This window comes from Hetaerina americana, unplaced genomic scaffold, assembly GCF_022747635.1.
Source record: "Hetaerina americana unplaced genomic scaffold, ioHetAmer1.1.p SCAF_34, whole genome shotgun sequence".
Taxonomy (NCBI): domain Eukaryota; kingdom Metazoa; phylum Arthropoda; class Insecta; order Odonata; family Calopterygidae; genus Hetaerina; species Hetaerina americana.
The window spans coordinates 876,614-948,702 of record NW_027286919.1 but is presented as its reverse complement, the minus strand read 5'-3'; positions in this window follow the sequence as shown (position 1 = coordinate 948,702).

Below are 72,089 nucleotides of genomic sequence, written 5' to 3'. Positions count from 1 at the left end.
GTGTTGCAGTCGATGGGGATTACTTTGAAGGGGACAATATAGATTTAGATGAATAAACTTGTATTTTTAATTTTCTGAATAAATTCCGGGAAATTTTTGATCAAGGTAGTATTTCCATTTTTCCCCGAAAGTAGTCGGCCACTTTCCATTCCATTCATGATACCTGGCATGAGTCACCTGGCATTTTCCATGCATACATGTTTTAATATCTAAACCAAGTGTTGGTGATGACTAACCACTGTCTCCTGCATAACTCAATTGCTTTTTCCCTGCGGTTATTTCTCGTGCCTAAACCGAACTTCCCCACCTCATCACCATCTCTTCCTTCGCCTTCCGTCGCATTCCAATCCCCCATTACTATCAAATATTTCCTACAGGAAAACACGCGATTATGTCCTTTAACTGATCGTATACCCTATCGAGTTCTTCCTCAAAATTGATCGGTGGCAAATTTGCCTGAACAACCAAGTTCGTCAGTTCTGCCTTTATCTCTACTAGTAATATCCTACCCGTTGCTTTGTTGACTACGCTTCTTCCTACGCTACGCTTCTTCCTACACTTCTTCCTCTTCATTTAATACTATGGCAACCCCTCGTTGGCTCTCGTCCCGGCCGCTGTACATTAGTCCATAACTAACACTCCAGTAATCCCCGCTATCCTTCCATCTCACCTCGCATAGACCTAAAATATCTATATTTCCCCTTTCTATCTCTCGCTTAACCATCTCCAATTTCCCCGTCCTCATCATTGTCCTAACATTCCACGTTCCTATTCTAACTAATTTGGTCTTCTTCTCCTGCGTCTTCTGCCCTGCTGCTGTCGGTTTTCACTTACAAGGGTTTAGTGGGATGACGACCGCGGAAGCCTTGCCTCCCCCGCTACCGGGCGCGACACACGGCCGAGTGTTCCGAGCCCCGTAGTTGCCAGGTACTCATTCTCTCTATTTTGTCCATCGTTATGCTCTTGGAAATGATAATGTAGATGGTTTCCCGTTGTCTCTCTCAATAGGGTTTTGACGTGACACAAAAACTCTCCGAGTTTTAAACTGGTTGCGCTGAAGATATTAATCACACTTTTGCAGAAGTTCCGTCGGTCGCAATAAGAGTGAGAATGTCACGTCTTAAAGGAATCATATTTAAAAGGTGAGAAGGCATAGTGAGAAAAGCGGAGAGGGTCGGGGGTGTCTCGCTGTCTGGCCAAGCCGTGGGCCGACTTCCATCCTTCTATTCCAGGCGTGGTGACCTCTTAGGGAGAGCGCCGCTAGAATAATGGCCGAGCACCACGGCCTTCTTTTCTCCCTAAGTCTCTCTCCTCAATTCCGCCGCAGAAGAAAGTTGCCTCCGGGTGGCCGCGGCGGTTTTATTCGCCCATTCGATGAATGTGAGGCCGGTGCTCAGAGTAAAAGAATCCGCCCTCTAATCCTCCGTCCTTCCCTGCCCGTAGTGCGCCCCACCGGCCCCCCTGGGCCACCGCCTCTCACGCGATATCCTCCGCCCCTGTACGGCTCTTAATGGAACCTTCCGAGGGGATTCATTCGCCTGAGAGTCACTCCAACCCCCCCCCCGACCCCCGGGGGCCTTCCTCTTTCTTATTACCGCGCCGTTGTACCAACCTGGCCATTGCCATCCGATCGTCGTGCATGGGTGCCGCCCAGGTGGGGTCGGCCTGAATTCAAGGACACGGGCGGATATGGATGTCTCAAGGTCACTGCCGGCGTTAAAATTTCATTGATGTGAACCGATTTTGATGGCCGGTCGTAAATTCGGACCGACAAATGAAAATCACGATGCCAGGTGCGCTTTATGGTGGGCGTCTCTGATGGGATTTAGGGTTGAGGTTCGTTTTTTTATTCATCCAAAAGATATGACAAAAACCTAGCTTTAAACGTCGAAATGGGCGTCACGTTGCATCCGGCTATGGAAGGCGGAAGCATTTTACAGGGTTTTTAGGGTTTTCTTCGTATTTGCCATGTTTGTATTATATACAAAAGCATGAAAATCAATTTGGAAAATATATAGTAGTAGTAAGTATGATATTAGTTGTAATTATAATGATTTTGGTTATTATCCAAGTTTTCTCAAAAATATATCCGTGCTTCATTCACATCAATTCCATTGTGGAAAATTGCTATTTTTAATTAATCATGATATTCCACCACATCACGCCTGAAACGTCTCTTTTTATACATCAATTAAGTTCCAGCAGTTTAAACGATTACTATTTCGGAATAGAAATTAAAAATTACTGTAAACACTTTTCTTATTGAAACTGTCGCATTGAAATGTATTATAGCGGATGACTCCGTCAAACGTTACTGCTGCGGCATCTCCCGCAGTTTCTTGAAGGCGTCCCTCTATGTTTGAGGAAATTTAGTGCACTCTTCATCTGAAAATCTTAATGCTAGGCATGCATAAGAGCTTTAATAGATGGCTAAATTGAGTTGAGTTCCTTGTTCAAGCAGTGGAGCTGTAATAAGGTGAGTAAATCTTCTTCTGTAAATGCACTAAAAAGGGAGCCCTTTGAATTTTACACTTCGTGAGTGATGTCTTCCATGTTATTGAGTAATGCGAAACTAAGGACGGATAGGTTTAGCTATCGAGAAAATGGATAGAGAGAGTGGAGAGCATTAATAATTGATGCCTTTCAGAAGGGCCCCCCCCTCTTCCCCCTCTATCCCTCCGCCACGCCCTCACACGCCCACGTTCGAATCCCAACAATTCCATCCCCACCACCCTTTCCTATTCCTCTCTCCTCCCATCGTTAATTTCAGTTTCAAGCTATTCGCCATTTTCCACCGAGTTGGTTTACGAGGACTTGGATCGTAAAGCACAGACGTAAAAAAGTGGCGGGGGAGAGAGAGAGAGATGGTGGATGGAGTTTTTTTAGCAATTTTACCTGCAAACACACACACAGAGACGCACGCACGCCCTCTCATCAGTGCTCAGGCTTATCCATCCGTTCCCTCGGCACGCCGCACGAAGGCGGAGAGAAATGCCATGGTATTTGTATCCGACTTGTTTCCGCTCTTCTGAAACACTGGCTCAGCTTTCCTCAAGCATTCCGGAAATAACGGTGGCGTTCCGATTTCATCGAAAGGCACACGCGAGAGTTGAGTTGGTTTTCCTTTCTGCTGATTGAGTCATCCGTGCTGCAACAGAAAACTTATGTTTAATGGTTTGCGTTGTGGTGGTCATAGGACTGTGATCGTTGGACAAGGGTTTACTCTCACAGAATATATACGTACTCAGCTACTTTCATTTTATCCAAACCAATGTCGTTGCATTGATGAAATGACTTCAAATGAATTTGGATAGCCCGAAGTTATAATTTCCCTTCATAAATATAATTCTAAGTTATAATTTTGAACATATTTTTACAATGGAGTATTCAAATTTATTTTTGAATTAACCATTTAACTGTGAAAAAAAGATCAAACTTATTATGAGAACTTCGATTCATATTCAGTTACTACAAAGCCCAGTTCCAAAATATTATCCTAATTTATAAATCCCGTATTTTAAGATTGAAGGTGCTATGAAGCCATTTGTCTACTCACCGGAAAGTGAAAATGAGAAAGCTTTCGCGGAAAACTTTCAAGAAACTAGCCCGAGGGGCAATTTTTAAAACTGCATGACAGTAGAAATGTAAAAAAGAATGAATACAAAAGGCGGAGGGAGTTCAGGTAAGAATTGAATCAATTTTGAGAAAATAGGGGAACTAACTTAAATAAAGATGAGCTTTAAAAATATTCAGCTTTACCGCTTAAAAATGAAATACTGGCAGATACATTAGTCAGAGTTTTATCATGATGCCTACACAAAGATTTAAACAAGCAGTTCTAGGAAACTGACACGTATTTGATGCTACTAATTTGACGCTATGGAAGATTTATAATCCTCCGTAAAAAGCATAACTCCAACGCCAGATGTAACGAAAGGAGAGCCGAGGATAAATGAAAAGTTTTCAGACTGTCATTCTCGCCCTCTTCTTTATTGTGGGGTTACTGTGGGGCCGACACAAAGGGCGGACGAAGAAGATTGGGCGAATGACCTTCCGGGGAAGAAAGAGGACCCAAAGTTATGATAAACTATTAAGAAAAATATAAAAAAATTACTCTCTCAATGAATATTTCTCTTTCGAGCATTTTCAAAGACATTGGGAAATTACTGCCGACAAATTCAGACACATTTGAAGAATTCCTGAAAGAGAACTTTCTGGCCAGTGACGAAGACAAACTAGTGGTAAGAAGAAGTAAAGCCCACGCAAGCTACTTATGAATCAAGATAAAGTGGCATTCAATTGTAATACGTATTGTATCATAACCAATCAATGTGTTATTATGTTTATATATATATATACATATATATATATATATATACACACACATATATACTGGGCTATATATACTATATATACATACGAGGGTCATCCGGAAAGTAGTACCCGTTCGTGCCGCATGAAGTGCTGACGACGCGAGTAGCCGCTGGACGAGGTCAGATAGCTTCAGTGGCTTGTCTGCCTTCTCTGAGCCAAGTTGCGTGACGCTAGCATTGCCTGTGTTGTTTCTGTGATTGTTTACAATGTTTAAAAAAATTGAGAACGCCGCCAGTTGTGAAGTGAGGGCAGTGATTAAATTCCTCAATGCAAGAAACGTTCGCCCATGTGATATTCATCGCCAATTAAAGGAGGTGTATGGAGACAATGTAATGGACGAGTCGTCTGTTCGGCGGTGGTGTCGCAACTTCAACATGGGGAGGGGGAACACACACGACGATGAGCGTTCGGAGAGACCGTCTGTCATTACAGACCAACTGGTGAGCTCAGTTGACGAATTCGTGAGGAACGATCGGCGCGTCACAATTGATGACATCTGTGAGCATTTTCCCAATGTTTCTCGAACAATTGTTCATGAAATTGTTAAACACCATCTGCATTATGCAAAAATTTGTGCAAGATGGGTCCCTCGCGTATCTCAATGAGCTGGCGGCGAAGGACTATGCAGCAGGAATACAGAAACTTGTCACACGTTATGACAAATGCCTTAATTTGCTTGGAGATTATGTTGAGAAGTAGTTTAAAGTATCCTCTTTCAAATAAAATTTTTTATGTTTGTTAATATTTACTTTTGTGTCTTTATTTCACGAACGGGTACTACTTTCCGGATGACCCTCGTATATTTACTATTTATATATACGAGATAAATATATACTATATATACCTATATATGATATATACTATATATATATATATATATATAAACCATAAACACAGTAATCAACCCGAAGGTCGGTTTAGTAGGTGATGGTAGAGATCACCCAGTACTAAGCCCTATACGGGGTGTGAAATTCACACATCAGGGTAGGGGGGCCAGTTCCTTTCCCTGTGCCGGTTATGGTTCCCCAGGAAGACCTGGTACCCGAAAAATCACTTTAGCTTGGGTGGAGCTGCAGGTGCCCAGAGTGCCTTGCCCGGGAATCGAACCCGGGACCCTCTGGTGAGCAGTCCAACGCTCTACCCACTGGACTACCGCGACCCACATATATATATATATATATATACTATCTATATATACGAGTATAATATGCATATACAATAATAATGTAATATTTAGGTGTAGGTTAATTATGTATTGATAAGCATTTTTGGGGGTTAAGGAAAAGGTACTCCAAAACTAAGTAGATAAGTGAAACAAAATAAACTCAGAGAGATAAACTGGAGGTGAGTGGCAAGCGGAATAATTACGACCCTTCAAATCCATATAGTCCCTCTTATTTTGCCCTCATTTACTGCTGCAGTTGTGATTGTGAATTATGGGAAAAATGACCAGTAAAAAAAAATGGTTTTAGATTGAGTCGAAATGTCACTTTTTACGACGGCTTTATATACTTTTATCTTCTTTTTAATGCAATCTGTATTATCCCCTCGGTGTCAGAGCTGAAATATTATTTGCAATTGCATTTTGTTTATTATTGTACTATATTATTTTGGAAATACAAATCCGGAACAAAAATATCTTCTAAGTTATTGGAATATTTCTATTCACATAGTAAGATTACCAGCGAAATGAAGGACCTCTTTTAGAAGAAGCAAGTATTAGAGACTATTTATACCATCCCAGGGAGGAGGAAACGTCTAGAAGAAACTTACTTGCCGAGTAAACTTTGTGGGCCACGGAAGTGTGTGAATGAACTGGAGCGGCAGCAAAGGAAGCGGGATCGAACGAGGTGTGTCGCGGTGTATTGGTGACAATCAGACGGGAAGATTGCGTGACGAAATGAGTTGAAACGATTAGAAGAGCGGAGCGGTGAATCGATTGAAGAGAGCATCGAAAGTAACAAGATGAAGGCGTGAAGGAACGTGAAGAAGGCGAGAGAGCCTTGTTAGACAAAAGAGAGTTGAGGGGGAAATGAAGAAGGTCATTAATTCTGAATGACTTACCCACTTCACACATTCCCCTTTATCTGGCAGCTCAGCGGTTGTCCAGAAATCCCTTTATCCACCCCTCCCCCCAAAAAAACAACCCTTCTATGTACATATCGCAGTGAGTACCTGCACGACGAGCGTTGTCATCATCAATCAAACTCAACTTTTGGTCCATTATTCTGGTTTAAAAAGTTTCCTCTTCCGTCAGACTGCTCACTTGGTTTGGCCAAATATCGATAACGGAAAATATGCTTTCTATAATTCCATTAGTGGCTGTGAGGGCACACACCTGTTGGTTATCTTTCTGCCAATAATTTCCACATCGTTGCTTTTTTTTTCTCCACTGGTTTTGCATATCTATTCGTTGGGATTCAACCATTAAGCGTAGTGCAATGAGGCCGATAAAGCTCACTTGGGCGCCGAAGGTTGACTTTTGCGGACCCTTTAACTATTTTCAACTGTCTGCCTCATTTGCCCTCTTAGCGGCCGAGTGGATCACCCTCTTGGGTGTCTAATGATGCAGTATCATCTGCATCTGCATAATACCCCGCAGGACGTCGTAAGGGTGTGTGGCGGGGGATGTTAGGTCACCACTCGTAAAAGAGAACTAAACCACATGCTAACTTACGCATATACATATGCTATCAACCAATAAACAATTGCACCTTAGCATGCAGTAAAACAATTATCCAATAACGTGCAAGTAAGAATTTGAAAAGTAGGAAGGTAAAATTCTACTACCACTGGGACATGCAACATACAATGTTCTCCTCCCTCGAGGACACCGGGAGTGACTGTGGCCCAACGCTGCAGGTAGCGGGAGAGTCCCCACCCACCACGGAGAGAGACGAGGGAAAATCTCGTTTTCTTCCTCATTGCAACTATTTCCCTTTTATCAATGGGAGTATCTTTTACCGTTATTCAAGTTCACGATCGATACTTTCTTAAATAAACGAATGTTCTCTTCAAAGCCTTTCATATTTTATGCGCACAATAACCATTTTTAATATCCATTTTCTTCATGTTTCATTCCATTAACCCACCCGCCAGTCATATATATGTTGTGAAATTTTCATTTGAATTGAGTTCAACAAATTTGGGAGAAGGCTTCAGATTAGAAAATATATTTTGAGGTGGATTGAAAAAGCAGCGGAAAATATCTTAGTGAAGGAAGAATCTTTGTTCTTCTTTTTAGATGATGGTATGAATTTCCTTGATTTCATGTACTTCTGCGTCAACATAAACATGATTTGACCGAAGGGGTTCCATAAATGGTTGATAAAAATGTTTAAAATATGGATGGACAGTTGATATTGGTGGCCAAATGGGTTGTTCCATTTTGAGATTTGTGTTTTACGTGCGAGTCGAGCATCGTTGGCTGCATAGACTGGAAAGAAAGAGTGGAAGGTTCCAGGCAAAATATTCCGAACACTATCCAACTTAAGTCAGAGGAGACAGGTGGGGTGATACATTTTTCATCTATAACAACTACATTTGAAATTAATATTTTTTTACCATTACTCATATTTCACATTGTATAGGTGGTTTGATAGCACGGTTAAAGTTTCCAACTGTTAGCAAAAGGATTGAAGTATAGGCACTGCCTATAATATTCCTGTTTAAACCAAGCTGTAAAATTTTCTTGATATTTGAACTTTGTGATAATCCCGAATTAAATTCTAGCTCCAAAAATACGAAATTAGAAATAGGAATTGAAGGATCGTCGAAATATAGTTAGCTGACAGTCAAATAGTTTGGGATGAATGCTATTATTTACGGGGGTTGCTATTTATTTATTGAGCCTTGGCAACACTAAGTGCTTTAGGTGCCATTTGACGTTTCCATCTGAAAGTTTGACCCTTTTAACGCTAACTTTCTTCAGAACATTTTGTTATTTGATCATAACTTGTGTTGTCTACAGTGACTCAAAAATTTTGCCTCAGCGTAGAAATGGAGTTAACTTGTGAACACGTTTGTGCGATGATTGTTTACGACTTTCGACGTGGATTATCAAGACAGCAGTGCATCGATCAACTTACTTCCTCTTTTGGCGTTGAAGCCCCATTCTTGGCCACTGTGACATGCTGGTATAATGAATTCCATCATGACCGCCGTTCTGTGCAAGAACTAGTGAAGGAAATTCGTCATGTGACTTATCGCTAGATTGAAGCATTCTTGGGGATTATTATTTTGAGGATGAATTACATATTGCATGAGTATTATGCTGTGAAAAAAATTTTCTCTCGTTGGATCCCGCATAATTTGATACAAGCTTAAAAAGATTCTCGTGTCAATTGGTGCAAAGAAATGCTCAACAAATGCAATCGCGGTGCACCAAAAGTGGTGCATAGCATTTACACCAGTGATGACTCTTCGATCATGAGTAAATTTGCGTGGTCACCATTTTTCGTCGTCTGAAGAAGCCGTTGATGCATTCAAAAACCATGTTTTGAGGAACCTCAATCGGAGTGGAAAAAAGTTACGAAAATTGGTTCGAGCACTTGCAAAAGTGTATTGATTATCATGGTGAATATTTCCGAAAACAATTAAGCCATTTTCAACAGTAAATTACTGTCTTTTAATTATTTGGCTGAAAATATAAATAGCAACTCTCGTACAAGATAATTAAAAAGGAAACCCTACGTGAGAGACCAAGTGGAAAGAAAATACAGCAAGGGATCTAGTATGGAGGGATATCGGACGAAAGACATTATACGGGACTCACCAGCAGAAGGGAAATAGCAGAAGCCTATGCTCAACGTAATGATTTCTCTCGCTGCTTCTGAATTCAAAGTGCTCTAGTTATCCACGTAGATATCTGCATCTATATCCGGACAGTCCCCTCCACTTTCCGCAGGAGCGTGTGGCATTAAAGTAACAGAATTCTGTGCATTAATATGTACTTAAGAACGCATAAATATGAATTTCAAATATATGTAAACACAAGCTTACATAAATTTAAATTTAAGTTAGTCTTACATTTGCGATTATACAGGTATATATTTACATTACCGAATAATAAGTTTGTTGGATTTAAACTATGAATTTTTTGAAATATAAATGGCAACTTCGTTAATTCCATTTAATGTTTTAATCTTACGACCTGGGTTTCCATTTATAGTTTCATCTTCGGGTACATTTACAAACTTTACTTTCAAATAAATACATTTTAGCCTTTGGGCAAAGTAATGGGGGCGGAGTTTGCCCAGTATTTCAGGAAAAATGTTCAATTGGTTAATGAACGTGCTTTCCTCCCATTCCCTCTTTTCTCCATCCCAGTACAATACCTACGTCATTAAATGAACACGATTGGAAGAAATAGATACACGAAGATTTCACTGTTGTTCCCATAATCACCGTTCAGAAATTTATTGGGCCTTCTTTCTTTGACCATTACTTCTTTTTCCCCCACCACTTTCTACATCAATATGGTTCTCGACAAAGGCTTAAGACTGGACGGGGGGTGTTAGGTTGTCACCCGTAAAACAGATTAAAAACATATGCAAAACCAGAAAATTAATTCCGATTAACCCCCACCGAGTTGTTAATAATATCCCTACAATAACCATTTCAACTTACACGCATGCATTCATATAATATCAGCCAAAGTGCACATACATATGCATCTACGAATATGTCTTATGTATTATTATAATCTCGTTTTGACTCATAAATTGAAAGTCATTTCTATTTCTATGATTATTGTGATTTAACACTATTATTATTACTGTTTTTATTTGGAAAGAAGGAAAATTTGTATTTATCTGCCTGGGATCTGTCTACCTTATCTTAACTTTGTGGTGTAACGTACTTAAATAGTTTGGGGTCTTGATAATTCTTTTGGTGTCGTTAAACTCGTTTCCTATGAACCTTCCTGAAAGGCTCATTCTCGCTTCTTTTCTTCGCATCTCAAGTGGACCCCAGCCTTATTCTTCTAAAAGGATGGTCACATTCGTCTTCTTATCGTAAAAATATTTGAAGAACCTGGTGGAATTTCTTTAAACTTTTTTTTTAAATTCTTTCACCAACACTTTCTCCCAAGGTTTCCAAATACTTGCGGCATATTCCAAATGTGACCTAAATAGAGGGAAATGATACTTCCCTCTAACTTTCTTTGTTCACCCAATTATTTTCCTGGTCAAATGAACGGATAAAAATTATGAAATACTAAATTAATAGACCATGGATTTAAATGCAAAACACGAACTCCCTAAATGCCCATATTATACTTCCCTGAGTGACACTCGAAGTTACAGCTTTAATATACACTGAGTACAACGCATCGATGACTACTATTTGTTGACAATTTAGCAAGAAGTATCTAATCAAATATATTAGTTTCTCATTTATACGATAGCGTTTCTCATAACATTGCATACCTGGATACCCTCTCGAGAGATCTCGTATGAATATGGAAGGCAAAGCTTGAAAATGTACTTGAATATGATGCTATGCTGTAAAAATCCGTTGGCAAAATTAAAAAATTAAGTGGGATTAACGAAGTTTTGGTTCTTTTTTCTACAATGGATAATCTCCACAAAGCCAAGCCTATTACTGATTACCTATGCCGAAAAATTACTAACTTTATATTTAAATTTTTCCTTAATGTACCAATACTCAACACTTATTTCGAATTTGGGCAAACTGCTGCGATGGATATTACCCTCTTTTTTCAAATTTAATCCGCTTATTCCCCTGATGTGTTTGCCTAATGAAGCGTTTTGTATGTGTTCCAACCGATTATTTGACCAGTAGTGGACTGATTTTATTCGATCCCATCTACTTTATGATTTGCATATTATTACTTTTTGATTTTAATCCACTACTTAAGTGATGTTCATTGCTAATATTTACTTTGGACCCCCTATCTTTACACCAATGCTATATGTGACCAAAATCGCTAGAGAGTACTCAGAAATATTGCGGAATGCTTATTACTCTGTAACTCATTGTGTTAAATGATTACCTACGGTTACTCCATTTCGAGAAAATAATGATATCATACTATAGGTGCTGATAATGTAAAAACTTCGTCGGTATTGTGTGAAAAGAAAAGTTGGGGTCCTCGAGCACTTTTCTGTCGCACGTCTAAAGTGGTGTTTATCAAATTTAAAGTCATTATCACCGGTGATTTTCAACGCTTATACGAACGAAATTGTAAAATTGGCTTGGGAAGAACTGTATGCAGGAATTAGAGTCGCTTGGGAATTTATTTAATCAGTAAAGTTAATATACCATTAGTTTTCCGTCAGGTGAGGAAAGGGTGAGGGTTTTCCTTAATATTTAGGCAAAAGGGTTTTAGTCATCGTTGAGTACCATTGAATATCAAAGTGAAAGGTCTGCGGAGAGAATCAATGAACGAAGGTGGGAATTGGAGAAATCCAAAGGAGGCAGAAAAAATGAATGCCGAGCATTTTGGCTACAGAGGGAATAATGAACGGAGGGAAGACGTTAGGAAGGGCGAGAAAGAGAGAAGAAAAACAATCCAAGTTAAACGTAATGGAAGGAGACACACAAATTGAAGAATATTTGGTACTTGTGGAGGGAAACATGAGTTTTGTGTTATTCAGCGAGGCTAAAGTATGCAGCCGTGTTTTCTCTGCCCATCTATAAACTTACCTTAAATGGTATACTACTAAATAAAGTTATGGGATATTTTTAATCGTGTAAATGGATAATACTTGTATTCAGGTTTGACAATGATGTAATCGACACCACAGCTGTAATTTAAACTTCTTTTTGATTCAATAGCAAATCGATTGTTTGTATGCTAATTGATGATAATGACTCATTATTTTGGAAACTCTATCAATTTTCTAATACCATTCCATTATTCCGGATCATGTCCTCTCATTACCGTGGCAACGTAGTGAAAGGAAATCTATGTTTTTTCCCTGTTCAAAATTATTCCTCGAAGTCAAAATGCGTTCGTTTTTTTCCGGCAATCGCGCTGAGCTTCGGCCAAACAGCGCAGACTTTAGTTTAGAGTGGTCGTTACACGATCGGAAGGAAAACTGTTCAACGAAGGCAGTGTAAGGGCTCAAATTAAGGGCGTGAGTATTCTTTTTTTAGTGTTTACGTCTGACTAAATGTTCTCTTCTTTCTTCCTCTCAGTGAGCCATCATCATTTGAGCTATACGAGCAGGTGATGCAGTAAATGGCATTTTGCGTAAAAGCCCTCCGCTCAATTTAATAACGGGGAGGTAATCGGAAAGCAACAACGACATCTCGCGGTGGTGGTGTGAGTGGTGAAGAGAGGTGGAGGGAGTAGGGGGGGCACGTAAGATGGAAATGTCAATTCGGTGCGTGAACCCCTTTTCGACGCTAACACATCGATCAAGTGCTGGCCGAGATGGTGCCGAGGAGGAGGGTGGGCTGCGATGCCCCTGGAGATGCAGCAAATAAAGGGTGCCAGCGGGAGACCGTAAAATCTTTATTAAGGCCATAAAAATCCGTATCCATCCAGTGACGACGTTCCGTGCTCCGTGCAAATATTTCGTGAGAGCTCGCGTCTCTCTCCGGTCACAGGGGGCGTGTAAAATATTTCATGGGTTTAGCGCGTCGAAGCGAACAGTGAATTGGCAGGGAATGATGGGCGTACGAACTTGAGAGACGGTGGTACGAAGGGGCGTGAGAAAAGCCTTGGCGACTTAACGCTGATTTTCTTATGTAAAACATGGCATGCCTCTTTCAGTTTGAAAAAGAAAACTTTTCAATTCTTTTTTTAACAATAGAAACGCATTACTTTAACTTTGGTGCCAAACGGTCATTCCTTTTTCAAACTTTTTTTATTATAAGTTCGAAAATTTTATAAACATACTTCTAAAATATGCGTTATATTCATTTACCATTCTCTTTCCTGCCTTTTCTTAAGGGGTTACTGTTTTCATTGAGGACATCACGACAATGGAGCAGTAAACGACTCGTCGATAGTTTTCATGTAATGTCATGAGTAAAAATATTAACATTCCGGTAAATGATGTCAAACTTAAAGTTGGAATACCTTCTCGTATAGAATGGTTAGATCCTGTGGCTGAGAATTACCACGCAGAAAGGGGATATTTACAGAGCGCACACTTAAACGCTCGAGGTAGCCCCTTTATGCCTACCCAGTGAAATGCGCCATGGCAGTGACGTGATGCAGCGAAATTCTCAAAGGTTTCTGGGAATCTCTGACCTGGGAGTTAGGCGCGGGTTGAGAATCAGGATATAAGTTTTTGCATGCTTTGAAAATTGCAATTTTCATGTCAACTATAAAGCTAGGATATCGAATCAAACGGCCGCAGGGTAAGAAAAAATTGCAGTGTGAATTTAAGAAAAATTAGGTTAATAAATACAAGGTTTTGCAATATATATATATATATATATATATATATATATATATATATATATATATATATATATATATATATATTATTTGGTAATCTACGGGTAAAGGTAGGTTTTTGGATAGACAAAGCTACTAATTAAATAATTTGTGACTCCTGGCAAAACACAACATCCTACTTTACATCAGGTCCCTCTTCATCTCTGAGTACTTTCTTCCTCCCTTCATCCTGTCCAACATCCCTATCCTGTTCCTTCCCTTTCCTCGTTTGCCTAACATTCTCCCCTCAATTACAGTCTTCAACATCCCACTGCAATACCCCCTTTATCCACTTTTCCTGCCTCCATAGGATTTCGGATTTCTCCCAACAAACCCTTCTCTTCGCCCACCATACTAAGTACTTCCTCATTGGTTTTCTTCTCTGTCCATTTCACCTTCTCCATTCTTCTCCACACCCACATTTCAAAAGCCTCCAGTCTACGTCTATCCTCCTGCTTCAATGACCACGTTTCTGCACCGCACATAGCTATGCTCCACATCAAAGTTTTTACGAGACTTTTCTTAACATGCCTACCCAAGGTCCCCGTCATCAAAACCCTCCTCCTTGTGAAAGGCTCTTTGCATAAAGCTAACAGTTTCAGGCTTAACTTTGTGGAATTCATTCATGGTGAGGGTGAAGAAAGAGAAAAAACACTTTGCACTTCCACACACTTTTAATATAACACGACCATGGTTTCGATGCTGCGCATAATCATCAGGTGGTGGTGTGAGTGTGTATATCAAAGTGAATAAATTTATATACATATATATATATATATATATATATATATATATTCAAGAATTAGTTATTTTAATTAATGGCAGAGGGTAGAAGTTGTAGTTTTAGGGGAGTCGACCGGAAAGGAAGGGTGGATAGAAACCCAGCCTCGGAATTAGCCTACTCTTATTGAAAATCACCAAGGGGTCCGCAGTTTAACGTCCTATGTGAAGGACGGCGTACTTATCCAAAGTGCTTTCCACGAAGCACCTACCCTTAGAGACTAAGCCGGTATACGACTGTTAGTAATGATATTCTTTTGGTTATTTTTGAAGTGTCACAATATTGACGGAGAGCTATTTCATCATATTAACTATAATATAACTGACGTTACATTTAAAGCCTTGTTGAAGAGGGTAAATAAAATAAGTTGAATTTTAAACTGATAAGTTTGAATGATGCAACATCTGATTTCTGAAGTTAATCATCATTAAATCAGTATTTTTTAAATTCTACTATTACAACATCAAATTACATAACAGTAACCGGTTTAATAAAAAGCTTGGTAATATTCAACTTTTTATCTTTTTTCTTTCAACATTTTCCCTTAATGCAACTTTTAACTTTTGCTGGGAATTCTTGACATAGCGATGAACACATGACTTACTATACAGGTAAGTCTACCTGTATAATGACTTACTATACAGTAAGTACTACCTGTATAATACATTATTGGTGGATTTCAGTTATATACGCTATCCCGGAGCATTTTTACTGCTAATACTTTATGAGACTCTTAATAATATCTAAATAATATTTATACTTTTAAAATTCTATCTTAAGTATTAGGTAATAAAATTACCTTCTTTGTAGTTACATTTCATTACGTTTATACATTCACAATGAGTAAAAACCATAAAATGCGAATTATTACGCACTAATCGAGTTTAATGTTCCATTTTCCAGGCCTACTGGACATTACTTTGCGGTGCACTATGAATTTTTAAAGTTTCATCATTGTAACTTCAATAAATGCTGAAAGTTACGTTCGGGAATTAATTAATGCATGAGGCACGAACTCTTAGTCAATACCGCTGCGTGATCCGCATCAATATTCCTTTCTCCTTGATAATGGTGATGCATGGGTTGACACCCATGTGTTGGATTTGGAGATGATTAGGGTTCCTCCGAAATGCGAGGAACCTCATCACCCCTTGATCTATTAGCTCAGGGGCTTCCGATCTATGCTTGAGGGCGACAGGTGCTGCTGCAACATGCGGGCGGCAGACGATGGGAATAATGGAGAGGTGGGGGGGATTTGTAGAGATTAAAACGATGTGAAAAATAATTGATCACATCAAATGGAATACAATCACATACCTACAACAAGAGTACCACATAAATTCTCACGTGAGAAACTGTTCCCGAATTTGGATATTTTTATTCTCTTAGGTTTTAAAAAAGTTAATTTATCGATATCTGCTCCTCTTTCGGGTCATATTCGTTGGCTCTGCGAGGTCTCTGATTGAATCATTACGGCCATAAAATAATCTTTTCACTTTTTCTGATCACTGGAAAAATATTTTGAACGCTCGTTTCAAAAGAATGTGTACACGTTTATTTGATTTCAGTTCACCCGCCCGCTGCAAATTACCTGCGAAATAGGTGCAGTTTATAATTAGAATTAATAAGGTAATAGTATGTAACCTCACATCCTCTGACCTTGAGGATGCTGTAGACGTGTAGACATCGCTTCTCGCCTGATTTAAAGTTTATATTAGGTCAAAGCTGCTCAATTATCCAATTTTATTGTCAGTTTATTTCAGCATTCCCTTGACTTAAATGAGTTTTCTAGGAACTCCAATATTGACAGATTTAATTGTACAACTAATCATTTGGTTAAATAAATGTGTATACATTCCAGTGACTGATTGTATTCCAATTAATCTTTATCCTTCTGGGAAGATATAAGCGTCGCCATATGACATGAAAAGCGAGAGGAGTATATTTTGATACGAATTTGGAACTACGAATACATACGAATATGACTCTTGTATGCTTCTAGGCAACTATCGTGCAATACACTAGCAAGTCTTTGTAATAATTTATGATATTCTTTATCATTATGGATCGCTATATTACTTAAGCAAATCAAGAGGAGAGAGAAAGTCGTCTCAAGAGATACAACTATATCGTTTCTGTGCTAGGCCCATTATCTTGCCTACAATTGTTGAATATGTTTTAATCATCACATATTTGGAAAAAAATCCCCAAGAATGTGGCATGGACAAACTACAAACACAAGGGAGAAACATTATCATATATATCCACTAGGCATAGTACGAATTCGTGTCTGATCTTACCTTACTGTCATTAACATAAACTATTCCTCCATTTCGGGAAATCAAATGTGACAGACACCATTACACTCCGACCATGGATTTTAATGACCCCGCCGTCTATTCTCTGCACCGTGGGCCCGAATACATCGCCAGGTATGGAAGTTGTGCTGTCTTGCAGTGATCTGGGCGGAATTAGGTCAAAAGTACGAGATGACCTCGACCGTGGGAGCAGTGGAAGTACGAAATTACTGCTTGGAGCTTAGTCTGGCTTACAGCTTACCTGTGAACGCAAAATGTGGAATATTAAAAGCTCCAATCAATACAACGACCAGGCTAGCTCAATGAGTGGCTGTTAGCCTGGTGGTCGCGGCTTTAAATCACAATGTAGTTGACAGAATTATAATTTATCAGATTTCCATTAGATCTAACAGCCTCTTCGCATACCTTGGCCATAACTACCATTAATCATGCGACTATTCAAATGATTTTATAGAAATCGGTCCCGAATGGAATACTTCTTCAAATTTTTTTATTGGTTACCTCTTAAATTTTATTTTGTCATCAAGTTTGTGACGATCAGCCGTTATCATAATGCATATTTTCACTGATCAATGGGTCACAAATATATTATTCAGTGTAATAACCGAAATGATGGCACTAGTTATGTACGTATGCTCGTATATGATGAGTGCACTCCTAGTCAAAAAAGTCTGATGCAATTTCGGACAGATGAATGTTTTGCATGGGAAATTTTTCATTTAATTTCGAATATGCAGTTCTTGGTGGCACACAAAGCAGTTGCACTGAACAATTTGCATTCCAATTGATTTCACTTGAAGGCCAGACTTTTTTGCTTAAAGGCCTTATACCAGATGATGATCACATTCAGAGCTCATGCAGATTGAAGTTATATAAACAACATTGGCAGGCATCGAACAACATGCAATATCAGATATACTCATCCATGCATGAATAAACATCAGGAAATGAATCCAAAACAAAGATATGTATTCAATAGGTTTAATATATTAAAAAGGTGTACATATTTGGTAAACATGACAGCTATGTTTTACATATACGCGTTTTACATACATAATTGAAATGAAGTAAGAATCAAAAAAATATCCATGCATTGATCTTTTGAAATGCATGACATTTATGACATTTTTTGATGGATCATTAAGATAATTACAGAGCGTAAAGCAGCCAATAGAAGAGGGCTGCCATAAATTTGCTTGGCAAAGGAAGGTAGGGAAAGGGAGGGAGCGGGGCGAGGGAAGACGTCACACGCGGCCTCGGCGCCGCCCACTCCGGGGGATTTCTTCTTGGCTGCCCCCAAACTTTCGACGATGGACCGCGAAGGCTCTAATGAAGTGGATGGTGTCAGGGTGTCAGTGGCCGGGAGGCGGACGGGGATTTGGAGTGGAGGGTAAGGGTCGGGGAGAGAGGGGGGGGCGTGTTGAAGGCTGAAAATGGCGCTACCTAGAGCGGGGATAGGAGAAGACCTTGGGGGGGTGGGTGTGCGGGGCGGGGGAGGGGGGTCCACGTGAGCGCCCGCCGTGGACTTAATCAGAATCAAGCCATATGAGCATGAGTGCGGCGGGAGGAGGTGGGGGCCGCGCTCAAGGGGTTCAATGGGAGGCGGCAGTTTTGAGCGTCTGCGTATGTGTGCGTAGTGTGTGTGTGTGTGTGGGAGAGAGAGAGATAGGGAGAGGGGGGGGGAGTTGCAACGCTGAGGCACGGCAGGAGCGAAGGTAATTTGTGAGATAATGGGTAAGCACTAACGGTGTAAGGGATGGAGCTGTGTGCGGGGAGAGGCAGGGATTGGTGGGCGGGCCGCGAGGTAAGGAAGGGGCGGCAGGGGTTAGCGGGCTGGTTTAAGTGTTGCAGGGCGCATTAAATTTTTCATCCACCCGACGGCAGGGAAAGGACTACCCCCCCCTCCGGCTCTTTATGATGCCAGTAAGCTTATACTTAATGCATTAGCAATAAGCTCCCTCCTGGCGTAGCAGTTGTATAGGGATAGTAAATAAGGGGACGTAATGACGGCACTCGCTCTAGTCATAACTTATTCCTCCTGTTCCTCCTCTCTCTCTCCCTCTCCTCCCTCCCTCCCCCTCCCTCCCTCTCCTCCCTCCCTCCCATCTCGACGACCTTCCAGCGAAAATTATTGGGCCGGCGCTTTTTATTCCTCCACATGGTATGCAATCATTCCTTTTTTGTTGGGCCACTGACTGGCTTTCCTATTGCACAGAGGCGGAAGATAGTTGCTTCGTTGCGTCTGGGTCCGGAGATAAAAAATCGGCCAATTATATGATTTTACAATTCTGCTTGCTGCCCCTTACCGACTCATGTTTCAAAATGATAATAAAATTCGAAATTTCGAAGTAAATTGGATAATTTCATGAATAAACAAATTTTTCTCATGAAGGAAACAGATCAACGCAACCACGGCATGAAGATTATATGTATGCTTAGTTTAATTATATCAAAGCAGTGAATTCAATTGTTCGTTAATGTGGCTATTGATGTATTTGGATTGCTCATTGACTGATGACAATATATCAGCGCACCAGACTACCGGTAAAAGTGTCTTATTTTGATGAATTTCTCAATAGTTGCTCTAGTGCGAAGTGAACAAACTCGAAGATAATGTAAGTGTAAACACAATTTTCATTATTTCTGCCCTTTGTGATTTATGGGAATTTACAAGTATTTAAAAAATGTGTAGTTAAAATGCATTTCAATTAGCACGCTTTTAACAAAATATCGAAAGGCAAATGCCAATCAATGATCAATCTCAGACTACATTTCCCCTACAACATTTTCCTATTCAATGCAGTATGTCAGAACGACTACGTTCAATAAACGGCAAATTCCACTTTGGCCACAGCGGAGGCAAGGGCAAAGTGGATTATGTATTCGGGATTGTGGGAAGAGTCGACTTTAGATTCACAAAACTCGATGTATATTTTGCTATATGAACGCCGAGAATTTAATGAATGAGTAACGTAATCCCTAAATCATTTGGCGGGTGTAATCAAGAAAGGAACAATGCCATAGACTCTGCTGCGTAAAGCGGTAGTTTGGGATCGCCGGCACCTGTTACGGCCTTTTGTCTTCCGCGCTGTGGAATGCGGCCGGCGAATGCGCATGGCGTGGTATTCGGTGAGGCAGGGGCCTGGCACGAATGGAAGTTTAAATGCAGGTGATGAGAAATTGTGGAAATAAGGGCGAGAGAAACTGTTTTCTCCAGCATGATTAACGTTTGGAAATACTCGAGGTGACCCTGACCAACCGTAAAAACCTCCGGTCGAGTCGATCGATGAATAACTTGTACTTCTCTTCATTAGCAGTCCCACCCTGAATCAATAATGAAATAAGTCTGCATCGCGGGAAATCATCATTTACGTACAATATCGAGACTGATATTTCATCCATATATGCCCTTCATTTTGTTTGCAATTGGTAATCAACCATTTTGAAACTTACTAAAAGAATTAATTGCATCTCATTATAGCATGCCGTCCCTTAACCTGAATCAGGACATCATCACTAATCATAATATCGAGTCCACACAGCTATTAGCATTGGCTTACCAAAACTTACGAGGCCTGGGAGCACGAGTATGAATATTGATCCGTCAACCGTAGCGAGGAGAATAGGTATTACCTACATTTTGATGTTTGTAGAGTTATTGTTATTGATATAGCGGGCAACTGGGGAAAGCTATCCAATAGTTCTCCGGTAAACAAACTATACATTCACTATTTTCAGATATCCCAAGATAATATGCCATTTTTAATAATTGATTAAATAAATGGGAGATCACATATCTATGTTGTGGCATTACCTATGCGAGTATTTTTCTGCTCTACTCATTAATTTTGATATTTTAACATATAGAGACTGATGAAGTTCCAAGAATTAGAACTAAACTAGGTTTTTAAAATAGTTTGCTAGCTCTCTTTACATGCCTATTATATCTTTGAGATCGATCCTGCCGAATAAAAAAGAAAATTTTAAGGCGCCCCTAATTTATTTCAATTCTTTGTTTGAACAAACTAAAAGCCCACACAATTGGCTTAGCTTATGAAATGATCCGTTGCTACAACCGAAAAAGTTAGATCGTTAATTCTAAAATCTTGTCGATTTTCATTAACCGATTTGAAAATTGTCTTTATCGTATTTGAACACCTATTTCAAAAAAGGTTTTACTTCGTAAGTTGGCACAAAATTGAAGCAATGTAAGAGGACAAACCGAGTTATGAGCGTTTGATGAATAGTTTGATGAAGCTGGATGATACTTATCCATGAGTTCATTTCTGGGAATGATAATGATCATTGCAATTAATATCGTAGTGCCTTTGAAGTATATTTAAAGCTCTGAAAAGTTTATGCGAAAACAATAAAAATATGTTGTGGTTAAATTGTATAATACTTAGGAGCACCAATTTTTTCACACCCTTGAAATTCTGTGTATTCCAACTTTAACATGTATGTCGCGCTGGAAATCAAGCCTAGGTCAACTCTTATTGAGGAAAAGATGAACATGCTCAAAGTCATCATCTCGGGTCCTCTCCTCAACGAAGGCAGCCTCTGATTGACACCTAATTACTTATTAACTACATTTCACATGGGACTTTTGCTCATTCTAAATTATTTGCTTCTTTATCTCTTAATGCTTCTTACCTGAGAGTAGTCGACGTAAAAGTTTACAAATGTCTGATGTAAATCATTTCCATATAATCATTGTAGTTATCTTTGATGGACAATTACTTTTTAATATGATAACAAACAATTTTTTTCAAATTAAAACCCAATTGCAGAATGTATTCAAGCAGTTTTTTCGATCATTTTGACATGCTATTAATTTTATTGACTGGAAAAATATACTTATACAGTGTGCGGCGTCATAACTTCCATTTTTGAAAGCGTTTAGCGTTTGAAAGAATGAAGTAATCTTTCCGCACCCAATAAGTGCATCGCGTTATTTGGAAGCAGGTGTAGTTTACCTTGCATCCATGTAACGATATCTATAAATTAGGATAGCATAATAAGAAAATTTGATGACACCTAAGGTACACGATTGAAGTTTGACTGAATTTGACCTGAGAAATACTTTTTACTCATTCATCTACATCTACATAATACCCCGCAAGCCGCCGCAAGGGCGTGTGGCGGGGGGTGTTAGGTCACCAACCGTAAAAACGAAAAATACCACATGCAAAAAACAACACGGCTCATTGTGGAAATATGCTCCCTCATTCGGAATATTTTACTTTCCATCATCTATGATTATAATAAAAAGAGAAAATAGATTGAAGGCCTACGATTACTCCATAAGAGTATAGAAAAAAGAGCTGTTTCCCGTTCCTGTCCCCATCCAGTACTGCAGTCATTGAGATAGTCGCCATGGCACGAACGTATGTAGTTGCAAGGCTCTCGCTGCACTGATCCTTGCTTCCCCCACATTCACATCAAACACGAGGAGCTGCTGCTCCCTTCTCCGGGTAATGGATGGCATATCTCACAATCTCACTCCGTGGCACCACCCAGTCATCCCGTCGCGGAACTTGCATGGGATTTTGGATCGCTTGATATCGCTATCTCACACGAGAATGGACGCACACGGCCATCCGGATGACGCCGCTCATTGCCTAAGGCTGCAGATCCTCAAGTGGACTCCGGCTTATTCCCCAGACCAGCCACTATTGTGTAGAGGTTCACTTACTTTTCAAAAATCTGATGGACTCATTCGGTAGTTTTTGGCCCGACCCTGACCCCTAATCTGGAATGAGTGTTCGCGGGAGAGGGGTCAAGGAGGGGATGGGAAAAGGCGATGTTAAGCGCCGGGTCGACGGAGTGGGCGGGGTTGCGTCCGCTTAACGGTGCAAGAGAATCGGCAATGCACTGGAATGACCTGTGAATTGCTGAAGCTGGGTTCCTACGAAGAAAAGCGGGATTTGCATTCGACCGAGTGGGGAAGCGAACCCTACCACCCTTGGATGGACATTTCCGTAGAGAAAATAACCATGTGAAAATAAGTTGCGAACGGTTGGGTGAGTTGAACAATTTTTTTTAATTTTCTTAATAATTGCTGGTACTAAATATTCGTTTGCCTGTTGCTTTTTTTGATATTACATTTCCAGCACAATGTTCTGCTTTGGGTATAAAATGAAAAAAACCGTTCTTAGGCAAATTTTTACATCGAGAAATCGTTGGTCTAATTCGGACTCACATTTGCGTCAATTATAACCGAGACGGAAGGCTGTGTAACATAATGGAAATACAATGAAGTAAATTAAAATATGTCATGATGCGGCAGTATTAATTATCTTCAGTTGCGCTTGAATTAGACCGACAGCTCGTTCATTGTTTAGTGATGATCTCTTGAACTATTATGCGATAAGGAGCATGAACATAATGTTAAAGTATTCGTATGCAATCAACATGTCGAAAAAGACTACCACTTATCATCGAAAAATTCTTCAGTGCAATTTTATATTACCCAGAAGAGGGGTAACCCGCTCCTGCGAAACCCAATTAGGATTATTTACACATGATTTACTTTTATCTGGTGAGAGAGGTAGGCAAGTGGATGCCATCTTCTTAGATTTTCAAAAGGCATTTGATAAGGTCCCCCATGGTAAACTCATTCATAAATTAAAGGTCGCGGGCATGAACAAGGGCGCCATAAGTTGGGTTAAAGATTTTCTTTCGGAGCGGGAACAGAGGGTAGTCCTTGATGGCGCTAGTTCCGACAGCGTTCGAGTCACGTCGGGGGTACCTCAGGGAAGTGTGATCGGGCCGTTGCTTTTCTTGATTTTTGTTAACGATTTGAACCGCGAAGTGAAAAGTAAAATTAGGATGTTCGCGGATGACACGGTGATCTATCGGGAGATATCTGGGGATGAGGATCGTTTTATTCTAGAGCAGGATTTAGATTGCATTACTAAATGGTGTTCTAACTGGGGATTGACTCTAAATTATAATAAATGTTCAGTGGTAAATTTCTTTCAAAGATCAACGGGATTTGCTTACAAATTAGCTGGAGGTGACCTAGCAGTAGTTGATACGGTAAAATACCTAGGTGTCACATTCACAAAAGACTTAACTTGGGGGACTCACATACGTAAAGTCTGCGGTCAAGCATATAAAAAATTGGGATTCATTCGACGCGTTTTCGGAAAAAGTGACTCGAAGGTCAAGGAACTTTGTTACCACGCTCTTGTAAGGCCTCATTTAGAATACGCATGCAGCGTGTGGGATCCGAGTGAAAAAGGTCTCATTCGGGAAATTGAGAAGGTTCAACGCCGGGCAGCCCGTTTTGTAAAAAAATCCTACGATAAAACGCAAAGCGTCACCGGAATGCTCATGGATTTGGGGTGGGAATCATTGGCTGAGAGACGATTCAATGCAAGATTGAAATTATTAAATAAATTTAGATCCGCATGTTTCAGCACCGAGGTCTCGCAAATTATTCGTACTCCTACATACATTAGTCGCTTGGATCATGCATATAAAATTCGGGAAATAGATGCCAGAACTAGCCGACTCAAGGACTCCTTCTTCCCACGGACAATACGGGATAGCAACTGCCGGGTTATAGATAGCAAAAATTCCACCTGCCACCCTCATCGTCTAAAAAATAATTAGTTGTATTTAAATGCATGCTCTTCCACTAACCTTATGTGTTTTGCTATAATAACCCATTCTTTCCGAATGACTTCATTCATGTTCTGTTCATCTGTTTTTAAGTTTCCCTTTCAATCCCTCGTCCCTCTCCGCGGGGGCAAATTCCTGCTACCTGCAACGTTGGGTCCCATTCCCTGCGATTTAGAGACTCTTTGGGGGTAGAGTGTTTCGTGGTGCATTTTCATGTGGTAGTGATGTTTCAATTTCTTGCTTGTTGTGTCCTGGCTTCCGTGTTGTAGGATGTCTTTCGTGCTGCATCATGGGGTGCAGTTTTTAGTTGTTTTGCGGTATATGTGTTCGCATGAGTATTGGATGAAGGGATTTTTGCATGAGTGTGTGCGCTGCTGTGGGTGTAAATTTCCGTGTTGTTCTTTTGCATGTGGTATTTTTCTTTTTTACGATTGGTGACCTAACACCCCCCGCCACACGCACTTGCGGCGGCTTGCGGGGTATTATGTAGATGTAGATGTAGAAGAGGTTTAGTACTTCTGGGAGAACAGTCCAGAAGGTAATCTCCATTTGCTTGTACGTTGCGAAGTAGTGGGAGGAGCTGAATGTTTCCTGTATTGACACACACACCTTAGGGCAGTGCGCCTCGAGGTGCAGTGTGTGTAAGGCATGTCGTGAAGGCTCCCATCCTAAAATTCCAACAGTGCTGTAAAAATACTAACTTGTTCAAGACACTTTCTGCAAACCGAGATACCCTTCGTGGCACACGATAAAGTACCAAAATGTAGCCTCACACATGAGGATCCTGGTCACTGGATTATTATTTAGTATAAGGTAATCTACCGGCTAAAGTAGGTTTTGAATAAACACAAATACCAAATAAATATTTTGTGACTCCTATCAAAACACATTCCAGCAGCCTTCCAAACTTCAAGTCCCTCTTCATCTGTGAGCACTTTCTTTCTCCTCTCATTTCGTCCAACATCCCTATCCTGCTCCTTTCCTCTCCTCGCTGGCCTAACATTCTCCCCTCTTTTACAGTTTTCAACATCCCACAGCAAATCAATACGCCCCTCATCCATTTTTCCTGCCTCCATAGGAATACTCCCAACAAACCCCTTTCTTTGACCACCTTATAAAGTATTTCCTCATTTGTTTTCTTCTCGGTTCATTTCACCTTCTCCATTCTTCTCCACACCCACATTTCAAAAGCCTCCAATCTACGTCTATCCTCCTGATTCAACGACCGCGTTTCCGCGCCGTACATAGCTACGCTCCATATCAAAGTTTTTACGAGTCTTTTTTTAACATCCTTACTCAAAGTCCCTGTCATCAACTCCCTCCTCCTTGTGAAAGCCTCTTTGCCTAGCGCAATTCTTCTCCTTACGTCCCTACTACTTTGACAGTGTTGGTCCAAAACACTTCCGAGATACGTAAACGGTTTTACCTGCTCTAGTTTTTGCCCTCCTATTTTAATGTTCAGCTTGGCCTTTTTCTTTCTAGAAAATCGCATAACCTTTGTTTTATTAATATTGATTTTCATCCCATAGCTGTCGCACTGAATTTCCAATTCACTCGGCAATGCTTGAAACCCCTTGGCTGACTTACAAACTAAAGCTTAGTCATCAGCAACCTAACTGATTTCACGGATTCCCCGCCCACTTTCATTCCTTCCTCCAGTCCTCCCCATGTCTCTTTAGTCATTTCTTCTGCATACAGGTTGAACAGCAACGGTTACAATGCGCAACCCTGCCTTACACCTCTACCTTGCACTGGCCTTCCGGACTCCCTGTTCCTCACTCGCACCTGAATAGTCTGAGATATGTACAGGTTGCGGATTAGCCTCTTTTTCCTCGAATCTATTCCTCTTTTCTGCAATATACTCATTAGAGTATCCCAATGCACCCTATCAAACGTATTTTCGAAATCTACGAAACAGGTAAAATCATGCCGATTGTATTATGTATTCCTCTCGATTAATGATCTCATTACCGCAATGGAATCAAGCGTACTTCTTCCCTTCCTGCGTCCAAACTGATCATTCCCTAAGTAATCATTTTCCATACTCTCTATCCTTTTTTTGATGATCCTGAGAACAGCTTTAGACGCGTGGGATATGAAACTTGTTGTTCTGCAGTCTGGAATAGGAACCAGCACTGACTGATCTCTTAAGTCTTCCGGTCAGATTGCCTCCTCACAGATATTACGAATCAGTCAATATAAAGGCTTCCTCTCATATTTTCCTGAACATTTTAGTAGTTCCGAGGAATGCTATCAACCGCCATGGCCATATTTAGTTTCATCTCCCTCAATGCCCCTTGTATCTCATTGTTAAGAGTCCCCGGACCTAAGCAATCTTCATCTACGTCATGTTCCTTTTCTATCTCTGAACTTAGTGGATATTCTTCATCAAACAGTGCTTCTATATATTCTTTCTATATTTCATATATATTTTCTTTGTAAACTATTAGCCTACCCACCTTATCACTAACTGTTAGCATAGATCTTTTGTTCTTACTTCCCGATAAAGATTGAACTTTATCAATTGTACAATACACCAATTTCAACCATCCCTCGCCAACTTTCCATATCCTCGCACTGCGTCTTCCACCATGATTCTTTTGTTTTATTTGTTGCCCACGTCAAATTATTTTCAAACTCTTTTCATTTCATTTTGTATAACCTTGTGTTTACATTCTTACATTTTCATCTTTCATCCATATTTTTGATCATGCCATTCGTGATCCCAGGTTTCTTTATCCATTTTCCTTTAACGATTCCCATAGTTTCCTTTGCGTCTTTTGAAATCTTTTTTTTGGCATATTCCCAATTTTTTTCAATACTATTCAGCTCTTCACTGTCCTGCATGATTTTCTCTATAACCTGTTGGTATTATTTCCTTCTCCTGACTGACAAACTAAAACTGGGTCATCAGCAAACCTAACTCTTTTTACGCATTCCCCGCCTTCTTTCATTCCTACCTCCAATTCTTCCCATGCCTCTTTAATCATTTCCTCTACGTACAGTTTGACAAGCAACGGTGTTCATGGGCAACCATGACTTACACCTCTTCCTAACACTGCCCAACCGGACTCCCTGTTCCCCACTTGCACCTGTGAAGTCCAATTTATTCCTATTTTCTGCAATATACTCACCAGTTTTTCCAAATTCACTCTATCTAACGCTTTTTCGAAATCTACGAAACTGGCAAATACCTCCTGGTTGTGTTCTATATTCCTCTCGATTTATAATCTCATTACTGCAATGGCATCACCTGTACCTCTCCCCTTCCTGAACCCAAACTGATCATCCCCTAAATAACCATTTGCCCTACTCTCTATCCTTCCGTTTATGATCCTGAGGACAACTTAAGCTGCGTGCGATATCAAACTTATTGTCCTGTAGTCCTCACACGATGTAGCCTTTACCTTTTTCGGAATAGGAACTAAAACTGATCTCACAAAGTCTTCTGGCCAGATTCCCTCCTCATAAATACTACGGATCAGCCCATATAGCCTCTTCCTCCCACATTTTCCTAAGCATTATAAAAGTTCCGTGGGAATGTTATCCATCCCCACGGCCTTATTTAGTTTCATCTCCCTTAATGCCGTTTCTATCTCATAGTCTAGTACGCCTGGATCTAAGCTATCTTCCTCTACGTCATGTTCCTTTTCTATGTCTAACTTTGCTGGTCTAAGATCTTTACTATACAGTTCTTCTATATATTCCTCCCATCTCTCTTGGATCTTTCCTGCTCCAACTATTACCTTACCCATCTTATCTCTAACATCATCTCCCTTTCTTACTTCCCGATAAAGATTTAACTTTGCCTTACAGCGCACCGATTTCACCCTTCCTCTGCAAATTTCAATATCCTCGCACTGCGTCTTCCACCATGCTTCTTTTGCTTTATTTGTTGCCCACCTCAATTTATTATTCAATTCTTTGTACTTTATTTTGCCTAATTCTGTATTTACATTCTTCCATTTTCGCCGCTCATCCATCTTTGTTATCATCTCATCCGTGATTCATGGTTTCCTAGTCCTTTTAGCGTTAACGGTCCCAACAGTGTCTTTTGCGGCTTTAGACAACCCTTTCTTGATCCTTTCCCATTTTTCTTCGATAAAACTTAGCTCTTTACCATCCTCCATGATTTCCTCTACCGCCTGTTGGTACTAATTCCGTTTCAAACCATTAAATGCTTCTACATTCCATTTTCTAACTCGCTGCCCCTGCCTTATCTTTTTGAAAAGGACGCTACATTTCATAATAACTCAATTGTGGTCAGAGTCCGCATCCGCTCCCGGGAAGCTGTACGAATTTATCACACTGTTCCTAAAGCTGTGTCTGACCAGGATATAATCTAGCTGATACCATTCTGAGCCACCTTGCATTTTCCATGTATACCTGCATCTTTTGTGGTGTCTACACCAAGTGTTGGTGATGACTAACCCCAGTCTCCTGCAGAACTCAACTGCTTTCTCCCCGCGGGCATCCCTCGAGCCTAAACCGTAGTCCCCGACCTCGTCACTATCTCTCCCTTCGCCTAACGTCGCATTCCAGTCCCCCATCACTATCAAATGTTTCCCTGCAGGAACACACGTGATTATGTCCTCTAACTGATCATATATCCTATCGGCATCTTCTTCTTTATGGTTGCTCGGTGGCATGTATACCTGAATAATAACCAAGTTCGTCGGTTCTGCTTTTATTTCTATTGGTAATAATCTATCCGTTACCTGTTCTATGTCGACTACGCTTCTTCCTACCTCTTCATTTAATACTATGGCAACCCCTCGTTGACTCTCGTCCCCACCGCTGTATATTATTCTATACTTATCACTCCAGTAATCCCCGCTATCTTTCCATCTCACCTCACATAGACCTAAAATATCTATATGTCCCCTTTCCATCTCTCGCTTAATATTCTCCAATTTCCCTGTCCTCATCATTGTCCTAACATTCCACGTTCCTCTTCTAACTAATGTGGTCTTCTTCTCTTGCGTCTTTTGTCCTGCTGCTGCTGGTTTTCCCTTGCAAGGGTATCGTAGGATGACGACCGCGGAAGCCTTTCCTCCCCCGCTGCCGGGCACGACACACGGCCGATTGGGCCGAGCCTCGTAGTTGCCAGGACTCAAAATCTCTGTATAGTACATCTTGTTAATCTTGGGAATGATAATTGAGGTGGTTTCTGGAATGTGTTACCCTACCAGGAGCAATTATTATCACTCCCGCCAGCACAGCTCTAGGGGTCATCGGAACGCACAAGCCCTTTCACCACGTCAAGGTTGTATTCCGGGGAAGGGTATATATATATATATATATATATATATATATATATATATATATATATACAGGGTTTGTCCGGACAATAAGTGTACTGACTCCTGGGCCCAGCACCGCTCTGACAGGCTGCGATTGGAGGGGGGTATGTTGGCAAGCGACGCTGAAAAAGGCAGTCGGCTCTGAGCTGTGGTGTAGTGAGGAGCTCTTTTAACGCGAACCTCCACGCTCGACCCACGTCACGGAACGCGATGCCGAAGTTTTTGGAGCAGCGTTATTCCATCAAATTTGCGGTAAAGCTTGGGAAATCGTCTACCGAAACTTTCGGTATGATTAACCAAGCTTACGGGGAGTCAGCCATTTCCAGAAACATGATCTTTCGGTGGCACAAGATGTTCGTGGAGGGCAGAGAAGAGGTCGACGACGAGTCTTCGAGAGGTTCCCGATGATGCCTTCGCGGGAGCGTTCCAGGAATGGGAACGCCGCTGGAACAAGTGTATCGACTCACAAGGGTGCTATTTTGAGGAATATTAGCTTAAGATATGTAAAAGTGTAATAAATTTTTTTTCCTGAGCTCGGTACACTTATTTTCCGGACGAACCCTGTATAAGTATGTTAAAAAGTAATTAATCTAGTCTATGGTACATTTCATAATCCCGTACCTTCTAAAATTTTGGAGCAACAGCGTCTAAGGGACCGACAAATACCTTTTTAAAATCTAGATTTACTGCATTCATGTGAACCTTATTTTTTCCGAGGCCAAAATATCACATACGAAAAGTTCCAGTTGGGTCTAATAAGGCCTTTCATTCGGAAATCAAAAATAGTAACTTTGTTATTACACAGAAACGTTTAAGTCCATATTCGGTTGATTCATCTGTAGATGACGTTGAACGTCGGTACCCGGGTCATATTATAAAATAAATTTTCTCGGTAATCACAAAGTTACTATTTTTTCATTTCCAATATGAATCGATTTCATTAAGTTACGCCGGAAATCATCAATCTTCTCTATTAAAAACCGCTTTGGTTTTTGTGAGTAAATTCGGCCGTAATTGCTCGGATATTCTCTTTAGTCTTTTGTAAAAATGGGAGTTACTTTGGCTTTATTTTAGTTTTTGATATTACGCGATCATTTAAGGATTCCACAAGTATTATTTATGAGAAAGTAGCTATTTCTGAAGCCATCGCTTTGTTTACACAAGTAAGATTTTATCAGGATCTGGCGAATTATTTTATCTGATACTTTAAATTACGCGTTCGATACCAAGAGAAGGCATTACAATTATAGGCATAAGTTCATGGGAGCGATCGGGTAGTGACTTCAATTGTTCTTGTGAACCAATATTAACGCGCTTTGAAAATAGTGGCTTTTATTTTACATTTTTCTAAACTAGTGGTAAATTTTTGCCCGTTGTCATTTAGGGTTGGCGCTGAAGCTGCCCCTGCTGCGCTGCTGGCGTTGTTCGGGGAATTCGTTCGAATAACGAATAAGTGGTGATTGAATGCGTTGTGCGTCAGGGGTGTTGTTATTTTAAGAGTTAATGAACAAATGCCCATGATGATGTTCAAGAACTGGCCATCCGTCTGTTCATCTGTCACAAGGCTAGGCTGACCACTGCGGTCCTTGTCGTGAACATTGGAGCTGTGGCTATTGTTGAACGCACTACTGCCCCATTCCGTCTTCACTCAATATTCCGTCTTCGTACACTTCACAAAGTTGCCTATGAATTTCCATTGGCATGGATTAGTTTTCTGCCAGTCAAAACCTAATCACGGATGTCCCTTCAAAACTCGGGGGATTTTCTATTGCAGCGCACATTTCAACAGTTCGCAATATGAGCAAAGTAGAAGACCCACAATCTGCCCACTACCACAGCAGAATACGTACTAAGTTTAGGGACGTTTAGACGTAAGATGGTGGCTATAGCACTAGGCAGTGCCACGTTAGGCCGAAACGTTATTTACTTTCTGGTCAGCCGTCGTATTGAAAAACACTTGCTTTTCTTACTCAAACAAAAAAAAAGGGACAGCACCGAGGCAAAAATTTCACCGCAACCTCTTGCTTTTTGCCTTCCTGTACATTCATAAATAATCACTGGTTTTTCGATTCCCGAAATTTATGTTGAACTTATCATTGAAAAACCGCAGTTTGAGGACATTTAAAAACGGTTTCTGAACTTGCAAATCAAAGTCCTTATAAAAAAATGTAAATGCTGGGTTTAACTATGGTACATCGTGTGTAACTCCGCATCCTATATTTTGAGCAATGGATTCTCTTCTCCTTTCGCCTTTTCTCCTAAGATAAAGAACCAGCTTTAGTCATCACCATGGTGATATCTTTCTTCCACAAAAGAGTGTTTCTCTTCATAGTTTTAAATTTTTCCACATAAATGCTACATTTTTCTATTTGCAGTTTGTCCGCACTGCTCGTGATTTATGCATTAATCTGTGTGTTTTCATTTTAATCCTGTTAATTCGTGCCTTATAGTCAAGGAAACAACTCAATAAAATCAATCCCATATTTTCTAACATCATCAACTTTAGAACCGTCTTTTGCGAATAATTTCACCCTGTTTTTACGCCAAAGTGCTTTGATATTCGTGAAAAAATCTCCATAACAGTTTGTTTAAGTAAGTCGAAGAAATGTTGACGTTCTTCCGATTTATCCCTCTTCTTTAGCCATTTTTTTATCCCTTCTGCCTGACGATGGGAAAGCTTTGGATTTTGCATGATAAAAGTGTAAAACCACTTTTCACAACCATTATTTCTTGTCTTGGTTCGAGCCCTAAGGTATTTTGGGTTTTTTCTGCGAAAGTACAAGGCTGCCGTATAGACATCTTTAATTTAAAACCTAAAAAGTCCCTCTAGAAACATGAGAATGTGTTTGGCGATGACATTTTTCGTCTCTGCAGAAATGTCTGAAATGTTGTCTAAGATTGCTTGCTTCGATAGGAAACTATATTCAGCTCCTTATTTTTACTATGAGACGGTCTTTTTAGTTCAATCTTAGGCACGGGCGGACTTCTTGGGTCCATAGTAATCGTTCTCGTATGCTGTTACATCCATTTTCTGTACATACTCCATTCCTTCGTCACATTTTTCGAGAATATTCCATTCTCCCACCATAGTAATCTGTCCATCAATTCACTCAAATGAATCAATTAAAGTAGACGCTGAAATAAAAATTATTACAACCCTAATTTCATATTTCAAGGATTTCCTTAAATGGTTTGGTGCATGACTGTAGAGAACACGTGGAGGTCCCTCTGAATGACTGTTTCCCGCCAGAAAAATAATGATACCTAAGATAATAACGAACACTTGGAACTAAGCAATACTTTTACACAATTTAAATAATAGCTTAATGAAATCAGTTTAAAAATACTCCATAGAAATCGTGATCACTGAATTTTACATTCTGCAGCCAGCATCTTACGCTCTGAGGTGAAATCATGGAAGGCAAACCAAGGGAACTCGCTGACTGTAGTGCCAAGCATCTGCAAAGGTGACGCCACCTAGTATTCTCCCCTGACATTTCTAAAATATTCGTGGGGAGGGAAAAGACTCGGTCGCGTAAATACTTTCTTGACCCCTCTTTATTGGAAACACAATGTGTCCTTTCTCCTTTGCAGAATCGAATCAGAAATATTCGGTTAAATAGGTTTGATGAAGTTGATTGCTCATAACTTTGAACGCACGGATTTATAAATATCATAAATATATTGTAAACTGTTATGTAATAAATATCTTTGTACTATCCTTAAAATGAACTACAACTCTAATCTTCAACTACAACTCTGCGGAGCTTTTAATCTTTCAAATCTCGCGAATTTTAATGCTTATATACACTTTCAATCGTTGTAAAATGAGACTCACGTTTCAATGTGAAGATTCCATGCATCATGAACTTAATTAAATGAAAGCCTTAACCTTTTTGATCGAGTTGTCACGTCACTAATATTACATGTTTTAGGGAGAAAAGTAAAATAAAGCGGCTGTATAGTGTTTGACAAAAAAAATGGAACACGTTCCAAATAAATGTCCTCAAGAGGCTACAATTTTGGTATACATATGTAAGTATAAAAACTCATCAGAAGAGAAAATCTTCTCTTTAGTTTATGCAGCAAAATATTATTAATCGGAAAAAATTATTTTATTTGTTTTTTCTCATAACTAAGTTCTATATTTAAAGGTTTTTCTTATTGAAAACGGTTATATTGAATCCCATTTATGAAATGAAAACTAGAGAAAGATGTTAAAATATGAAAGAAAAAACCATTGTCGTAAATTCAGTTTTTAGCGTCACCTGCTGTACCTACTTATTTTATGCTGAGAACATTTTATGAGCCCACATATGCTATGCTATATTCATATGCTCAGGTTCCGTTGAGGCGTAAAATCAGCCGGCTTAATGATGTATTATTGCAACGGAACTCAGACCGTATGAAAAAATATATATTGGAGTGCATTTACTTATTATTATGTTTGTCCAACTAGTGACATCATATCCGAAATAAATATGAAATCAAAAGTTTCCATCGCTGGCTTTTCTAAGAGTACCAGACAAATGTTATAAAATGCTTCAGGTAACCATAACGCTTGACAGTTTTTTTTACGTATCTCCTTAAAGCAAGTGTTTTTCTTTATACTAAGGGTAATTAGAGACAGTATATACAGTTTTTTAAGTATATGCAAAGTTAATTCTCATTTATGGTACAATATCTAATAATTTTCCATTTTTGTATTATTTTTGGTGGTTTCACGAAATATACCTGCCCAGGCTTTTCATAATCCTTGAATCCTTAATCACTAATTTCACATAAAGTATCCATCAAATGGGTCCTTAGCTTCAAAACCGTTTAAAAATTAATTAGCCCATCAATGAAAATTGATTAAATTAACAATTAGGAATAAAATAAATCAGTCATATTTTAATTATATAAAGTTATAAAATGTTTAAGAGAAACACCACAATAAAATACGCTGTGTATGTAATATAATTTGGCATATACAGCTGAAAGTGTAACTGTTACATTCTTTTAAACCTTTTCAAGTTAGCTTGCATGGGTGGGAGTTAGCCAACATGGATGGAAGGCGACAGAAGGGGAGATACGGGAATTTTTTCAAGTTCAACATAGTTCCACCTTCTAGGCGACGGGCATTTCAATGAACTTTCCTCATTCATTGCTCCTGTCTATGAAGGACTTGAAAGGAACACTCTCCACTTCCGGTAGAGCGGTTGCGAAATATATTAATTGAAGGTTCTGCTGCGTGAACTTGTGGGGGCTGTTTTGTGTGGAGTGGCTGGACCAGAATGACCACTTCACAGTTGATTGGAATTTCCAAATTTGTTTCGTCATGCACGCACTCGTGCAAAAATAGTTTAAGTGGCCGACTTAATTTTCAAAGGAACATAATTTCAGAATCAAAACACCCAAAACCTCGCAATTTTTCGAAAACCAATTACAACATATAGGTTCAGATTATGTGTTGAAAACGCATTTCACACTTATCCCTTTTTCAACTCATGTTCAACAACTGAGCTACCCACTCTTCGAGATCACTTTTATTCGGCAACTGGTTTCCATAAAACTCAAAGCAGCGATCCAATATTAACTTCGTGTAGAAGGTGTTGAGGGAATTACTCCACCCAAGCAAACATAGCAATTTGAGTTATTCATAAAAATCCTGCAATATGACACTAAAATGTTCCTAAACTACAAAGAGTAGTTTTATTGATAAAAAAATATTTTAACATAAAATTACTCGGAAGGGTAAAACTGTAAATTAAAATTGGGGATTTTTTTACAGGGAAAACAGAAATATTCTTTAAAAAAAGGAAGGAAGGAAAGAAGTCAATATTAGGGAAATTACCCTCTCTCATTTTTGGACCAGGTTTTCATTTAATCAAAGATCTTACACGTGGTGGACAGAGAAGTAGAATGGGCGCATGAGAGCAGCTAGAGTAGGGGAGAATTAACAAGCGGGGCATCTGGCCGGTGAGAATCTTTTCTAACTCCGATCTCTGCCTATTATTTGCTCCCGTTCAAATGCCAAAGAGGCCACACCTACCAAACCAAACTTCCTCCCCGCCATTACGCACCAACCCTCCCCCCATACTTTTACTTCCCTATGCCTCCCGAAAACAACCACCTCCACACCTCACCCCTTCCTCCCGCGGCAACGAAGATTCTGCACTCCCAGTGCGTATCCTTTCTCCCGCCAGGCCTCAAACCACCCTCTCTCCGCCTGACTACCAATAGACTCCAACTCTCAAAGCTCCCCTCCCCCCTGTATATCACCCCCTATCTCGTATTAGTAGGAGTAGTATTTAGGGAAGGCGACCGGGAGCGAAGATCACTTGCGATCCCCTCTCCCCCGCTCAATTTTTGCTTAAAAGAAAATTTAATAAAAAGAGAGAAATTTCCCCTCTTGCTAGCTAAGGATGATACCTATACAGCTTCTCTAAGTGGTTTAAGTTATTATTTTGGTTTAAATAAGAAGCGATATTTAGGGCATTGGAAATAATTTAAAAAAAATACAAGATTTCTTAGTTAGTGCCTTTAGGAAACCTATGGCTCACAAAGAAAGCATCTTCAGGTAATGATTTTAGTAGAGCGTTCGAAATTATAGCGATCAGTTACTCATTGACATTGAAGAATTAAAGATTTAATAACTTCTTGGCAATAAATGTCAATTTCTTTCTTGAAAAATTGAATTTGCGATCATAATAGTTAGGGTGTAACTTTATTAAATAATGATAAGAGCGGTATTGCTAATTGGGGGCAATTAATTTTTTTGCGGAATTCAGTAAAAAAACTATTATACTTATTTGTGCATGTGAAAAGTAGAATTGAGTACAAGGCTTTGAATAATATCCATTTACAGTTTATTCTAATGGATCCAGTTTTCAAATACCTCTTTCTTCGGTAGTGGCGTTGAATTCGTCATTCGTCTGAAGAATAAGCAGGCGCAATATGTTGATAACCCTTTGGTTTCTGTGGTGACAACATTACTTTTTACAACATAAGAAATTATGCAAATACGTACGGTGTATTTTTATTTTTATTACGAATTACGATCATTAGTGTAGCATAAAAAATAACTATTATTATTCCTGCTGTATATAAATATTTATTATTACATTCTACATTTAGAGGAAGGTATCGCTATCATGTTGCATGGATTTTAGGAAGAGGTTGTACAGGTGTAAATTAGGTAGAATTAATGAATGCATTAGAGAAGAATCAGTAATGGAGTAGATTTTTGAAATAGGTGACCGCTGTTACTTGAGACCGTTCTAATACATAGGAAGGATGAAAAGCCAGAATAAACAGTGAAAGGTAGATAGTAAGGAGATTTGTCCTCTTTAACCACATAATGTGTGCCTTTCAAGCATACACATGCGGAGCAAATGCAAATTTCCAAATTCCTACTTTTTGGACGGTTTAAAAAAAGGTAAAAGAGGAACTGAGAAAGTTTATCGAACTATTAGGAGATTGTGTAAAAATAAAAATTCAACCCAATATAATTAGTTCTTGCTTTTTATCAGGGAATTATTGGACTAGGACTAGGAACCAATTAGTAGGGTTAAATCAAGAGCAGGTAGAATCTTTCTTGGATGTGTTTGAACCTGGAGAGTCGACGTAGAGGAGAAAAATGAATGAGAATTTGGTTAAGTAAAGTATCTTTCAAAAACAGGGAATTATTGAAAGGGGCGTTGACTTAGGTTACCAGTCAAATTCTAATGGAAAATTGGATCTAGAGTGTAGTTAACTATGGCTCGGAAATGATGCAGACGGAATGTGACCATCGGCGTGGATTGGAGGCTTTTGAAATGCGGGCGTGGAGAGGGATGGAAGAGGTAAAATGGACAGAGAGGAGAACGGGTGAGAGAGTGTTAGGGTCAGGGTGAAAGGGGAGGAGAGGGAATTGGAAGGGAGAAGGAGTCATTTAAGCAAAGAATGGGGAGGATAAAGATTAGCATGTTGGTCGGAATGAAGAGGGGTAGAAATTACGCGGTATTGTTTATTTTACTGCCAGGTGTAAGGTTGTACAACATACTTCGAGGTAATACAATAGTATTTAGGATCTTATAAGAATTTAATGCCTTCCTTGAACGGTAGACTGTCAAATAATGGTTTGCATGAAAAAGTTGATTTCGAGAACTCATCGGGAACTGTAAATATAAGCTCTCTATAATCATTTTTTACGCTGAAATTTTCCTATTGAAGCTCTGATATGATTCGAAAATTTATCGAGCGCAGAAAACAGCCACTTTAGAGCATATCCTCTTCTACGGGCAGAATAGGGAAAGAAACCTGCCCCGATACCTCTTAATATGGATTTCACTCATTGTTTAGGGCTTAACACAAGGTGAGCTCTGCGCTCACCTATCAAGTCATTCTGCTGTTTGAATAGTGTGTTATTTATTGTTTACTTCTACATTTACCTTAACATATATTTTAACAAAATTGCGGAATGTTTCCTAAAATATTCTAAGACTTACTTGAAGAGTGCACTTTGTCGAATAGGTTGTGAAACTTGAGGCTTAGTTTAGATCCATCTCTAAGCACATGGGTGACCCTAACTTTGTCCTCTGTTGGCCCGAAATTAACTTTTAAAATATATGTTTGAAGATATTGCGGTGTAGGAGGCAGTCACCCCTTTCATTTTGCCTGCTAAGGTATCCTACGGTCCGGAGGGTTCCTTTGCTCTACGGTGAAGGGCTTGTTAAATGGACTCATACAAGGCATGAAAATTTCGTTCATTCCCTTTCATAGCTACGAGTGGCCCTTCCCTAGGTTTTCCACTTCGGAATTAATGTCGCCGTGAGAGAATAATTTAAAAGCTTTTATTTTTGTCAACTCTCTCTGTAACTGAATCAACAGTTTGATCTTTGAGAGATTTAAAATGAGGTATTTTTATATCAGTCACCTCGGAAGAATGCTATACTTTTGTGACGTTTATCTGTTTCTAAACACATACAGAGGGCACATGATCACTAAAGGTAATGCAATCGGTAATAATTAACGGTTCGGAAATGAAAGCGATTAACATTTGGTCAAATAATGCAATTAATTTAATAAAAGTATGTATAAATGACAGTTGAATATTTTTAATGGTTAGTAAATACTGAAATTTATTGACTGGAACTCTTACGACTAGCAGCACTGAATAAATGAAATGACTCCAATAGCCGTAAAGAGTTAACCAATTAAAACAAAGCACAAATGAGGTTAGTTGGCTAAAGCCACAACTCAAAGGATGGGGTGAGGGTGAAAAATGGTAAAAAACTCGTTTTCACTTCAACTTGGGTTGTTGTGACGATTCACCTTCAGTGCGCTGAAGAAGGCTACTTTGTGGCCGAAATACGCATGCTAATATTCACCTTTCTCATCCCTTTCCTTTTTTAACCTTTACCGCATCCTTTGACTTGTGGTGTTAGCCAACTAAACTCAATTGTTCTTTGCTTTGAAAGCTAAACTGTTTACGGCTATTGGAGCAAATTCGTTTATTCAATAAATACAGAAATGCTGACCTAAACAATATTTTTAAAACACATGTATTCTTTTTTGCGACCGCGTTCATTTCGAGGTACATTTTGAGCACATCAATGGAGCGCGTTCGACTTATTGGAGCGTCAAACAGGTCCTAAGAAAACTAAAAATACTGAGTGGGTTTCATAGAATGGCCCTGAGAAAACAATAAAAACTAGCTGGGGAGCGTAGACGCCATCTTTATATAAATAATAAACTTGCATTTATTATGATTATTATAGAAGTTAAAGCAATTTGTAATTTTATACGCTGTAGAACAAACTGGAGTAGTACTTATATTGTGGGTAAATCCGTCAAAATTTTTCTAATGACTGCTTACAATATATTGAGATTACGTACAGGGTCTCTCCCAATTATTGGTAGAATAAATATGGGAAATGCGTTTTGCATATGAAAGTACAGGTTACAAAAACTCTTCAAACTAGCTATCTTGTTAATCGACACACCGATGTCAGCACCTATATAGGTTGCGGTACACTTCCTGGAAGGCGTTGACTGGAACCTCGTCCAGGCACCTCTTCACGGCCTCTCTGACGTAATCTAGCGTTCTCAGATGGTTGTCTTCTATTATCTTTTTTTTCTAAAAAAAGGTAATAGAAGGCTAAAGAATCGGGCACTGGGTAAAAATAAAAGACCCGCAAATATCAGTGTAAATTACGTTTCCTTGATAGCTCAAGTGATTAGAGCATCCACCGGGCAAATGGAAAGATCCGGTTTATATATATATGTATACACCCGGATCCGGTTTATATATATATACACCTTAACGTGTTGGAATGGCTTGCGCGTTCCGATGACACCAAGAGCTGTGCTGACGGGAGAAAGAATATTCCTGGTAGGGTAACCCATGCCAGTTAGGTCGAAGGATACGAGCCAGACGAAAGGTAGTCCACGCAGCGTCTGTTCCTCAGTGAGGCGGCTGCAATGGCGTCGGACCCCAGTGGGGCGGCCAGTAAGTGATGGTGTCACATTAAAAACACTATTGAGGAAAGAAACTAGAAACCACCTCAATTATCATTCCAAAGATAAAAAATGATGGAAAATACAGAGATTTTAAGTCCTGGCAACTACGGGACTCGGCCCAATCGGCCGTGTGTCATACCCTGCAGCGGTGGAGGCAAGGCTTGCGCGGTCGTCATCCCACGAAACCCATGCAAAGGAAAACCAGCAGCAGCAGGACAGAAGACGCAGGAGAAGAAGATCAAATTAGCTAGAATAGGAACGCGGAATGTTAGGACAATGATTATGAAAGGGAAACTGGAGAATATTAAGCGAGATATGAAAAAGGTAAATATAGATATATACGAGGTAAGATTGAATGATAGCGGGAATTACTGGAGTGATCAGTACAGGATAATAAGTATGCAGTGGCGGGGACGAGAGCCACCGAGGGGTTGCCACAGAATCAAATGAAGAGGACGGAAGAAGCATAGTCAACATAGAGCAGGCATCAGAGAGATTATCACTCGAAGAGAGAAAAGCAGATCCGACGAACTTGGTTATTATTTAGGTATACATACCACCGAGCAACCATAAGGAAGAAGAAGTCGTTAGGATATGCAATCTCTTAGAAGACAAAAGCGCGTGTGTTCTTGCAGGGAAATATTTGATAGTGATGGGGGATTGGAATGCGACGGTAGGCGAAGCAAGAGATGGTGATAAGGTCGGGGACTACGGTTTAGGCACGAGGAATGACTGCGGGGAGAAAGAAGTTGAGTTCTGCAGGAGACTGGGGTTAGTCATCACCAACACTTGGTTTAAACACCACAAAAGACGCAGGTATACATGGAAAATGCCAGGTGGCTAAGAAAGGTATCAGCTAGATGATATCCTGGTTAGACGCAGGTTTAGGAACAGTGTGATAAATTCGCACAGCTTCCAGGGAGCGGATGCGGACTCTGACCACAATTTAGTTGTTATGAAATGTAGCATCCATTTCAAAAAGATAAGGCAGGGGAGGCGAGTTAGAAAATTGAATGTAGAAGCATTAAATGGTTTGAAAAAGAAGCAATACAAAGAGGCGGTAGAGGAAATCATGGAGGATGGTAAAGAGCTAGGTACTATCGAAGAGAAATGGGTAAGGATTCAAAAGGGATTATCGAAAGCCGCAAAAGACACTATTGGAACCGATAATGCGAAAAGGAATACGAAGCCATGGATCACGGATGAGATGATAACAAAGATGAATGAGCGGAGAAAATGGAAAAATGTAAATATAGACTTAAATTAAGTATAATTAAGCAAAATTAGGTAAAAAGAGTTAAACAATAAATTGAGGCGGGCAGCAAATAAAGCAAAAGAAGCATGGTGGAAGACGCAGTGCGAGGAAATGGAAAGTCTGCAGAGGAAGGATGAAATCTGTGCGCTGTAAAGCAAAGTTAAATCTTTATCGGGAAGTAAGAAAGGGAGATCTATGCTAACAGTTAGACATAAGGTGAGTAAGGTAATAGTTGACACAGAAATGATCCAAGAGAGATGGAAGGAGTGTATAGAAGAACTGTATAGTAATGATCTTCGACCAACAAAGTTAGACATTGAAAATGAATATGACGTAGAGGAGGACAGCTTAGGTCCAGGCATACTAGACGATGAGATAGAAAGAACTTTAAGGGATATGAAACTAAATAAGGCCGTGGGGATGGATAACATTCCCTTGGAACTATTGAATTGTTTAGGAAAATGTGGGAGGAAGAGGCTATATGGGCTGATCCGTAGTATTTATGAGGAGGGAATCTGGCCGGAAGACTTTGTAAGATCAGTTTTAGTTCCTATTCCGAAGAATGTGAAAGCTACATCATGTGAAGACTAAAGACCAATAAGTTTGATATCCCACGCTGCTAAAGCTGTTCTCAGGATCATACACAAAAGGATAGAGAGTAGGGCAAATGCTTACCTAGGGTATGATCAGTTTGGGTTTAGGAAGGGGAGAGGTACGCGTGATGCCATTGCAGTAATGAGATTATTAATCGAGAGGAATATAGAATACAACCAGGAGGTATATGCTTGTTTCGTAGATTTCGAAAAACGCTTAATAGAGTAAATTGGGAAAAACTAATCAGTATATTGAAGAAAATAGGAATAGATTGGAGGGAAAGGAGGCTAATCCGCAACCTGTACATGTCTCAGACTGCTGAGGTGCGGGTGGGAAAAGCGGGGGGCGGATGGGCACTGTTAGGAAGGGGTGTAAGGCAGGGTTGCCCTCTCTCACCCTTGCTGTTCAACCTGTATGCAGAAGAAATGCTTAAAGAGGCATGGGAAGAACTGGAGGTAGGAATGAAAGTGGGCGGGGAATTTGTAAAATCAGTTAGGTTGGCTGTTGACCAAGCTTTAGTCTGTCAGTCAGCCAAGGGGCTGCAAGCATTGCTGAGTGAATTGTAAATTCAGTGCAACAGATATGGAATGAGAATTAGTATTAATAAAACAAAGGTTATGCGATTTTCTAGAAAGAAAAAGGCTATGCTAAACATTAACATAGGAGGGCAAAATTTAGAGCATGTAGAACAGTTTACGTATCTGGGAAGTATTTTTGACCAACACGGTCTAAGTAGTATGGACGTAAGGAGGAGAATCGCGCAGAGCAAAGAGGCTTTCACAAGGAGGAGGGAGTTAATGACGGGGCGTTGAGTAACGACGGTAAGAAAAGACTCGTAAAAACTTTGATATGGATCGTAGCTATGTTCGGCGCGGAAACGTGGTCATTGAAGCAGGAGGATAGACGTAGACTGGAGGCTTTTGTAATGTGGGTGTGGAGAAGAATGGAGATGGTGAAATGGACAGGGAAGAAACCAAATGAGGAAGTACTTGGTATGTGGGCGAAGAGAGGGGTCTGTTGGGAGCAATCCTATGGATGCAGGAAAAGTGGATGAAGGGGGTGCTGACCGGCAGTGAGATGTTGAAGACTGTGTTAGAGGGTAAAATGTTGGGCAAACGAGGAAAAGGAAGGAACAGGATAGGGATGTTGCACGGGATGAAGGGAGGAAGAAAGTATTTAGAGATAATGAGGGATTTGATCTGGAGTAGGACGTTATGTTTTGCTAGAGGTCACATTGTATTTAATTAGTAATTATGTCCATCCAAAACCTACCTTTATCGGTAGATTACTTAATTATAATAATAATTATATATATATATATATTTATGTTTGTATATATCTATATATATAAAGGAGAGTGTTTGTTTGTATGTATGTAATTTGTTTACTTTTTGCTGTCATAGATACAGCATTTTTCCAACTATGCCAGCAGGATACTTTTGCAAGAACACTATTGTATTCAGAATTGCCAAGATATTATACGTGGAATACATCAAGGAAAGTCTTTTGTAGAAGAAAAATGGGCAACTTTGATCCTGAGAATAATATTTATTCATGTGACGCATTGGGCCGAGTTTACACAGTCCATCCTAACAACGCCGAATGTTATTTTTTAAGAATGCTTCTACATACCATTAGAGGACCTCGCTCATTTGCCAAATTAAGAACGGTAAACGGAGAAATATGTGAGACATGCAGAGAAGCTTGCCAGAATTTAGGGTTGCTAGAAGGAGATCAACACTGGGATGACTCACTGCGAGAGGCCAGTTTGATTTCTCTTCCAGGACAAATCCGAATTTTGTTTGCCATCATAATAACCTCCTGTAATCCATCTAACCCAAAAACAATATGGGAAAAATATAAAGAATCAATGAGTGAGGATATACTGGCTAAAGTTCGAAGTGAAAATCCTACATTGGATATTACGTTTAACTCCGACATTTTTAATAAAACTTTGATTATTTTGGAGGAAAAGTGTATCACCATGGTTAACAAGACTTTAGTGAAACTCGGTCTTTTTGCACCTGTACAAGATCAACAGGGTGTATTTTATCCAGATTATATACGTGAAACTAGCTACAATGTCTTAGACTTAGAAGCATACATCGCGGATAAAAAGCCACTTCTTAATGAAGATCAGAAATTCGCGTACGAAACAATAATGGATCAAGTAGATAAACAAGAAGGAGGTATCATTTTTCTTGATACTGCTGGTGGCACGGGAAAAACATTTTTGATTAATTTAGTTCTCCCTGAAATCAGGGTTCATGAAGAAATTGCTCTAGCCGTTGCATCTTCAGGTATTGCAGCGACATTAATGGAAGGAGGAAGAACAGCCCACTCTGCCCTTAAGTTGCCCCTTAATATTTCCCGACAAGAAAATCCCACATGTCATATAAATAAAACAAGCGGCCAGGCACAAGTTCTTATAGATTGTAAATTGATAGTACGGGATGAGTGTACGATGGCTCATAAAAAATCTCTTGAGGCCCTCAACGCAACACTTCAAGATCTTAGAGGAAACTGCAGTTTAATGGGAGGAGCTCTGGTACTCCTGTGTGGAGACTTCCGTCAAACTCTGCCTGTCATTCCAAAATCGACTCCAGCCGATGACATTTATGCCTGTTTAAAACATTCTGTTCTATGGAATCATGTCCAAGAAATTAGCCTTAAACAAAACATGCGAATCCTCTTAAGAGATGGGAATGCTCAAAATTTTGCAAATAAACTTTTGGAGATTGGAGAAGATAGATTAGTTATTGAAGCATCTGGTATGATAAAATTGTCATCAGATTTATGTGTATCGGTGAAAACTGTCCGCGATATGATACGAGCAGTCTATCCTAACGTTAATCAAAATTATAAAAATTTATAATGGTTGCGAGAAAGAGCCATTCTTGCTCCTAAGAACGATTATGTTAATGAAATTAACAAGGAGATACTAGCCATGCTGCCAGGAGACGTGATTGAATATAAATCAGTTGATACCATAGTGGATGCTGACGAAGCCGTCAATTATCCAACGGAATTCCTAAATTCACTTGATCCAGCTGGATTGCCACAGCATTGCCTAATACTTAAAGTAGGATCTCCAATCATTTTATTGCGAAATTTAGATCCACCAAAACTCTGGAATGGGACACGATTGTGTGTGACAAAATTAATGAAAAATATAATCCAGGCAGTCATTTTAACTGGAAAAGGAAAAGGTGAAATAATTTTTATCCCACGGATACCTCTAATCCCAACTGATCTTCCCTTCAACTTTAAAAGATTACAGTTTCCAGTCCGGCTAGCTTTTTCAATTACCATTGATAAATCACAGGGACAGTCTTTAAAGTTTTGTGGTTTTGATCTAAGATCGCCATGTTTTAGCCACGGGCAACAAAAAATGTAGTTTATAAACAGGTGTTAAATAAAAAAGATTCTTAAATTTGTATGGAGTAGTGTATTATTGTACTTTATAATTTGTTGTTTTCATTTATGTAGTATATTTATATTATTGTTTCTCCCTAACCCGTGCAAAGCCGGGCATTCAACTAGTATATATATATATATATATATATATATATATATATATATATATATATATTTATTTATATATATTTATAAATGTATAATTGTATATGCATATTCTTTATGTCAAATGGTTGAAAGTCTTATTTTATTCGAGAGAGGGAAAGACACTTCAGGCACACAGCAGTCAGTTTTGGAATAGTCACTTTTTTGCCGATATTTAGAAATTATCAAAATGAAAATTCTGTGGAGGCATGTATCTTGAGTAATTTTTGCCTATTGTGAAAAGATATACTTTATGATAAAGAATCGCGGAAAAATACTGCTAAAATCGTTTAAAATTATTATGATGTAAGAAAATTTTCATATGAGATGCATGTTTATAAAAAACTAAGGAATTGGAATAGTGACACAAAAAAATGAATCTCCATCGAGAAGGCAAATTGTACTTAAAATTGGATAATAGATAATATTTCGCTAAAAACTTAACCTTGAACTTCACGCATACGTGTCACCGGATACTGTTTATTAGTTCAGGTTTTGCTGTTGCAATGTTAAAGTGGAAATAAAATATGGGTGGCATCCGAATCTACTTCTTTCATTTCGCCAGGAAGGACAAAAGATCACCTTTTCATGGGGTACTGTACATGTACATGAAAGCCATACCGAAACAAGTGGAAGAAATTGATGATCGGGGGCGTCACTTGTCTTCTTTTTTTACTGGAAGGAAATTTCAAGTTTGTGGCCTTCTTATTTTACGGTCTTTGCGAGAATGATGTGCGTTTGGGAGCGAGTGTTTGGAGATGCGCAGGCTTTTCGCGTGTCCCCACTGAAACTGCGCAAGAATATTCGTTTTTCTGGAGAAAGGGAAAATATCAACAGGGTTCTTCCACAATGATTTCGTTTTTAGAATATTCTCTATATTTATGAGAAACTCGTTCAGGAAATAACCAGCTTTTTTCTGAAGGTACCCATAAAAAAAGTTGGAGAGAGTTTTCTCATTGAGTGGTTTCATGACTAATCCTTTGTATGGGATATAAATAGGGCATGAAAGTAGTTTTAGCTATGCTTGAAGACATTTCATGTAGATAATTCCTGTTTCAATTTAATTAATTTCGAAAAAATGAGAGTGTAAGTTTACTTTCCTATGGATTAACTTTTTATTTTAAATATTTATTACATCTATTTAACCTGTAGGTTAATGCCGAAAATGTTGTATATGCGTTGAAATATTAATAATATTTATATGCCGAAGAAGTCCGTTATTTAATAGATTTTTACGTATTGACTCTACTAATTTGGCATATTTTTGCTAATTTGTGCAAATAAATATTGATGTTCAAAATGAAGTCACATAGATATTTCAAATTTCACTAAAAATATAAAAAGGAAAACTATTTGTGATTTTCTTCGAAATCAGATTCCTTTTTGCTATTTTCAATAAAAAACACCACTGAAAGAGAAAATTTTAATTTTTACTTGTATATGTTGGTTAGAAGAGACCTTTTGATGGTTTAAGCCATTTTCTTCCTTAAACTCAAAGTTATATGTACTTTTTGGAGCCACCAAGAAAAATAACTTGGCCCCATAAAGGCCGCAGACTTCAAGGCAGTGGGCGTTGTTCATTGAGCTACGCCACACAGTGTAATGGTTGCTGCTGAGCCAATGTGATCTACTAGACCAAAAGTTTTTAAATGCATGAGAAAGGAATTTTCCAACTACAACTTTTGCAGTATCAGCCCGTTCGCATATTACAGCGGGGTTGTGATTTAAGTTACTTCTGTGTTTATTATTTCACAACATATATTGATCCTTTCAATGAATGAATTGTTTATTGAACTAAGTAAATAAGGACCACTTGGTTACATTAAATGAATCGTGGATGAATTAAAAAGTTTGTTGTCATGACCACCCTTTTCCCGAAGATTGGAATACGGCATGTTATATTTAAAGACATGTTAAGATATTTATTGTCATTTGTTTTTTTTTTCGCCGGCATTTCAGTTCGTAAATTTGGTGAGAAATAGTTCTTTGAGCAGGATGTCAATTAGAGGCTGATGGTTTCATACATTGCTCGTCTTTTAATTTGAGATTACATCAAGGGGTGCTAAAAAGTTTTAATTTACTATTGCGGTATTTAATGATTTCCGACCCCCAGAGCGTGAACCCGAAAATTTATCCGAGCGAGCGAGTGGAGACTTGGCCAGCCGGAAACGAGAAGACAAGGGTGTGGATGCAACGCGATCTTTAATTCCTCGACTCATCTGAAAAGAAATTGTAAAATAAAAACATTCGCGCTCGTGTGACCCAGGGACTATTTTTTTCTCGCCGCGACTCGTCGGATACACACCGGGATAAACCAGGTGAGGCGACCTTGCGAGGTGGAACGAAGGGCGCGCGTGCGGAAGGGCGAAGGAAAGGCACGAAGGGTGGGGCGAGCAAATGAGGGGCGAAATCAAAACTTGGTGCGACGCATTCATACGTGTATGCCTCGCCATAAATGCCTTGCCTGTGAGTTTCCCAAGTCGCGGGGGGGGGGGCAACCGAGCGCCCCATCACCGAGCACACCTCTTGTTTGTATTATTTTTTTGCATACGAACCGTGTGTTGGGGAGAAGATAAAAGCGTCGGGGCATCTTGGCGAGCATTTTACGCCATTTCCATCCAAAAACCACGCACGTGGCAGTACCGTGAGCTCGAAGCCTGCCCCTTCCCTTCCAGCCCACTTTCGCTCCAACCCCACCCCCCTGACTCCCATCTGCCCCCGCCCACCCTGCGAAAAAGTCCTTCCCTCGCGGTCGCGGTCTCGACGTACAGCCAATGCGATCTTGCGATGAAAATCCATTTCCCAGAAAGTGGAGCGATTATAAATGGTGAATATGAAGGATATTTCTCTGATAAACTTATCAAGGAAGAAGGGGTCTTGGTCTTCCAAATCTCTTTGGAACTCTACAATTCTACGCTAATCTGTGTTTGCATACATGGCCATACATCCATGCCTCTTCAAATTTAACTTTTGAGTGCATTTTAAAATCCACTGAAAATACAAAACAATATAAATTTTTGAGATAAATATTTGCAACAGTTTATTTGCATCGAGGTATCTACGGTTATAGGAGTTTTCATTTTATTTTTATTAATTTACAAAGCCGTAGAGCTAAGTACGTCTATGACGAACTTAGCTTATAAAATTATAATCTTAGCACCGTGGTTTGCGGTTATTCTGATCCCTTACTCTTCGTGTAATAATTGAATTCCAATTTGCCAGCATGGTAAGCTTTGGATGTACGCCGACTGAAAACCGATACATATCCCTTAGCCTTGCATAACAAGGTTTACCTTAGCGCCCCACATCACAATAAACCATTACTCCACCTTGCATAGTTTCTTTCCCTCTTCATTTCATTCAACATGCCAATCCTCTTCCTCTCCCCCTTCATCGCTTGACCGACAATCTCCCCTCTACACCTGTTTCCAGAATTCCATCACCAGCCAAAATGCTCTGCGTCGTCTATTCTCACCTTTTTTGGATTTTAATCAATGATCCCATCTCCTACTCCATCATGCCTAATCCTTAGTGCTTTCCTATCTGTTTGTTTTACTTTCCTCGTCCTTCTCCAAATCCACACCACAAAGACTTCCTATCTACTCGTGTTATCTTACTTCATCGACAAAGTTACTGCATTCTATATCAGGTGTCCTCTATTATTCTCTCAATATCCTAAATCATCTTCTGTGATGTTCCATCTCTTTAGCTGAAAGCTTTTTATCTTACGAAATACTTATTTTTATCTCCCCACTACCTAAACCATCTAGATTCAGTACACCACCAGGATGGATAAAATATTTTTCCAGCTTGAGTTTTTGCCCTTCGACGTTAACATTTAACTTTGATTTCTCGCGCTTCAAAAGGGTCTTCTTAGTTTAGAGACTTATTAAAGGCTTGGTCATTCGCCATTTAAAACCTTGTTAAAATTCCCCACCTACCTTAATTCCCATTTACAGCCCTTCCCACGCCACTTTAAAATTTGCTCCGCGTATATGATGAAAAGCACGGATGATAACAGGATCATTGACCGCCCTGCCTTATCTTTCTTCCTCACACTGCTTATCTGTTTGCAACTCAGAAATAAGAGACATACGCTGCATACCATGAAATTAAATGTTCCTCAAAACTACTCTTATTTTCTGTGATTGATTTATTAATTCTAAAAGATTTACTGTAGAGTGTTTCACATTCTTGCTTGCTGTGTCCTGGCTTGCGTGTTGTAGGATGTCTTTCGTGCTGCATCTTGGGGAGCAGTGTTTTGTTGGTTTGCGGTATATGTGTTTGCATGAGTGTCGGATGAAGGGATTGTTGCATGAGTGTGTGCGCTGCTGTGGGTGTAATTTTCCGTGATGTTCTTTTGCATGTGGTATTTTTCCTTTTTATGGTTGGTGACCTAACACCCCCCGCCACACGCCCTTGCGGCGGCTTGCGGGGTATTATGTAGATGTACTCTGTGAATCGCCCTCTCAAAATACACACAACAAACTTTGGTTTCGGTACAGGCCGGATAGGTGAGTTACAAATTTGATCGATTCACAAACTATTAAGTACTGTATCCCACTTTTGGAAAATGGTCAATAAAATAACACTCATCTGGCATTCAAATACAAGAAAAAACTAAAACTTACCCTCTGCATTGATAAATTATTGTTAGATTTGGGTATTTGGTAGCAATTCATACCAGATATAAAAGCGATGCAAGTAATGGGGGTTAGAATCAAATCTCGGAAAATATAAAGGTCATAATATATGGACGAAAAGAGAAGAAAAAATAAAATAATTAAATTATGTGTTTTCAAGGAAATTGCAAAATAAATTGAACATCACGACGTTAAGAGCAACTCCTGCCGAGGGAATTTGTCGGATGCCTTTTTAAAGCACTGAAAAATAGCACGAACTAGAATATTACTTTTGCCCGGGACCAAAATGCCATCGAAAAAAATTGCCAATTGGGTCTCGTAAGTTCTACGCTTACAGAAACCGTGTCGATTAATTTTAAGTAAACTCTGGCAATCAACATTTAAATAAACGTAACAGCCCGCAAGCCGACTCAAGGGCGTGTGGAGTGGTGTGTTAAGTAACACCCACCGTAAAATAGAATCAAACCGCATTGAAAAGTAAAACATTAATGCAAGTTTACACTCTCAGGGACGCTGCGGGGTTATTTAGATGTGGGTCGTTAGTTAATAATACTCTTTATTCAGGACTGGATATTTTCCTATGCATCACTATATTGTCAGCTAATAGGTGAAGTTTATTAGAATCCTGATACCTGATGTCGTTAATGTCACGGTCTGCAGCATCGTTCCGAGGGAGGATCGCGGGTCTCTGGTTTGGAGCCGAGTGGAAGGCATAAACCAGAGACTATCGAGATTCTGCTCGGACATAGGAGCCTCCTTCGTCGACCTCAGACCAACCCTCCGATCTTGCAGGACTCCCCTTAACCGATCTGGGGTCCATTACACGGCGGAAGCGGCGAGTAAGGTAGCGGATAGGATACTCGACCACTGTAGGCCTTTTTTAGGATAGAGAGCAGGTCACTTAGTGGGTCAGTAACATCTGGGGATAGCGCGTATAATATTATTAATAAAAATATAAAAGTCATTGACAACACTGGCAATGATTTAGAAAGACATGTGACACGCACTTCCCCACAAAGGCGTCCTAAATTACAGTCAGACACTAATAAGGACGTTATTCAACATCAAAATAATTTAACTATACTTGTTATAAATTGCAGAAGCCTCAAGAACAAATCAGCGGATCTAGAACACATAATCCAAACTCATTCCGCTGATATACTATTAGGCACAGAGAGTTGGCTGTGCAATGATATTAATGACCAAGAACTTTTCCCAATAGATTTCAAAGTTTACCGACACGATAGAGATACAAGACCCGGAGGAGGGGTTTTCGTGGCAGTTAAAAGTCATTTTGAAAGCAGGCAAGTTTCATTTGAAAATAATAACATAGAAAGTGTTTGGTGCACCTAATTACGGACCAATCAACCCAACATAAATTTATGCTCTTTCTACAGACCTCCAGACTCAGATTTGAAAACACTTCACACCCTCAACGATCAAATTCACAAGTTTACACGTAAATATAATAACAGCATAAACATAATTGGTGGCGACTTTAACCTCCCTGGTATAGATTGGGACAGCAATATCGTTAAATCTGGGACCCGCGATCGCGAATCTTGCAATTCCATGATAAAATTGGTTCAAAGAAACTCCCTCCATCAAGCAGTACGCATGCCCACCCGTGGAAAAAACATATTGGATCTATTTCTTACAAACACGCCGGAACGTATTATTAGTGTATCAACTGATGAGGGCTTGAGTGACCATAAAGCAATTAATGTCCATTTGGACATAGCAATAAAAAAGATTGTTAAACCAAAAAGAAAAATTTATAATTACCATAAAGCAGACTTTGAATCTTTTGCCAATCAATTAAACTCTTCACTACCCGAGTTCAAAACCCGCTTAAGTCATGCCAACGTGGAAGAAACTTGGACAGAATTTGTCAATATCATGCAAAAAGGAATCGTAGATTTCATACCTATAAAATACGTTAAAGCAAATCGCGACCCCAGGTGGTACAATAAAGACGTTAGAAAAGCCCTTCGAAAGCAGAGAATGCTACACTCTAGGGTAAAGAGGGCAGGCGTGAACACATCATCTCCTGAGAATACACAATTATGGGACACATATAGATCCTCTAAAATTGAAACCAAAAAACAATTACGTAGCGCCTTACTGGAATTTAAACGCAAAGTACTTTGCGAGCACTTGGACACTGACCCCAAAGCTTTCTGGTCATATGTTAGGGAAGTAAATGGGAGTAAACAAACCGTGGCTTGCTTAAGGGATTGTAGCAATGTAATTCATACAGACAGCGAGGTTAAAGCTAACATCTTAAATTCATTCTTCCAAAGCGTTTTCTCGAATGATGTTGCCACCGCATATCTCCAAGAAACAATACATACTCCACCCATGGAAAAAATAACAGTGGACCAACAAGGAATTCTAAAATTACTTAATGAGATTAAACCCAACAAATCCCCGGGTCCCGAAAATATACCAGCTAGGGTGATAAAACATTTAGCTCCAAACATTGCCCCGTACCTTGAATTTATATTTAACAAATCCCTCACAGAGTGCAAAGTACCTAAGATTTGGAAAACCGCGCAAATAACGCCTATTTTTAAAAGTGGTGACAGGGAGGATCCCAGTAATTACAGACCTATATCTCTCACTTCTATCTGTTGTAAAATATTAGAGCACATAATTGTCAGTTCAATAATGAGACACCTTGACAACATTAACTTTTTAAGTGACAATCAACACGGATTCAGGAAAACCCGCTCCTGCGAAACCCAATTAGGATTATTTACACATGATTTACTTGTATCTGGTGAGAGAGGTAGGCAAGTGGATGCCATCTTCTTAGATTTTCAAAAGGCATTTGATAAGGTCCCACATGGTAAACTCATTCATAAATTAAAGGTCGCGGGTATAAACAAGGGCGCTATAAGTTGGGTTAAAGATTTTCTTTCAGAGCGGGAACAGAGGGTAGTCCTTGATGGCGCTAGTTCCGACAGCGTTCGAGTCACGTCGGGGGTACCTCAGGGAAGTGTGATCGGGCCGTTACTTTTCTTGATTTTTGTTAACGATTTGAACCGCGAAGTGAAAAGTAACATTAGGATGTTTGCGGATGACACGGTGATCTATCGGGAGATATCTGGGGATGAGGATCGTTTTATTCTAGCGCAGGATTTAGATTGCATTACTAAATGGTGTTCTAACTGGGGATTGACTCTAAATTATAATAAATGTTCAGTGGTAAATTTCTTTAAAAGATCAACGGGATTTGCTTACAAATTAGCTGGAGGTGACCTAGCAGTAGTTGATACGGTAAAATACCTAGGTGTCACATTCACTAAAGACTTAACTTGGGGGACTCACATACGTAAAGTCTGCGGTCAAGCAAATAAAAAATTGGGATTCATTAGACGCATTGTCGGCAAAAGTGACTCAAAGGTCAAGGAACGTTGTTACCACGCTCTTGTAAGGCCTCATTTAGAATACGCATGCAGCGTGTGGGACCCGAGTGAAAAAGGTCTCATTCGGGAAATTGAGAAGGTTCAACGCCGGGCAGCCCGTTTTGTAAAAAATTCCTACGATAAAACGCAAAGCGTTACCGAAATGCTCATGGATTTGGGGTGGGAATCATTAGAAGAGAGACGATTCAATGCAAGACTGAAATTATTAAATAAATTCAGATCCGCATGTTTCAGCACCGAGGTCTCGCAGATTATTCGTACTCCTACATACATTGTTCGCTTGGATCATGCATATAAAATTCGGGAAATAGATGCCAGGACTAGCCGACTCAAGGACTCCTTCTTCCCACGGACAATACGGGATAGCAACTGTAGGATTATAGATAGTAAAAATTCCACTTGCCACCCTCAGTGTCTAAAAAATAATTAGTTCTACTTAAATGCATGCTCCTCCACTAACCTTATGTGTTTTGTTATAATAACCCATTCTTTCCGCATGATATCATTCGTGTTCTGTTCATCTGTTTTTAAGTTTCCCTTTCAGTCCCTCTTCCCTCCCGGCGGGGGGAAATTCCTGCTACCTGCAACGTTGGGTCGAATTCCCTTCCTTTTACTGTCTCTTTGGGGGGTTGAGTGTTTTGTGGTGCATTTTCATGTGGTAGTGATGTTTCACATTCTTGCTTGTTGTGTCCTGGCTTGCGTGTTTTAGGATGGCTTTCGTGCTGTATCCTGGGGTGCAGTTTTTTGTTGTTTTGCGGTGTATGTGTTTGCATGAGTATTGGATGGAGGGAGTTTTGCATGAGTGTGTGCGCTGCTGGGGTGTAATTTTCCGTGTTGTTTTTTGCATGTGGTATTTTTCGTTTTTACGGTTGGTGACCTAACACCCCCCGCCACACGCCCTTGCGGCGGCTTGCGGGGTATTATGTAGATGTAGAGATATAGAATGTATAAAAGAAACAATATCGACGGGTAGCACTTCCATCCTTCGATGTAGATATACATTATATATATATATATATATATATATATATATATATATATATATATATATATATATATATATATATATATATATATATATATCAGTCATTACTTCTACATCTTCAGAGGAAGACGGATTGTTTCCGTCGAAATATCAAGAAAATACGTGTGAGTGTTCTCTTTTTTTGTGTTTCTATAATATGTGTTATTGTGTATTGTACTATATATATATATATATATGTATATATATATATATATATATATATATATATATATATATATATATATATATGTAAACTAGCATTTAGGAGGGTTTAAGCCATCGGCCTTCTCTCAGGCCTTCAACTATTTGAGCTATCAGCTCAGACTAAGTCTGACCTGATAGCTCAAACTGTCTTAAATGTATGTCCTAGGGGGCTAGGCGCTAGTTCCCCTTCCTGTGCCGGTTAATTTTTATTTCATTTTTCCTATAAGGAAGGACTAATATAATAGCCTAATTGAAACTTGTTATTACTTGAACCTTCCTCCAGCATGTTTAGATAAATGAACGTAATTTAGGTTTTTACTGAATATGTTTTTCTTTTCTCTTCCTCTCCTATATCCTCCCTCATCCCCAACCTATCCTACCTTATGCTTTCACCCCATGCCACACACGTTTTTAGTGGATCACAGGGTATTAATGTACTTGCATAAATGTATGATTATTTTTAATACAACTTCTGGTAAACATTTAAAGAATAATTTTTTTAATCATCTTTGATAATTGATGGCAATGAAAAGCTATTGATAGGGCATTTTAATGAATTTCCGTCTTTGCAGGAAGTACTGATTGACATTTACTCTAATGAGTAATGCCATGAAAAATAAGTAATTTTGATACTTCCGATTCTGAACACATACAAGCATATAGTGAACCACAGTTTAGCATAAGCCAAAAAATTATTTTCATATTTTTTATTGCTATGTTTTAGGTTTATTCATTTTAAATAGGTAATTCAAGTTATATTAAATAACAACATTTATTTTGTACTTTTATTTATATGCGACAAAAATTTTATGGAACTGCATTTATGCTAGTGTTGGTGGAAATTACAAACTCTGGGACTATCTTTAAAATCAAAAAACCGAAGAAATTTGCCATTGCCAAGCGGGCATTCATTACATTTTGATACCTGTAGTAGTGCAATTATACTAATCTTATATTAAATTGTGAGCAACTTGTCCAATTGGTAATGCTGATGTCCACTCTTAGTTTGAATCTTAGAGTTCATGATATATCGCTGAGATAAGAAGGTCTAAACGCATAATAATCGCAATACTGCATGTTTAACAAGTTTTTAATTCATTTAATTATTTATAATTTCTCACGTTAAATTAAGTAGGTAATGTAATTTCCACGTCCGTAACAGTTAAAGTTAAATTTATTTTTAAATACATCTGGGCCCATTTCACGATTTCTATTTCAGCTAATAACCAAATTATTCAAGATTTGAAAGCGGTGCATGTATTGTGCTTTAAATTTAAGACTTAATGTGGGGCCTTATCGGTGGTATAATAAGAGTGCAGGTTGGTAAACTATGTTTAGTAATGGCACAATCATGGAGAAATATCGAAAAAGTACGTCTATATTTTTTATATTTATGCACGTTGTATTTATTATCAGGTATATAGAACTTCTCTTGCTGCTACTGCTCTAGTACTGCTATTTAAACTTCTATTTTGTGTATTTAGGATGTAACATACGATATAATGTCAAACAATTAAGTTTAAAATTCATGTACCAAGTTGATTTGCCTGCACAGCCGGTGAAAAGAGTTTAAATAGAACTCACCAGCGAAATTCAACCATGACACCTACCCAGATTTGTCTCTTTTTTACCATGGCAATGAAGATTAAATTCTAATTGACATTCAATTAGCAATTTTTTAATCAATCATATTATTTCAACTTTAATATCCGTTGTGCACTAAATTAACCAAGTAAATCAATATTAAATCAAAAGCTGTTTATAATATGAAGTTGGTTAAAGTTGATTCCCAGACACTAAAGCATCGTTCAGCATGCGCTGCATTGCTTATTACTTATCAAAAAATAGTATCACGCAAGTGCGTCGAATAGGATATCAATAAGAAAGAGGAATAGACATGGAGATGGGAGAGGGGGAGGGGGGATTTCGCTGAAGAAGTCCTCAAAAAAAACTAAGTACGCTAGAATTGTGCCGGTGTTCACAAAAAACACATCGATAAATTGTGAGTACACATTCGTGCAAGTCAACTTGTTCATTTAAACGCTGACACGCCTATGAAATGTATATTCCCCGAGAGACGCGTCGTGGCCGGCCGTAGTCCAGCCTGTCACCAGTTTCCCCTTCGTCACCCCCACCTACCCCCTGGACACATCTGTGCTTACAAAGGGAGGGCAACATCAACAAGCAGCCTCTCTCTCTCCCCTAAAGTGAAATCCACTCCCACTCCATCTCCCTACCTCCCCTAACACGACCTACCCCTCCCCCAGCAGATTTTATGTTCTCCCATGGACCTACACCTCGGCGTCAAGGGTGAAGGGGGCGTTGAACCCTTCAGGGTCTCTTGGAAGAGGCTGCGAGGGCACAGGGGCGCGTCTGATACCTTCTCCCTCCATCCCCCGTTTGGGCAATCACGCTTGCCGATGCGTGCGGCGGGCCACGCCCCGGGAGTCGGTCGTCTGTAAGCCCACGAACTGCGTGAGCCCTCGTATCTCGCCCGAGCAGGTGAGATTATCTGAACCTTTCCCTTCGCTGGTGAATGTCACGGCCGGTGAGGGATGGTGACCCCGGGGGCGAAAGGGTGTTGGTGTGTCGCTTCCTCGATGATTGTTTGTCTGGCCAGCTGACCAAGCGTTCGCATTAGCGAAACCTCACCGTTAACAACGCCCTCGTAGACAATGCCTGAGCGGCCGTGCAATCTCCTTGGCGATGGCTCGTGCGATTACAGGTTGATTATAGTTCTTGATTGACCCTCACTATAGTGTTTGAATCGCACTATTCTCTTAAGTTGTAAAAAAAACTTCACCATCAAAGATACCGCAGGAATTTGCAACCCAACATAACAATAAGGCAAAATATATAATTTTTTAAGAGTTTTCTAATGAAAAAAATTGGTTTTAATGGATTAATAGTAATCTACATTAAGCTGCGCAGCTCCCTCGTCACGGCCTGTTGTAAAGCCTTTACCAAGCCGTGTGCCACCCTATCAGTACGGATTGGATGTGGGGAAGAAGAGTAAGTCATGTGTATTTCATTGGATAAAAAATGTGGATCCTCACTCACATGGTCGAGAAGCAATTGGCAGATCAGCATGCGAGTTTCCTTCATCTACATCTACATAATACCCCGCAAGCCGCCGCAAGGGCGTGTGGCGGGGGATGTTAGGTCACCAACCGTAAAAAGGATAAATACCACATGCAAAAAAACAACACGGAAAATTACACCCACAGCAGCGCGTGTCTGTTTGGTAGAATCCTTTCGTTCATCCGAGAGCAATTGCAGCACGTACGTCGTATACACCTTTCCCATGCCCATATTTTTGTTAACAAGTCCATACACATCACTTAAGGGATGCCCTTAATTAATCTGCGAACCCTGTCCCACAAAGCCACTCACTCTTGCAAGAGTTTCGTCACTTTTTGAGGTGGAAGGAAGTCCTGAATATTTGGAGTCTTAAATACCTTCTTTATCCGCCAAAAACCACTTTTGCCTCTCAAAAACCCCCGATTGACCCATGACGTTATCACCATTAGCTGCCTGGAGCATATAATTCGTCTATTTCTCAATTTAGCTCAGTTTCACGAAAAATGTGACGACTTAACGCTAATCCTATAACCGGTTAATAATGGAGCGTTACGAGGCAACGTTTAAGAGGTTTTGCAAACGAAACATCCGTACTCCACCAAGGCTGGGCAATAATGACCGGCCTCCAGGTTTCCCTTAAACTCCCCTCCGTCAACCCAGTCAGAGAAACCGCCGCTCGTCTGTCTGTCAATCCGGGGAAAAGGAGGTCACAGTTCTTTTGGGACAGGCTTTGTATTCTAACCAAAAACCGTTTCAACATATGCATAAGCATGTACTATCAAGTGAAATATACATGCACCTTCGAATATGCCTAATATCTACGAAACATTTAATCTTGTCTTAACTTGTAAATCGGATGTCTCTACTATTTCTATACGGACTTTATTTGCTTACTATTATAATTCCTGATTGTCCAAAGGAAGAACGATTATTTGTATCCATCTGCACTGGAATCAATCATCTACATCTACATAATACCCCGCAAGCCGCCGCAAGGGCGTGTGGCGGGGGGTGTTAGGTCACCAACCGTAAAAAGGAAAAATGCCACATGCAAAAAAACAACACGGAAAATTACACCCACAGCAGCGCACACACTCATGCAAAAATCCCTTCATCCAATACTCATGCAAACACATATACCGCAAAACAACTAAAAAAACTGCACCCCATGATGCAGCACGAAAGCCATCCTACAACACGGAAGCCAGGACACAACAATCAAGAAATTGAAACATCACTACCACATGAAAATGCTCCACGAAAAACTCTACCCCCAAAGAGTCTGTAAAAGGCAGGGAATGCGAAACAACGTTGCAGGTAGCAGGAATTTCCCCCCGCGGAGAGGGGGGAAATTCCTGCTACCTGCAACGTTGTTTCGCCTGCCTGCTTTCTTTTCCTAATCTTCTTTATCCTATATTTGTAAACTTACCTGCTCAATCAGTGTAGGACCGTGATATTCCTTTTTTTGTCATATTTAAACTTGTTCTTCTGACTAATGCTAAAATTATTATTCTCGCTTGCTCTCTTCGTATCTCAAGTGGCTCCCAGCCTCATTTCCCTAATAGATTACATGTAGTATTACACTCGACTTTTTATCGTTACAAATTTTGACGAATCTGGCGGATTTTCTGTGCTTTATCTATTTTTTTTTGAACTTTCTCTCACGGAGGGTAAATACTAGCGGAGTATTCTAAATGTGACTAAACTAAGACAAATTAATTTCTGTTTTTTAAATTTTCATTACATTTTCCCACCACCCGTTTAATGAAGCCGATTGCCTTTAAAGTGAATCCGCATTTTGTCCTGATATGTGCTCCCCATGAATAGCGTGGTGTTAGAAATACCCCCAATTGCTTGACTTGATCTGCAGTAGTTAACAATAAACCCCTATATTTCATATTTAAAGACCTGTTCACCTATTTTTTTGCTCCAAATTTTCAAAACTGCGCATAGTAAAAACTATATTAAGCAATAATCCTTATTCCTTGGACCAATTTGAGATTGTGTCAAAGTCTTTAGAAAATAGACGTTTATGTGGTACAAAGACTTGGGTGCTGAAAGAGAGAGATTAGAGTATACAGAGAGCATTGAAAAGCGGCTTTGGAAGTGATTGGAAATATTGAGTTGGATAGAAAAGAACAATTCAAGCTGTCATTTAACAGAAGAGGTTTCGATAGGATGTGGGGAAATAGAATTTGAGTGAAGGATATTCGATATCGAAAGAGAAAAAGAGAGAAGATATTTCAACCCATACTCATACCCATCTGGTGTATGAGTTTTCATACACCAGGTGAAAAAAAGAATGAGAATGGACTAGTGGAAACATCTTGAAATCAGAAAGAATTTAAAAACGGGTAATTTGGTCAACGATTTATTATTTAAATACCTCTAACCAACCCTAAAAGTACCCCTTTCCTTCACAGAAAGACCCAAAAACTCCCTTCCCCACTGTGAATCCACCAATCACCTTTCCTGATGCTTAAAGCCCCTCTCCACCTTCCCATCAACGCCGATTGCAACCCCACCTTTTCCCCTCCTTCTCTCCCCTTCTCTCACCCACACCTCCTCTCCCTCATGAATGGCATATAAGAAAAGGTACCTGATGAGGCGGCCTAAGCGTTAAAACTAGCTGTAAGTAAATAAAGAACAGTGGAAATAAACATTGTGTTCTTCATTTAATGAACATGAACTTCCACAAAGTTGAGCCTGAAACCATCGAATACTATGGATGGAAGATTGAAATCCCCTCAAATCACCATTTCTCAATTATGTAAATGGAAATTCAAACTGGCTACCTCCCTTTTTTAGTTATAAGATTGATGTTTCTCCGGAATTGGGTGTTCTGCAGAATGATTAAATATAGACTTTTCTCGACCTATGGCTTTCACCATACACTTTCTATGCGGCTATTAGGGAAACACTCACTTCTGCTTTCGTGAATATCTTCAACAGCTATGGACACTCTCCTCCAATCCTATTTTTTCTGTCCCTTCTGTAAATTCTAAAGCCCGCAAGAAAAATCATTTCGTTTGCAATGTCTTGTGATAACCAGCTCTCGGTTCCTATGATTATATCCGTATCGCTATGACTTGTAATATGGTAAAATTTGGCTGTTTTTTTTCAAACTTCAGTAGTTGCTTGTCACTATGGAGATAGCCCTATTCGTGATCAATTCATAGTGATGTCCATCCCTGATGCTACCTATTCCAGGAGCTATATTTACCCGCACATTTCCATGTGCTAAGTCTAATATTTTATTACATATGCCGAAATTCTTGTCGCAATTCTTTGGTGAATATTCCGGATAATCTTAGTAAATTCTTACTAGCTGACCTACTCCCTAACCTACAAAATATGCTTAGCTCTCCTTAATTGCTTCTGAATACTAGTCGCTAGTCTCTGCGATTCCTCAATCGTATAATGTATCCCGAACGATTAGGAGACTTCCGAAAAAATGCAAGGGCAAGCCACAAGTCTTTCAAAATAACAATATGATTAGGACTAAATATTTAACGGTGACTACCTTTTCTTTTTCATTGCCTCACTTTCATTTGCCGTGTTTCAAATGACGCCATACTTAATGATACGGTAAATTAACTTTATCCATCATTTTATCTGTTAATAAATAACTGATCGTAGCACTTTTCCACTTGATAAAATTAATTTTACGACCGGGTTTTGATGTATTACATCATCATCAGGTAATTCAGGCTTCATAAAAGAAATTTTATCAAGTGGAAAAGGGCTTCGATCATTTATTCATTATGTTCGACTTGCACCACATCACGCCTGAAGCTACTTAATTTGATTTTATTCGTTGCATGCCGGTATGGAAGATGTATGCTCATGTTGCTTTTTTTCTGGCATGAACAAAGTACACTTTTGGAAAAGATTTTAATTAATTAGCTGGTCATAAGTTAAATATTATTATTTCCCTCTCCTTTCATTTAGTGAACTTACCGGACGCATACATCTCTGATCTTCTATCTCATATGATTAAGTATTTATATCTAATAAGTGTCCTTAATCATTACTCTTGAGATAGGCCAGTGCTTTCTAAATTCTACTCTTGCTCAGGCTAATAACTTAGTATGGTCACTATTAGGAAAATATCTGTTGGTCTTTAAAGCCACACACTTTGGCGCCTAAACGATTTTTGCTTTTAGGCATAATACCTTCGAGGTTCTTTGTTTTCTCTTTTTGCTTGGTATTGACTTGTTGTTGATAGTTAGTTGCTAGGGATTGACAAAGTTTAAAACACGGACATCAAGGAAGAATGTCTACGTTGCCTCAACACCACAGTCGTGGATTTTATTCTTTGCATTTCGGGAATCGATCAGTTTAGCTTGCTTCTTTTCTTCTACATCTACATCTACATAATACCCCGCAAGCCGCCGCAAGGGCGTGTGGCGGGGGGTGTTAGGTCACCAACCGTAAAAAGGAAAAATACCACATGCAAAAAAACAACACGGAAAATTACACCCACAGCAGCGCACACACTCATGCAAAAATCCCTTCATCCAATACTCATGCAAACACATGTACCGCAAAACAACTAAAAAACTGCACCCCATGATGCAGCACGAAAGCCATCCTACAACACGGAAGCCAGGACACAACAAGCAAGAATGTGAAACACCCCTACCACAAGAAGATGCACCACGAAACACTCTACCCCCAAAGAGTCTGTAAAAGGCAGGGAATGCGACCTAACGTTGCAGGTACTAGGAATTTCCCCCCGCGGAGAGGGACGAGGGATTGAATTCTATCTTCTATCATAATTATCCTTTATGAAAGAGTAAATGTTTCTTTAATATTATGAATTCTATTCTATTTGAAGGAGAATTTAGCTTGCATATCTTTATGATCTTGTTATTTTACCGGTGATGACCTAGCATCCTCCACTACACGCCCTTGCGGCTTGCGGGGGATTATGTAGATGTAGAATTTCCTTCACGTTCACAACATTCAAAACCTACTCAGAATACGTTTGTTGCTAAATGATCAATAATAAACTCACCCCTGGTCGGCTATGCCCCATATTGATGCAGGAAGTTATCACAAAATGTGTCTAAATGTGATTCGCAGAGGCATTTGTTTTTTTCCGCCCGTTTTGTCATTGTAAACGCTCCAATTTTTCGAGGGAAGATTGAAATCTCCACCAATTATTATATTATATATTATATTCAGATAAGATTCCCTGTATCAGCTTTTCTTGTTCCAGTATTGAGTTATGATTTGCATTAGGGGACCTATAACAAGCGGAAAAGGTAGATTCTTTTTGACGGTAGCTGTTCGGTGGAGCACCAAATGCATTAAAATTCTACGTTGCTTTATGGAGAGACTCAGGCTTGCTGACTTGTGTTTTTCAATGCAACAATTTCAGAGTGTAAAAATCATTCGCCTTGACTGGGATTCGAACCCAGATCCCTCAATATCCGGTTGAGTGCTTTAGCCACTTAAGCTATCGAGGCGTCCTCTTAAACTCTGAAATTTTGGGGCTTTTAAAGGAACAAGATGTTGTGACGAAATACCGTACATACAATGCCACAGGCATTCGTAGTCGTGCGCTAGGCGCCACAGTCCACGAGGTTAAAGCCAACTTTAAACACTTATGGTGTTTTATAAACACAAAGTTTTGTGACTTGTGTTTTACAAACACAAGTCACAAAACACTTTGTTTTTGACCGGCTCGATTGCTAGCGAGCGAGCTTTAAAAAACGTGGCAAAGGATAATTATCTCCTGAATCCATTTTATTGTGATAATTAATTTCAACGGTGTCTCATAGATCGTTTAGTTTAATTATCTTTTTTATCTCGTTTGATTAGATCACCAATCAAACCCTTTACGGCTGATTGCAGTTCTAGCAACTTAATACTTACACTCATTACCGCTCCTGAACTTCTCGTAATCATTCCTGGTCCAAACCGCACCTTCGAATTACCCCTACTCTTAATCGCCTCTGATACCGTGCAATCCGTCCCGGATTAGTGTTTATCCCCGTTCCTGATTTGTGTTTCATCCCCTTTCCTTTTTTGTTTGTGTGCTCGTTTCGTGTTTTTTCCCAAACCCGGTCTCCCCTGGATTCATTTGTCCTTTATTCAAGTGTTTCGTGTAATTAAGTTCCAGAAAGTACTCCTTAGTGTCTTTCTTAGTATTAAAATGTTTTCCCTTAAATTATTTGAGAAAAAAAAATTATAAATTTTTAATAATTTAGCGCATTACTAATTATTTCCGGGTTACTTCTTTTTAAATTTTTAAAGGGTAAATTTTTGGTGTTCTTATCAATATACCTTATGGTAATTTCTCTCTCTCTGATTTTTCACTGGCATAGGCATTTCATAACGCAACTAAATAATTGAGTCAATAGTTTCAGCCTCAACTTTGTGGAAGTTCATTTTAATAAATGAAAAAGAAAAACTTTGTTCCAATCCACCACTTTATTTCTAGGTTCGCTACGTGGATTACATCTTTGAAATATGGACTAGCACTGAAAGACAACTGCACAACTTTTTGTTGGTTTTAAATTCTCAGTGTAAAAATATCAAATCTTCTCGGGTCTTCCACCGGGTCAATGGCTCCATAGCTGCCGACGTTTCGATTCCAGACTCGGTCATCGTCATCAAAATTTAAAAATGTTTTTAAATAAAACTAAAGATAAAGTTGAGCCACTGGAAAATAGTGGGATATATGAAATGGTTTGCGGGGATTGCAGTGCGAGGTACATCGGGCAGAGTGGTCGAGCGGTGCGGACAAGAGCGGAGGAACACAAGAGGTCCTACAAGAAGTGTAACCTAGCCCAATCCCACTTTGCCAAACATCTGTGGGAAGAAAATCACACCAGTGATTTCATCCCCAAAATCTTGAAGAAAAAGGGAGGAGGATGGACAAGAAGGAAGAGTTGGAGATCCGGAGAACAATGAAGAAACATCCTTTACTCAATGACATTCTGTTTGAGAACGTATCCCCTCTCCTGGAAGCCTCCCTAGCAATAACAGAAAAACAGAACTTCTAATCCCTTCCCCCTAACTCCCATTGACTCCTAACGCGTACCTTTATCCCCATTAGCCATTGACTCAAATTATACCGACCAATGAAATTTTCCCCTTTCTTAACCCACCTTCCAATCCCCCCCACTCACTAACGCTTTTCCTGGTGTTTCCTACCCTCTCCCACATTCTTTCGTACCTACCCCCGTACTCCCCTCCCCGCCCCCTCTTCCCGTAACTCCCCCATCCTTTCTGGGTATATATCCAATGATTGTGTCTTTAAACATTGTACCTGAGGATGACGCCGTAGCGTCGAAACTAGTCGTACCTGAAATAAAGTGGTGGATTGGAACAAAGTTTTTCTTTTTCATTTATTAAATAATTGAGGTAAGGTCGTATTGGTCTTATCTAAATTTTCTCAAATTTCTTCAGAATAAGTCTTCGTATATTATGGGAGGGGCCAACCCCAGTCGTCCTTTTATTGAGTAAGTACTCTTCTACATCTACATCTACATCTACATAATACCCCGCAAGCCGCCGCAAGGGCGTGTGGCGGGGGGTGTTAGGTCACCAACCGTAAAAACGAAAAATACCACATGCAAAAAACAACACGGAAAATTACACCCCAGCAGCGCACACACTCATGCAAAACTCCCTCCATCCAATAATCATGCAAACACATACACCGCAAAACAACAAAAAACTGCACCCCAGGATACAGCACGAAAGCCATCCTAAAACACGCAAGCCAGGACACAACAAGCAAGAATGTGAAACATCACTACCACATGAAAATGCACCACAAAACACTCAACCCCCCAAAGAGACAGTAAAAGGAAGGGAATTCGACCCAACGTTGCAGGTAGCAGGAATTTCCCCCCGCGGAGAGGGACGAGGGATTGAAAGGGAAACTTAAAAACAGATGAACAGAACACGAATGAGGTCATTCGGAAAGAATGGGTTATTATAACAAAACACATAAGGTTAGTGGAGGAGCATGCATTTAAGTAGAACTAATTATTTTTTAGACACTGAAGGGTGGCAAGTGGAATTTTTACTATCTATAATCCTACAGTTGCTATCCCGTATTGTCCGTGGGAAGAAGGAGTCCTTGAGTCGGCTAGTCCTGGCATCTATTTCCCGAATTTTATATGCATGATCCAAGCGACCAATGTATGTAGGAGTACGAATAATCTGCGAGACCTCGGTGCTGAAACATGCGGATCTGAATTTGTTTAATAATTTCAGTCTTGCATTGAATCGTCTCTCTTCTAATGATTCCCACCCCAAATCCATGAGCATTTCGGTAACGCTTTGCGTTTTATCGTAGGAATTTTTTACAAAACGGGCTGCCCGGCGTTGAGAGTACGGCTGGGGTTGATCATTCCCATAATATCCAAACGGCCGTAGTTACAGTTCCTTTTATTCATTAGTCTTCTATGTAACTATTTTGACAAACACTCTTCTTTTTGAACTTAACTGATGTCATATACGGACCATCTTCACAGTAACACACAAAAATACTCGCCCTAACACAATCTCGTGACCAACCTCACCACCTCCCGATATTCGCACAGTGCGTCCAACCCAACATATGAATGATTGGTGTTCGATCGCCCCCTTTCCACGCGATTTTTGGTGGATCGCGGGTGCCAGGTGCATTAGGAAATACAGTGAATGCTAGTAGAATGCCTGGTGACCTACCAGCCCCTGCCACGCGTTCTTGTGGTGACATGCGGGGTATGGTGTATGTGTAGATTCATGCACATTGGATTACCTTAAGTTAATTCCGAAAATTTTCTGCTTTTATTTATTTTGCATGCCAAGACAGGTCATGCCCTAATAGATTGTATGAATATTATGACGTATTAAATGTTTATTGATGATGGAGTTATGCAGTTGAAACAACATATCCATTGTTAATGAATCCCAATATATATTTTTTGTGTTTGGAAATCGGAGCCTTAACTTAAAAATTGTCGTCAGATTGTGAGAGATGCTCATCGAAGAATTGAAATGTCCTCGTAGTAATGGGAGGGGGGGAGAACACCCCCACCTTCTTCATTAAACGTGAAATATGAGTTTATTGAAAGTTGAATGTTTTCTAAGGTCATTATTAAAACTTATATAAAATTAATTTAGTGGTCCATTTTTGGTGATTTAACTCACGGACTCCCATACTCGAGTAATCATTGATCAACACAAAACCAAAGAACCGTAAAATCAAAGCTGATAAGTTATTCTCAGCGTAATTTGCGTCTTTTTAATGATTAACTTGCATCCAAAAATGCATACATGCATATTATTTACTGACTTCCTTGCGTTCACCAAAACCACGAATTGGAGGTTCATCATTATCTCAACGAGGGAGTGTCTCACGTCCGTAGGTCGGACGATTGGAGGGTCGTCTCTCGGGGCAAGGGGAAGGTAACGCTGCGGCGAGGATTGGACTCTGCGGAGGCAGATACCATCCCCGTCTCCAACAGGTACCAGGTGCTGTCGGATGATAGCACCACCGTATCTGCAGCCCCTATCCCTACTCCGAGGGCACTGCCTAGGGTAAGGCATCAGCGGTCGGGGAGGGAGGGAACCGTTATATTAGGTAGTTCAAATGTCCGGCGTATAATGAATCCGCTGCGCCACAGAGTCCAACAGGAGGGAGGCGTTGGATTCTTGTCGTCCTGGTGTATACCAGGCGGCGGGGTACCCCAGGCGACGCTGGCGGTGAAGGCGGCCGTCAGTAATACGGGCTGCTCCAAGCTACGCATTGTGGCTCATGTCGGGACAAACGACGCCTCGGAACGTGGATCTGAAGAGATCCTGCGCTCCTTTAAGGAGATGCACTCGGAGGTGAAACGAGTCGAGGCAGAGTTGAAGGTCCCAATTAAATTAAGTATATGTAGTATTGTGCCGCGTGTAGACCGCGGAAGGCTCGTTTGGAGCCGCATCGAGGGTTTAAATCAGAGATTGCTGGGATTTTGACGGGGAATCGGAACGGACTTCGTTGATCTGAGGCCCGTCCTCTCATCGTGTAGGGTACCCCTTAATCGCTCCGGGGTCCATTATACTGCCGAGGCATCGCAGTTGGTAGCGCGTAGGTTACACGAACACGTTTCGAGGGTTTAGCATAGGTGGTAGGCAAGAGCGTAGGTCATATATTGGGAAAAATAAAGTAGAATCCAGCGCTTTTTGTCAATTCAGTTCAGGTAATGCCTCTCATATCCCCAAAAAAATTGAACAAACAAACACTTGCGTTATAACAACTAAAAACTCACGTAAATTTAATAAAAATGGTGCCTCTACATACATAACAGATAGCAATGCAAGTGAATGTAATTCTTTTGTCTCTGTTCACCACGAATCGTCTCAAAACAGTTTTGTTAGCGTACATAAAACCGAAAAACAAGAAGTTATTAGCCATATTAAAATTATAACATTAAACTGCCGTAGCATTAGAAACAAAATATCGGATATCGAACATATTTTTGTCAGTACAAACGCAGACATAGTAGTTGGAACAGAAAGTTGGCTCACGGGAGATATAGCAAACAATGAGGTTTTTCCAAACGGTTTCACAATTTACAGAAGGGACAGACCAAATAGATTGGGTGGGGGAGTATTCATTGCCGTAAAGTCACATCTCTCATCTACATAATACCCCGCAAGCCGCCGCAAGGGCGTGTGTCAAGGACATCTTAGTAGCCAACGATATGAATGCAACGTAGATGACATAGAAAGCGTTTGGTGCAACATTAAGGACTACAAAGGCAGAAGCCTATACGTGTGTTCATTTTATAGACCCCCAGATTCTAACACAGATGTCCTACACAAGCTCGACGAACAAATATCCACTATCAGCAGCAGACAAAGCAACAGTATTACTATAATCGCTGGTGACACAAATCTACCGTCAATTGCCTGGGACAACTACTGCGTAGGAAAATCTGCCAAAAACAGAGATTCATGCCAAGAACTCCTTCATATATTCACAAAACACTCCTTAGAACAAATAGTTAAATCACCAACACGGGGCCAAAGCATACTAGACATCTTTGCGACTTCTATGCCCGAAATCATTACTAACATTGAAATAATAGACGGAATCAGTGACCATAAGGCTATTCTTGTAGAGTTAAAAACGAAGTTCATCAAAATAAACAAAGAAAAGCGTAAAATATACCTATACAACAAGGCAAATTTTAACGGACTAAGAGAATATTTAAACATAAAAATACCAGAATACATCACAAAAACACTGACAACAAATACAGAGAACACTTGGAATTATTTCTTAAATATTTTACGCGAAGGAATAAAGACGTACATCCCGTCCAAACTCAAATGCGACAGTTAGGAACCTAGATGGTACAACGGGGAAGTCAGATCGGCATTAAGAAGGCAAAGAAAGCTACAGTCAAATTTTAAAAAGAGTTTAAAAAGTGACGATGTAATTTATATGAATACAACCAAACAGAAACTAAAAGAATGTCGTAGTAAGACGAAAAGTATTATGCGCACAGCACTACACTCTTTTAAATCTAAAATGCTAAGCGAATATCTTGAGGAAAATCCAAAGTCATTCTGGTCCTATGTTAGGGAAATACAGGGTACATCTACATCTACATCTACATAATACCCCGCAAGCCGCCGCAAGGGCGTGTGGCGGGGGGTGTTAGGTCACCAACCGTAAAAACGAAAAATACCACATGCAAAAAACAACACGGAAAATTACACCCCAGCAGCGCACACACTCATGCAAAACTCCCTCCATCCAATACTCATGCAAACACATACACCGCCAAACAACACAACAAGAGACAGTAAAAGGAAGGGAATTCGACCCAACGTTGCAGGTAGCAGGAATTTCCCCCCGCCGGGAGGGAAGAGGGACTGAAAGGGAAACTTAAAAACAGATGAACAGAACACGAATGAGGTCATTCGGAAAGAATGGGTTATTATAACAAAACACATAAGGTTAGTGGAGGAGCATGCATTTAAGTAGAACTAATTATTTTTTAGACACTGAAGGGTGGCAAGTGGAATTTTTACTATCTATAATCCTACAGTTGCTATCCCGTATTGTCCGTGGGAAGAAGGAGTCCTTGAGTCGGCTAGTCCTGGCATCTATTTCCCGAATTTTATATGCATGATCCAAGCGACCAATGTATGTAGGAGTACGAATAATCTGCGAGACCTCGGTGCTGAAACATGCGGATCTGAATTTATTTAATAATTTCAATCTTGCATTGAATCGTCTCTCTTCTAATGATTCCCACCCCAAATCCATGAGCATTTCGGTAACGCTTTGCGTTTTATCGTAGGAATTTTTTACAAAACGGGCTGCCCGGCGTTGAACCTTCTCAATTTCCCGAATGAGACCTTTTTCACTCGGATCCCACATGCTGCATGCGTATTCTAAATGAGGCCTTACAAGAGCGTGGTAACAACGTTCCTTGACCTTTGAGTCACTTTTGCCGACAATGCGTCTAATGAATCCCAATTTTTTATTAAAACGTAAACGTCCCACTGTTCACTCTTTGAGGACGGAAAATGGGGAAATCATTACAGATAGCGTGAAAAAGGCAAATATGTTAAACCATTTTTTCCAGAGCGTCTACAACAAAAACACAAACGCACCAAACGATCCTCCACACCCACATCTCTACATCTACATCTACATAATACCCCGCAAGCCGCCGCAAGGGCGTGTGGCGGGGGGTGTTAGGTCACCAACCGTAAAAAAGAAAAATACCACATGCAAAAAAAAAAAAAAAACAACACGGAAAATTACACCCTCAGCAGCGCACACACTCATGCAAAAATCCCTTCATCCAATACTCATGCAAACACATATACCGCAAAACAACTAAAAAACTGCACCCCATGATGCAGCACGAAAGACATTCTACAACACGGAAGCCAGGACACAACAAGCAAGAAATTGAAACATCACTACCACATGAAAATGTACCACGAAACACTCTACCCCCAAAGAGTCTCTAATTGGCAGGGAATGCGACCCAACGTTGCAGGTAGCAGGAATTTGCCCCCGCGGAGAGGGACGAGGGATTGAAAGGGAAACTTAAAAACAGATGAACAGAACATGAATGAGGTCCTTCGGAAAGAATGTGTTATTATAACAAAACACATAAGGTTAGTGGAAGAGCATGCATTTAAATACAACTAATTATTTTTTAGACGCTGAGGGTGGCAAGTGGAATTTTTGCTATCTATAACCCTGCAGTTGCTATCCCGTATTGTCCCGTGCGCCCGTGCGTTATCTCGGTCGCTTGACCGTCTGTATTGCTGCGTCCAGCTGAAGCTGTTTACAGCATGCGTCTCTTAAGGTGAGTTTCTGTTTATATTTCCTTCGTGATAGTTTGTTTGCTTGTATTTTTAGTTTTTATTATTATTTTTTTTTCTTGTTGATGTCTTTCTTTTTTTTTTCTTTTAAAAAGCTAGTGTAAGCGTTTTCCCCTGTTATTCCTCCTTGGGTTAGTTTTATGTAAGTTCAGTGTGGCACAGGGACATGAGCTGTTGTTCCTATTTTAGGTCTTTTGTGCGTTGTCAACTCTCCAGGAGAGTAACTCCATAGGTCAGTCAAGAGGGGATTTTCGGTGCTTCGTAGTGAAGCTTCCATGTCTGTAGCCATCTTTTTTGCAATGGACAGGATTGGCGTTAACTTTAGGTCCTTTCTCAGCTCACTGTTTCTAATGAACCAAGGGGCTCCGACGAATCTCCTGACAATTTTGTTCTCCGTCGATTGAATTTTGTTAAGGTTAGTTTTGGCGGCTTGTAGCCATACTGGCGCTGCGTAGGTTAGCAGAGGACGGATCATGGCCGTGTAGATGATTTTTTTTGTTTTTAAATCTAACGGTGATCTTGGTTGCATGATGGGTTTTAACGCTGCCGCCGCTGCTGTTGCTTTTCCGATGGCCTGTTTGATGTGCTGGGTCCATCTGAGGCCTTTATCGATAGTTATTCCTAGGTATTTTACCTTT